Consider the following 60,707-nt stretch of genomic DNA (forward strand, 5'->3'; position numbering starts at 1 on the left):
AGATCACGCCTCATGGTAGATGTTGACTTTTATCTAGTCTGACCTGTATGGAAATGTGTGTGACTGGGGGTGCCCGTACAGGGCACAGGGCTTAGCATAAACAAAATACCTGCTTGGTTTGAAACACAAAGGCCAACTGGTTAATTAATGGAGGTCTGTTTCTTGCCCCTCGGTTTCCGGCCGCGGTGTGATCCTCCCAGTGGTCACGGTTTGGGTTTGCTCCCTGTCCCCGAAGTCTGGATCGTGAGGGTGGTTGGAACAACAGCCTCCCTATCCATCAGCCCATCAGGCTGGCGGAGCGTCGCGGGCCTGCGGACCTCCAGTGCTGGCTTGCTGCAAGGGGGCTCCCGGGGTCAACGGTGCGGCCACCCGGCCGACGCGCGGCGGAGGGGGCTGGCCCAGTGCCGACCCCGCACCTGCCGCACCTGCCGCACCTGCCGCACCTGCGCTCGGGTCAAGGGGGGGGGGGGTCCCTGTGGGTTGGAACGGCCGCTGGGCGTTCTCCCGGCTGAGGACTGCCCCCGCGGGAGACCCCACCGAGCGGATGTAGGCGCTCCGGGAGGCGCTCGGGACCCCCGCGGCTACGTCACTGGGCGAGCAGAGAGGCGGGGACAGGACCCCTCCCGCGCTCGGAGCGCCCCAGCTCCGCCCCTCGCCCCTTGTGAGTCTGCGCGAGGCCGGTGGGCGGGGCCTGAGAGGACCGCCCCGCCCCGCATCCCACACTGCCCCGCGACAGGAAGTGGGGCCGCAGCTTCCGGGACCTCCGGGAAGCTGCTCGTCGTGCTGGTGACGTCTCGGCGCTTTTGCTGGCGATGGCCGCGGCCGTCGCTATGGAGACAGGTAGGTAGCGGCCGGAGCCCTGGCAAACACAGCTACAGCCGGCTGGCCTCCTCCTCCAGCTTCCCCCGGGACTCCTGTGTGGCGTGACTTCGGCGGGGCTCCTGTCCGCGGCTACCTCCTCCTCGCTTGCCGCGCAGACGCCGACCACCCCTCAGCCTCAACCCCTCCCGGGCCCCGACCCCGCGGCCTCCCGACCCATCCCAGGCCCTGGCCCTCCCAGCCTCCGGGCTCTGACACCCCCCTCTCCCCCGGGCCTCCCAAATCCTGCCGCCCCGAACCAGTCCCCACTCCCCGCCAGGCCCTAGCGGGAGCACACTCGCCCCCTCCTCTTGCTTAGCTTGCAGCCCTCCGCCACTGGTCACCCTGGAGGTCCTGGGGAGTGGCTGCCAGAGGGTGAACATCCTGCCCAGGGGGCGCCCGCTTCCTCGGACTTCTCCTTAAGGAGTTACTGGTCTCATTAATCAGGGCCCTGCTCTCTAGACTTGGGAGGAAACGGCCCTCTCTTCCCACATCCAGCTTAGGACAGTCATCCCTGCCTTATGCCTTCAGAGATACTCTCAGCAATACTCAGAACACTCCACTGCTGTTTTCTTTCTACAAACCAGCACTTTAGATAGTCACCTTTATTTTGTTTTTTATTTATTTTATTTTATTTATTTTTTAGTCACCTTTACTTTGGATGATTTTTGCTCACTTCCCTCCTAGATGATGCCGGGAATCGACTTCGGTTTCAGTTGGAGCTGGAATTTGTGCAGTGCCTAGCCAACCCCAATTATCTTAACTGTAAGTCCTTGAGCTCTTACTGACTTGAGTAGCTGTTAGTGATCTCTGGCAGAAGAACTGCAGTTCCTAATGATACCTATTTTTATATGTTCTCAATCCAGTGGAATTAACTGCTACGCTTATACTGGTGTGTGTGAGAACAAATTGGGACTTATGTTCAGCATTTAGTGTGTGTTGGTGGTGGGGAAGTTATATAAGTAGATGCTTTATGTGAGGGGTCACAAATCAGTAGTCCGAGGATTGGTTTGCTCTACAGATTTTTTTGTTTGTTTGTTTATGCCTTTCAGTTCTTGCCCAAAGAGGTTACTTCAAAGACAAAGCTTTTGTTAATTATCTTAAGTACTTGCTTTACTGGAAAGAACCAGAATATGCCAAGTATCTAAAGTAAGTTTAATTTTTATAGTCCTAAATATGTGTATAGTTATTACATTAAAAATACTGATATTTGACAGATTTTCTCATTTCCCATTGGAAAAAAGTATATTTTGAATCTCTCCACTTCTTTCAGTTGCCTCCACCTTAATACAGAGCCACCCCCTCTCCAGCTTGGATTATTGCGGTGTCCACCCCCCTGCTTCTCCCTGCTTGTGCTCTTACCTTCCTTCTGTGTCCTCCCTCCCGCAAGCCAAACCAAGCAAAACAGTTTTCCACAGGGAAGCCAACTTGATCTTTCAAAAATGTAAATTATGACGTGGTATTTTCTTGCTTAAAACCTCCCAGTGGTTTCCCATTGCATGTGAAACAAAATCCTCTCTCTTTTCTCAGGTCTCTCTTTATCTATCTACCACTCACCCCATCTCACTGAATTTCTGACCCTAATGAACCCACAGTCTGTAGATGCAGTGGTATTACCTGAGGCTGAAGATTAAAGAACATCAGGTACTTGGAAGGTTTTCTGGAGGAGGTGACCTTACCTGACTCTTAATATAGGCATTCCTTGGATACTGTTGATGTGGTTCCAGGCCACTGCAATGTGGTGAATATTGCAATAAAGTGACCCAAGTTTTTGGGTTCTCTAGTGCGTATAAGGGTTATGTTAACACTATAGCATTAAGTCAAGAAAGAGGTACATACCTTAATTTAAAAATATTGTTAAAAAACACTGTCATCTGAGGTTTTATGGAGTCTGATCACAGATCACCCTAACAAATACAATGATAAAGAAAAGTTTGAAATGTGAGAATTATCAAATAATGACAGACATAAAGTGAGCAAATGTAGTTGGAAAAATGGTACCCATAGACTTGCTTGCTGATGGGTTGCCACACGCCTTTAATTTTTAAACAAAAAGTCCAAAAAACAAACCCAAACCAGTGTGTCTATAGCTGCTGTGCCTCCTCTGTGCCAAGCATCACACTTGTTTCAACCTTGAACCCATCCCTCTTCTTTGTCTTCACTAGGTAGTCAGAAAGCAATAGTTGAACTTCTTGTCTTTCTTTTAAACAAACACGTTTGATAGGAAAATGATTCAGACTTGTACTTTATCCAAGTCACTTTTTATTTTTTGTATTTTTATTTTTTTTCCAAGTCACTTTTTTGATTTGTGTCAACTGATTCACAAAACCCACATCCTTCTCCCTGCAGGACCCTGTACACCCTGACTGCTCCTTTATGAACAGCCACTTATTCATTGAATAATCCGGAGAAAAGCTTTTTCATTAGCTGTTGTGTGCATGTGTAGACTTGGAGACTCCATTTGGACCTGGAGACACAGGCAAGGTCTAGTTCAGGGCTGGCCGTCTACACTCTGCATGGGTCCAGTGAGCACCTGTTCTCCATTTAGGGACAGTTGCACCATTAGCTGGGTGCTGGAAAGTTTTTCCTTATTTTGGGATATAATAGATCTCTGTGTAGCTTCAACCCATTTTTCCAGTTTTGTTCCTGAATTAACCCTGAACCAGTCTGTGCCCTCTGGAGGCACCTGCCTGGAGGCTCACATTTGGGAAGGGTCACAAGTTGACCCCTATGGGCGTTCAGTCGGCACAGGGTTTGTTTGTTTCATAGTCACCAACATTTGAAGATCGTCAGGTCTCCTACAATGATCCACATTCTGGAGGAGCTGATAGCTGCAGGTCCTTGTGCTTCCAGGTCAGTTCCTAGCTGAGATGAGCCGCCTCGCAGGCCTGCACCACCTGACCTGCTTCAGCAGGAGCCAGCACCTGCACCGATGGTGGGCTCCTCACATCCGTGCTTCTCACCACCTTCAGCCACTTCTCAGCGCCCTCCTTTGGCTATTTGGCAGTTGTGCCTTTCACTGCGCAGCCAAGATCTAAACACGGGCCTTTAGATGTGGTTAGGGTACGCTGCAGCAGATACATTTCTTCACGTGGGCATGGCCCTGGAGTTGATGTTACTGTGCTTGGGCGGGGGAGAGGGGAGGATGCCTTTGCTGGCTTGTTGGGAACTCCTTGTCCCCTCGGGCCCTTCACTTTCAGTTCTTCTTTTTCTTTGTCGGTGCTATTAGCCGAGTTCTCCATTTATGTCTTACTTTTTAAAAATCTAAGTGTAGAACTTCCTTTTTGTATCTTTTATTTTCTCTTATTGGTTAATGCTGTAATTGTAGCTCATAAAAATACCTATTCTCATACTGTTATTTAATGTACTCTGAGCATTGTTTTTTGCAGGTTTGAGATATGATCACTGCTTGTTTAAATTCCATTTATTGACTAAATGCCACTTGAGACCATTCTCTTGGTTGTCACATTAGTTTATTTTCCAGATGAGGAAGCTAAACCTGAGAGAGGTTGGGGACCTTCTATGAGGTCCCCCATCTGGTGAGTGGCAGAGGTGGTCTTCAAACCCAGGTCTCTCTCTCTTTCCTTTCTTTCTTTCTTTTTCGTTCTTTTTTTTTTTTTTTTTTTTTTTTTTTTGAGAGAGAGAGGAGTGGGGGAGGGATGAGCAGAGGGAGAGGGGGAATCTGAAGCAGACTCTATGCCCAGTGCAGAGCCCAACAGGGGCTCAATCCCCCGACCCTGAGGTCACGACTTGAGCTGAAATCCAGTCAGATGCTTCACCGACTGAGCCCGCCAGGCACCCTTCAAACCTGGATCTTCTTAACTACCAATGCTTGCATGGAAAGGGAAGAGCCAGGTTAGGTGTGAGCAGGGGCATTTCAGGCGTAGCTGCCAACAGCTACAAGCAATTGTACCTTTGGAGTGTAGACAGTGTACTTTTTTAGAAGGACCCCATACCTCACTGGTGTGGTCCTCAGAGCAGCAACATTGTTGTCACTTGGGAGCCTGTTTAGAAATGCAGAGCTTAGGCCCCACCCCGACCTACCTGATCAGTCAGAATCTGCACTTAAGGGGATCCCTGGGTGGCTCAGCGGTTTGGCGCCTGCCTTCAGCCCAGGGCCTGATCCTGGACACCCGGGATCGAGTTCCACATCCTGCCCCCTGCATGGAGCTTGCTTCTCCCTCTGCCTGTGTCTCTGCCTCTCTCTCTCTTTCTCTGTCTCATGAATAAATACAATCTTTAAAAAAAAAAATCTGCACTTAAGAAATGATTCATATGCTCATTAAAATTTGAGAATCCCTAGTAATATACTGTTTTCACACTTCAGCCATTTGTATACTGCTTGCACAGTTACGCCTCTGTGTGTTCTCTGTAGAAGTTATCTTGGGCAGCCCTGGTGGCTTAGTGGTTTAGTGCTGCCTTTGGCCCAGGGCATGATCCTGGAGACCCGGGATCAAGTCCCACGTCAGGCTCCCTGCATGGAGCTTGCTTCTCCCTCTGCCTGTGTCTCTGCCTTTCTTTCTCTCTGTGTCTCTCATGAATAAATAAATAAAATCTTTAAAAAAAAAGTTTTCTTAATGGACTCACTTAGATTTTGTATCTTTTCTATTTGAAATAATGTCACGTACAAAATAGCTGGAAAAAAATAGTAAAGAGAATTCCTGTATATTCTTCACCCAGATATTGTAAATGTTAACATCTTCCTGAGAACATTGATGTTAATATATTCTGTAGTCTGCAGACCATTCTGATTTTTTTTTTAAGATTTTATTTATTTATTCATGAAAGAGAGAGGCAGAGACACAGGCAGAGGGAGAAGCAGGTTCCATGCAGGGAGCCTGATGTGGGACTCGATGTGTCCCCCCATTCTGATTTTGTCGGCTGTCTCATTAATGTGCTGTGTCTGAGGCAGTACCCGGTCTAGGCTTCTAGGTGACATTTTGTCTCTGGGTCTTCTTAGTCTTAACCTGAGTTTCCTGGTACTATTTCCCTTATACCTGTGACCCCAAAGTGATACTGTAAGCTTCTTGGTATATCCCACCAGGGTTCCTAGGAAGTCAACCTGACCTACTACTTGTGATGTTAATTTTGATCCCTTGGTTGAGGTGGTGGCTGCCAGGTTTCTCCACGTCAAGTTACTAGTTTTCCTTTGTTTTTAGTAAGTATCTTGTGAGGAAATTTTTTGAGACTATGTAAACACTTTGTTTCACGTCATCCTTCTACCCCCTAATTTTGGCTCTATGGAACAATTTTTACTGCTCTATGGAACGATTTTTACTGTGATTTTCTATAATTTTTTCTACTTTTTTTGTTGTAGTTCAGGCATAAGGAAGGAACATTCTCTTATTCCCTGTTTATTTAAAAGTTATATCCGTGTGGGCTCTTGGATTCTATTTATCTCTTGGATTGTAATCATGTGTTTTCTTGGTGCAGATTTGGCCTGTAGGAGCCCCTTCAGGTTGGCTCCTGAGTACCTGGGACATATGCCCTTAGTGTTTGGAGTACTTGGCTTTCTGGTACTACATAAATGTCCCCAGCTCATCTTATGCCTTAGCCCTGGAATCAGCCATTTCCCCCATTGAACGCTGGAAGATGCTGTTGGAAATGTATGATCTGGGCGCTGAGTGTGCTTGTTGGTACCACAGGGTCCTTGTTTCTAGGCCATCTTTGGAAGGTGTGTGTGTGTGTGTGTGTGTGTGTGTGTGTATTATTGTGTCTACTTCTAATCTTGAAAAGCGATCATGCTGATGTTTTCAACTGCTGCTCCATAACATAGGTCCATCCTAGCCTCCCGCCTTTCCCGGTAACTCCTTTTCTCATAGTCGGAAACTTGGCTTTTGTTATCTATGGTTTATTATTCACTTACTTGGCTGCTCAGGTTTAGAGTGTATGTGAAGTAATTCCAGAATTGTTCTATCCTCATGGGACTCTAGAACACAATGTTCGTACATAGTTCTTTGTGAAATGGACTCACTTTTGAATAAAAGTTGTCTTTATCACTATTGATGGAAAACCAGTAGTTATCAATTAAACAGATAATTACTAAAATAGAGTGTTCATCTTCCTCACCTTGGATGCCATTAGAATAGAGTAGCTTGGTTTGCCCTCAAAGCTGGATTCTGCCTACCAGTTATTGTGTGGTCTTGGGCAGATTGTTGAATCTTTCTGAACTTGTTTTTTTACTTTTTGAAAATTTTGCATCTTGCTGGCTCTTGCTGCCTGGCTTCTCTGCATTAGCAGGGAAAGAGAAGTGACCTGAGTCAATGTTCTAGAAACGGCTGGTTCCAAGATCACTTTGAGTGAGTGACTGGACTGCAGCTTGGTGCTGTTGACCAGATCACGTGGATGACTAACTTATGCCCTTAAATCCAGGTACCCTCAGTGTCTGCACATGTTAGAGCTGCTTCAGTATGAACACTTCCGCAAGGAGCTGGTGAATGCTCAGTGCGCCAAGTTCATTGACGAACAGCAGATTCTGCATTGGCAGCACTACTCGCGGAAGCGGATGCGCCTTCAGCAAGCCCTGGCAGAGCAGCAGCAGCAGAATCACGCGGCGGGAAAATGAAACCCTGGGGCCACCCCGGTCCTGACGTGTACATGCTGCTTTTGTACCATGAACACACAGACTCTCTAGCTGCCTTGGTGGGGGTAGCACCTAGAAGCTTTAGTGTACTGTTTCATCCAAATAACTTTCTCTTGTTAATAGATTACTTCTGTCAACCAGCGTTGTTCTACTTTGGTTTCCTTGTGAATTTGTAAGTTACTAGTACCTAACCAACTGAATAAAAACAAACGTTAGGTGATTTAAACCAGCCCAAGGATGCAGTGAGGGATGGGGTAAGGTGGGGGGGGGGGGGCACCAAACGTCCCGAATTCTGAGCCGAGCTCTGTTCCCCACATACAGTGGGGCCTGGGCAAGTCCACTGCCTCTGACCTTCCTGTCTCCTTGTCTACAGAATAAGAGGAACAGAGTCAGTGATTTCCTTAAATGAGAGCAGGATCTGCAAGAAGGAGTTACTGCTGTGCGAGAGGGCTTCAAGAAACAGTTGTTGGCAGTCACTGACCTACTGATGGTGGGGAGATAGATCAGTGGCTAACTTCTAATTGGACTCTTGACTTTGGACTAGAATAAGGAGGAGAAGCCTCAAATATGTGCGATCATCCAACCGCTAACATTTATGTGGCATGTGCTTCATTTGTTCACGGTTCACCTGCAGAACCAGGCTTGTCTGCGGTTACACAGCTCAGAACTGCTCATCAGTGTCACTGATGCATGAATTGGGGCTCTTGCCACCATGAGGTTATATAACAGTCTCCAAGCTCTCTCTGCCACCCACCTCATCCAGCATAGTAAAAGCAAAGTGCCTGCAGTGAGTAGAGGCTGGATTAAGTGTGCTCTGCTCTCCACTGGTTAGGTTCAGTTCTACTTTCTAGAGCCAAAGAAGATGCTTTAGGAGTAACAGTTCTTTATAAATTTGTAGCATTTATGGTAAAAGATGCTAACTCCTTTTGAGATTTGGAATTTGTTTTCTGTACTGGTAGAGACTTTTAGACATTTCTGTCACCTCCATAATCCATTCCCTTGTGCTATTACTGTCACCCTTGAAGACTTGACTTACCTACATCTTAAAGATTCCCATATATTACAAGCAAATTGAGAGTTTATGAGCATTTTAATAACACTTAAAAAAGATTTTATTTGACAGAGAGAACACAAGCAGGGGGAAGGGCAGAGGGAGAAGCAGACTCCAGGCTGAGCAGGGAGCCCGATGTGGAGCTTCCAGGACCCTGAGATCATGACCTGAGCTGAAGGCAGACGCTCAACCAACTGAGCCACCCAGACGTCCCTTAATGGCACTTTTTAGACATAAATCACTTTTTTACATCATTTATTTATTGCTAACATAAATTCAAAGCAAGTGTGCAATTGCCTTTATACTAGAGCAAATCAGGAAATCAAGACACAATTGCTATCATCAAATCTTAATCTTCAGAGAACAACATCTCCACGAGATTGGCCTGAAGACACTCAGATTCCACCAGTTTTTGAGGCTGTAAGAGAAGAACAGTCTAATCTTACCTGACAGCTACAAAACTGGGAGGGAATGTGGCAGGGAATGTGGTGTTCCACCTGGAGTGACACAAATCTCACAGCAGAGAACTTAATCGCCTTTCAAAAACTATCAACTAGTTGTAACAAGTCTTATGAAATAGTTAAGTTACTTGGCTCTGCATACTAAGACAAGAGACAGCAAGCCCAGTGCCATTCCCTCCCCTCAGCTCTTTAATTTAGAATGCCAGGGCCATGGCTAAACTTTCAATGAGGATTCTGGGTGAAATGGGAAACAAGTACTGTGCTAGTGTAAGAAATGAGGTGTTAACCACCATTCTGAGCAGTGAGTGGCACTTAGAGAATTTTAAAATGGAGTGCCTTTTACAAAGCATGAAGATCTAACGTTTAGATATTTGCATTATTAATAGTCTATTGGAATTAGCCCCAGGGATGGACAGCCAGTCTGTGTATTTTTAATGCACTCTGAACACCAATGTGATATTTGGGATGAAACGCCAAGATCTTTTCAAATTTGAATCCAGAACAAAGAGTTCTGATGTGAATTGTAGCCCCAGCATGATGAAAACAAAGACACTTACTGTTCCATATTTAAGTAGTGTAGGCACTGCTGTTACTTTCAGGTTTTTTCTGAAGTCATTATTTGGATCTTTCCAACTGTTTTGAAAAGAAAAAGTGATCATGGTTTCTTGTAGGTTACTTAATATTTGATATATTCCCACATTTAGTCTTTTAGTAATCACTGTTTTTGTTGTAAACATCAAACCTTGAGGGTTATGACTTTGGGACTATGCAGTTTTTTTTTTTTTCCTTTTTTTAAAGATTTATTCATGAGAAACAGAGAGGCAGAGACAGGCAGAGGGAGAAGCGGGCTCCTCGCAGGAGCCCAAGGATCACGACCCCAGCAGAAGGCAGACGCTCAACTGCTGAGCCACCCAGGTGTCCTCACGTCTTTTAAAGCGTGACTATGAACTAAAATAAACGTAGGGGATCCCTGGGTGGCGCAGCGGTTTGGCACCTGCCTTTGGCCCAGGGCGCGATCCTGGAGACCCGGGATCGAATCCCACATCGGGCTCCCTGTGCATGGAGCCTGCTTCTCCCTCTGCCTGTGTCTCTGCGCCTCTCTCTCTCTCTGTGACTATCATAAATAAATAAAAATTAAAAAAAAAATTAAAAAAAAAATAAACGTAGACTGCTAAGTTCTGAACTAATACTAAGCCAAATTCATTGACATCACCTGTAACATAAGCAGCTAAATGCTCAAAATTTGTAGATTCACTTCTAATGGCACGACTTTTCCCCACTCCTGAGGACGGAGAACCTGAGTCCCGAGGCCCCTCCCGCCTAAGTCTGCAAAGGTCCAGAGCCATGTCTGGGAAGTAAAGGGAAGGCACACACACTTACTAAGGTCTCTCTCCCACTTGGCAGTAAATGAACACACATCCTTCACTAATATGCTTCAGCCCCTCTCGCACGACAGGCTCAGCTTGAAAAACAAAAAAGGTATAAATAATTACATATGAGCTGTGGAAGGTCGCACAGAGAAATGACATCTGGGTGAGTAGGCAGGCTTGCACCTGCCCTGAGAGCAGCGGTACCCGAGCCTCGAGCGTCCTGAGCGCCCTGGAGAGGCAGGATGGCTGATTCACAGGCATGGAGTGCCGGGGGGGGCGACCAGCAGGGCTAGGGACCCGAGGAGCTGGATGGGCTGAAGCCGGGGGGGTTGGGGGGCACAGCAGGGCTAGGGGCCGGGGTGCTGGACGGGGTGTTGGGGTGGAGCGGGAAGGCGCGGGGGTGTGGGGAGCAGGGCTAGGGGCCGGGGTGCTGGACGGGCTGGAGCGGGGGGAGCAGGAGGACTAGCCACGGGCGCCCCCGCCCCCCGCCTCACCCTGCACGCAGTCGGGGCACCAGCTCCTGCCCCCGGCGTCTTTGGAACCGGTGAAGTAGGCGAAGATGGTCTTGCCGTGGTGCTGCTCCACCGCCCGGCTGAACTCCTCGAAGCCCGACACGCTCACCTCCTCGCAGCCCGCCATCTGGACAGCGCGCCGCGCTGGGCTGGCCGGGACCCCGAGAGGCTGGGGCTCCGGGCGGGACAGCCTGCCGGGCGGGGCGCGGCTGCTTCCGGCGGGGTCGGCAGCAGGGGCGGGGCTGGCAGCAGGGGCGGGGGGGCCGACAGCAGGGGCGGGGGGGCCGGCGGGGGCGGGGCCGACGGCAGGGGCGGGGGGGCCGGCAGCAGCGGCGGGGCTGGCAGCAGGGGCGGGGGGGCCGGCAGCAGGGGCGGGGCCGATGGCAGGGGCGGTCCGCGGCGCTACGGAGGCCTCAGGCGGCCATACGGCGTCGGTGTTGCCCCTGTGCGCCCGTCTCTCCGCGCCCCCGGCGCCGGCCCTCCGCTGATAGCCGAGTCTCTGCCCCAGCCGCCCCGGCCCCGGCCCCGGCCCCATGAGCGGTGGCTGCCCGGCCCGCCGCCACGCCGCCCGGGGACCCCTGGCTGGCTCGAGAGCCCTAACGGCTCCCAGGCCGCCCCGCGCCCGTTGCTATGGCGACCGGGCGAGCGGCCGGAAGCTCGGCCTAGCCGGCTCCCAGGCGGCCTCCCGGTAGCCGCCGCGCCGCAGGCAGGTGGGCTCGGGCCGGGACTGGGGGGTTCCGGGAGGTCGCGCCGGGAGCCGCGCCCCGGCGCTGGGGACGCCGAGCCGCCCGAGCACCGCGCTCCTGCGGCGTGTGGGGGTCCCCGGGGCGGGGTCGGGGCGGCGGCGGCGGGCTGCGTGCGCGCGTGCGGCCGGGAAGGCGGTGGGGGAGCGCGCGGGCCTGCGGCCATGAGCGGGGCGGCCGGCCGCTGCGTGGGGCCCAGCCGGCCGGGGCGGGGGCGCGGGCAGCCGTGGGGGAGGCGGTGCCCCGCGGGGACGCCGCGAGGCCGGGGAGCGGGCCGTCGAGCCCGGGGCGCCGCGTGGGAGGCGCGCTGCGTGAGCGCGGACGGGCCCCCCGGCTTCGGGCAGCCGCCGGGGACGGGGGCCGCGGCGGGGGCGGCGGGGGCCGGGGGGCCGGAGGCGGCGGGGAGCCCTGGCGCCGCAGCCCCCGTAGCGAGGGCCCCGGGGGTCGTGTGGGTGGACGGCGCGGTTGGGGAGCCCCAGGTGGTGGGGCCGGTGGGGTCGGTGTGGGTGACCGGGGCCGGGCGGGAGGCGGAGAGGGAGGGGGCGGCGGGCCCGAGCCCCCGGGGCTGCGAGAGGAAGGGGCGGCCGGGCTCCGCGGGCCACGAGAGCATCCTGGAACTGTGGCTAAAGGTGCAGGCCGTGCGGGCGGCCTCGGGGTGCGGGGCGGGCAGCAGGGTGCAGCTCCACCCGGTGCCGGTGGAGGGCCCGCTCGAAAGGGGCATCCCGGGCCGGGCTTCCTGGGTGGAGACAAGCCGCGCTGGCCTCACGGGGCCCTGGGTGAAGGGGCAGGACGGGGTGGCCCCCCGGGCACCAGGACGGTCCGCCGCCCCTGGGCCAGGGGCTGGCTGGTGCGGGCAGCAGCAGGCTGTGGGGCTGCACCCCGGGGGTGTGCCCACCACCCTGGCCACCAGTTGTGGGCTTGTCCCCCACATGCTGGGGAGGGGGCAGGCTGTGGGGGTGCCCCGGGCCCCGGGGTGGCCTGAGGCCATGCAGAGAGAGGTGGGCTGTCCATGGGACAGGGGGCAGTCGGCGCTGGTGCCCAGGGCGTTAGCTGGAGAGGCAGTCTGCGGGGACACCCCAGGCCTGTGGGGAAGTGGACAGGCTGCAAGGGTGCCTCATGCCGTGGGGGCACCCAGAGGCTTGGAAGGGGAAGCCACCCTTGCGGCTGCTCTGGACATGTGGCGGAGGATGCAGGCTGCGGAAGAGATGGGCTCCGGGGTTGTTCCCGGCATATGGGGCACTGGACAACCAGTTGGGGTGCCTTGTGCTACGGCGGAGGAAACCAGATGTGGGGGTGACCCAGGATTCAGGGACAGAGAACAGACTGTGTGGGTAGAGACAGGCTCTGGAGGTGATCCAGGGCCCTGGGCAGCCATGCATGCCGCAGAGATGTGTGGTCATGCCACACAGGAGGTGGGCTCTGGGGGCGCTCCGGGCCCATGGGGGGTAGGGCCGGGAATGGGGAAGGACACCGGCTGTGGGAGCGTGCCAGGTCTGTGGGGGGCTGAGCAGCCGGTGGGGGTGTCCCAGGCTGTGCTGCTGCCAGGAGCTCTGGGGGATCAGGCAGGCTACGGGGGCACCACAGGCCCGTGGGAGAGGCAGCAGGCCCTGGGGGTGCCTCCGGCTGACGCGGTGCCCGGGGTCCCCCAGGGGGACACAGGCAACGGGAACGTGGGCCTGTGGGAAAGGAGGCAGGCTGTGGGGGAGCAGGACGCCCTGGCCACGGCTTTGGAGGTACCCGGGGCTGAGGATCAGGAGGCTGGCTGTGGCGACATGTCCTGTCTGTGCAGGAGGAGACAGGTTGTGGGCTCGTCTGGCCCCCAGGGGATGCCCGAGGCCGCAGTTTTGCCCAAGCACAGGTGTGCCTTGGCTGGGGTACCTGCAGCGGTAGGTGTGCCTGGGCCTGGCAGGGGGCCTGCCGCCGTGTGGGTGTCTGGCCCTGCGTGTCGGGAAGACAGCTCCAGTGAGGTCTGGAACCTGTGGTCAAAGGTTCATGACGCCGCGGGACCCGTGGCCCCCGGGGGACTGTGGTCTGTGGGTGAGGATGCTGGTTCTGCAGCTTTTCCCAGGCCATGGGGAAGGAGGCAGGCTCTTGGGGTCCCTGCAGCGCCAGGACTGGTTGGGGAGGAGACAGGCTCCGGGGATGTCCCGAGATCCTGGGCAAGGAGGCCGAGCACCAGGGCTCCTGGGGCTGCTGAGCCGCCTGCGGCTGCCGGGGAACCTGATCTTCTAGGGGTGGAGGCCGGCTCCGGGGCATTCTCAGGCCTGCCTGAGCGGAGGCTGACTGCGGGGGTGTCCGCAGCAGGCGGGGTGCCCGTGGCCCCCAGGACACTGAGGCCTGCCTGGGAGGAGTGCACTTCCGCAGGTGTTGCAGGCCTGTGGGGGCAGAGGGAGGCAGTGCCAGGACACACAGACACCTGGGCTCCCACAGGGCAGGGGGTGCCCAGCACCATCAGGATGCCAGGGCCCAGGGGGGACAGGCTGGGCCCAGGGGTTCCCTCAGGCTTATTAGGGAGACAGGCTGCTGAGGTGCCTGTGATGCTGGCCGATGCTGGCTCTAGGGACGCCTCAGGGGCGTGGGGACAGAGAGGGGTGACGGAGGTGGCTGCTACTGTGGGGGCTGCAGGACCCGTGGACGGAACGGTCAGCGCCGAAAGCCTGTGGAGGAGAGCCAGCGGGTCAGCCACTGAGGCTGCGCAGGTGCCCGTGTCTCTGGGGGTGCTCGCGGCTGTAGGGGTTCCCACAATGGGGCGTGTGCCTGCCGCCGTGTGGGTGACAGGGTGTGTGGAGGAAGAAGGGGCCTCGGGGGAAGAGGCTGGGGCCCCGAGTCTGGAGCCCCCTGGGGAGAGCCAGGCAGCGGGGTTGTCTCCAGCCCGCAGCTACAGAACTGGGTCATGGAACAGTGGGAGGCCTGACCGGGGAGAGCCGGAGCTGGAGAGTGTGGGTACCGGGTCAGGGCCTGGGACCATACCGAGGGTGGCCCCGGGTTTGAGGCTGGAGGGAGGCCGTGGCCGATTGAGGGATCACCCGCAGCAGGGTGGTGGTGGGGCCTCTGGAAGAGAGCCGTGTGGGGGAGGACAGGTTGAGGGAGGCCTCCCAGTAGTGTAGGGAACAGGTGGGGGGGCCTGGGCTCTGGGGGAGGGGGCTTTGGGGGGAGGTGTGGCCTGGCTCATGGACGAGGGCACAGGCTACAGGGGCATCCCTGGGATGGGAGAGGTGTTTCACAGAGATGTCCTGGGACTGTCAGTCACAAACGGGGAGGTGTCCTGGCGCCCAGGGGAGGGGACAGGCTGCAAAGAGGGGTGTCTCCCACATTTGTACAGGGGGCCGCGTGGGGGTGGGTGTCCCTGAACCATGTGCACGTGTGTATGTGTGGTGTCACTCGAGGTCTCCTGAGGCGGGGTCACCGGGCGTGTCCTAGTAGATAGTTGGTTATGAGGCCTTGGGCTCCAGGGGACGACCTGCAGATGCCCTGGCCCACTCCATGCCCTCTCTGCGCTGCCGTCTCCGCTCACGGTCACCCTGTCGCCTGGCCTGCCCGCCTTCCCGGCATCAGGGCCCGAGGCGAAGGGAGTCTTGAACGGCCGTCCTCATGTTCCAGCATGTGTTTCTGTCTCGAAGCAAATCCAGTCTGCAAACCTTGGGTTTATTCAAGCTGAAGTGAGGCATTTATCTCTAAGATCTGGCTGTTCCCCGTTGACTTACTGTAGGATTGTTTGACAGAACAAATACTCCCGTACATTTAAAACTAATCAGTTTGTGGAAAACCAGCTGAATTCAACAAGTGTTGAGTTAAAGCGTCTGCCATGCTCAAAATATCAGAGGAGAGCAAGACAGGCCCTTACCGCCCACGAGCCTTGTCTAGCCGGGACGATGGCACTTATCCCCGTTACCTGGGTAGGTGACCAGGTGAGGCGAGAAAGTGACCTGCATGTGCTGACTGCACGGGTGACTTGGTGTCTGGGGGGGCCCTGGTGTGAGCATAGAAGGCCCGCCGTCCCTCAGCCCGTGGTGCGCGGGGCCTCTAGCTAGTTAGTGGCTCCCCCACCCTGCGGGCCTAGGCGAGTGGGCATGCTGAGCCCGCAGGCTGGAACCTGGGCTACCCGCTCCACCTGGCAGTTAGGGCTCGTGACCTCCATTAGGGCTTGTGGACTCGGACCCCTGCCCTCCCGGGGCCCTTGAGATCTGGGAATTGGAGCGACCCAACATGGGGTCGTTAGACTGGCATGCCCCAGTTCTCAGAAAGGAGGATTTCTAAAGCGAGGGCTCTTCTGTAGGTGGAGGACGCTGCCCTGGACCTGTCCTGGGGCCCTCGCTGCTTGGCAGGAGGCTGCCGCACGCGCTCGCCACTCTGTCCCCATCTCTCCCCCCCGCACTGGAACGTGTTGTCCTGACGGCCACTTTCTCTCATTTCAGGCGATGACTGTGGGAGAGCAGTGCTGGCCGCCAGCGAGGCTCCCAGCAGCGGCCCCTGCGCCCTGACGGGATGGGCCCGGGCAGGCCGGCCTCAGCCTGTGCCCACCTGGTGCCCAGCATCCAGGTGGACGGGAGCACTGAGCCCCACATGCGTCAGACCCAGGTACTTCTGTTTGTGTCTTTGCATTTTTCTCATGAGATGTCTTGAACAAAAGCTGGAACAAGAGAACAGTGAACACCTATGAAACTAGCTTTGAGTGGTAGCAGTTGTCAGCGGTCTGTCCCGCTTTCCTCTCAGGTGTTTGCAGGACCACATCCTGATCTCTGGGGTCGACGTTTCAGAGCCCTCGGTGCTTTACCGTAGTCCCGAGAGTAAACTCTGCTACATAACCATTTCTATACCTAGCGAAAAGGACAAAATTAGTTCCCTGATATTACCCGGAGGCCAGTTTTCCTTTGGTGGCGCCCTGTTGCTGCCCAAGTGTGTTTTTCCCCAGCACCGAATTTATGACAATGTCGGTACATCAGTGTTGAGTTCCATGTGAACTCCAAGATCCTGCCACGAGCTCCCGGTGTTTGCTTCACTGTGTGTCTGACCCTGAGCCCAACGTCGGGGGCAGACACGAGCCCCCTGCCCACCTCACATGCACGTCTCCTGTTAGATTCTGGTCTTGGAGCTCATTCTTAGGCTATGTCAGGATGTACACATGTGGTCGTGTTTGCTGAGTTTATACACACGTATGCACATGTGTCACTCATTCCTATATCAGGGCAGAGGTCTTGTCTGTTGCTCTAGAAAGTTCTCCCATGCCTCTTCCTACCTTTCAGAGGCCAGCGTCATCGTGGTTTCCCCGCCATGCATTGATTTTGTGTGTTCCCAGCGCTCCTGTGGGTGCTACCACACCCAGCTGCTCTCCTGGGTCAGGCCTCGTTCGGTGGGCGTAACGTGCTACCGCTCTGCCCGTGCTGATCTCTGGCGAGAGGCACTGTCCCCTGGTGGAGCCGGGATGGCTGGTGTGTTCTTGGTCGCTGTGATGCAGCTGCCCAGAGGCCCTGGTACACCTTTGGGTAATCGTGAAGTGGAGTCGCTGGGTCATGGGTGGGTGTGTGTTCAGGCTTCAGCGAGCCTGTGGGTGTTTTTCCTGGGGCCCTGCAGATGGTGAGCCAGCATAGCACTTGTTCGCTGCTCTGCCAGCCTGGGGTCTTTGCTCTTTTTCTTTTTTTTTTTTTTTTTTTTTTAAAGATTTTATTCATGAGAGACAGAGAGAGGCAGAGACATAGGCAGAGGGAGAAGCAGGCTCTATGCTGGGAGCCTGATGCGGGACTCGATCCCAGGACCCCGGGGTCATGCCCTGAGCCAAAGGCAGACACTCAACCACTGAGCTCCCCAGGCGTTCCTAGAAATAATTTTTGACATGGTTTGAGATGGACATGAAAGCACAGCAGCGTTGCCCCGAGCTCCTGGGTGCGCGTCTCTCCCCTGTGTGTCTCCATGTGCGCTCACATGCACACCCCTGCACATGCACATGCACGGTCTAACCGGGAAGCTGTAACTTGCAGGCGTGATGCCTCTGTGCTGCTGAGCACACGGTATCTTGTACCAGAAGCACTTCTGTGACATGACCCTAACGACGGGAGCCGGCGAGTCCCTGTTGAGGTGGCGCCACCATGGCTGTGCGGGCCTCACTCAGATGTCCTGGGGTGTACCAACATGTCCTATACGGGAAAGGGATCCCAGGTCACCTCGAGGCGAGCTGTGTGTTTGTTTCGTTCAATCGGAGACTCTGACATTCTTGAAACATACGGGCAGGTATTTCACGGGTTCTGTCAGTCTGGGCTTCCTGAGGTGTCTCACGTACCCCTGACAAGAAAACTGCGCGGAGCAATGCTGAGCCCTTCTTGTGCGTCAGGAGGTGCCCGCTGCGGCCCTTGTTCCACTCTCAGCGGGACAGCCCTCCCCCCCCCACCCACAGACTCCCCTGCACACTTGCTGACGCTTCTCCCCTTCTGGCTGCAAGTGTCCGTCCTCCTGATCCTGTTACCGTGCTGACCAACTGATGGACTAAATGAGCGTTCGTGGATAATGGATTTAACATTTATTAGAGAGAGAGAGAAAACACGACAGGGGGAGGCAGAGGGAGAAGCAGGCCCCCTGCTGAGCTGGGAGCCCCATGCCAGACTGGATCCCAGGACCCTGAGGTCATGACCTGAGATGAAGGCAGACGCTTCACCGATGGAGCTCCTCCAGGCATCCCTTCATTTGTGGATAATTTTTGCCTGAATCAGTTTTCTGTTCTGCTGGGGCACCGCTGGCCCCCTACCCCCAGCCCCCACACCCCTGCCCCTCTGCACACCCCCATGCACCCCCATTCCCTGCATCCCCCCACCCCCACATACCCACCTCCCACATGCCCCCCCGCACCCCACATGCCCTTGCCCCCGTCCCCCCATCCCTTGCACCCCCCCACACACACACACCTAGTCTTGCCGTCTCTGGTGTCCTTGGTTTCTTTTGCATGAGTGATGAGATGCCATGAGTGATGAGATGCCGTGTGCTCTCCCAGGAGAAATCCCTCCCTCTTTCCAAGGCCGGTACCTCACACATCCTGTCTGCACTTGGGCTTCTCCTCACAGGGGTTTGTTCCAGAAACCCCCACAGGTCACAGAGGTGCCCATGGAGGTCTACCTTGTGGAGGGCTCCTGGGGGCATGCAGCTTGGCTGCTCAGCCGCTCCCACGGGGCCTGCAGGTTCCTTCTGGAGCATGAGGACCCTGGGGATGCCCCGGGATGTGCTGCCTGTAGCCCCCACCCCAGCCTCACCAGCAGCGTGGCCATGCCTGTACTTGATGCCGGCCTGGTGCTGGGCAGGGCGTATGTAATTTGTATGTTTACAAGATTGACCAATGTTCCATATGTTAAAGGGCCACATTTCTATCTTTTTTGTAAACAGTCTACTTATGTATTTTCCCATTTTCTATTGAGTTTTGGTCTCTTTTCATGTTGATTTTAAACATTTCTTTACATAGAGAGCTGTTTGTATTTACAAATTTTTTTCCAAATTTCTTTGGCTTTGTTTATGGTGTTTCTAATCATGAAAAAAAAAAAAAAAAAACCCACCACAGGCCTGTTGTTTTTAAAATTTGTGTTTTAGGGGTACCTGGGTGGCTTACTTAGGCATCTGCCTTCGGCTCAGATCATGATCTCTGGGTCCTGGAATGGAGTCGCGCACCGGGCTCCCTGCTCAGCACAGAGTTTGCTCCGCTCCTGCTCCTCTCCCCCTGCTTGTATGTGCACATGTATGCTCTCTCTCTTTCTCTCTTTCTGTCTGAAATTTAAAAAAAAAAAAAAATTCATATTTTAATGGAGCAAAATTTATCACTCTCTAGTTTCATTGCAAATGGATTTTGAGTTGGAGTTAGAAAGCCTTTCTATAGCTGGGCTGAAGAGGAATCCTCCCGTACATGATTTTTCCACTGCTTATATCACCCCCTCAGGTATTTTGGTTATTTTTACTTTTGGAGGATAAACCTTTTCCCAGTAAAGCTGGGAGTCTCGTCCTGCCTGTAAGTCTGTGCCCTTCAGATGGCATTGCTTCCAGTGAGGTTTTTGACTTCTTTGTTTCTGAAATACCTTCCTGAAGTTTTACCACAGTGTCTCATTTTAAACTGACCCTTTGTCCTATGACCTAGAGCACCTTTGTCCTGAGGGTAGGAGGCTGTCCTGGGGGTTAGGGCAGGTGACCATGGGCTGGCTGTGGGGCCTACAGGTGTAAGCTCCTTTGTTCCCTTGCCATAGTCATCCCACAACAGGTACTTCATCTTAAAGAAAGACTCTAAAGAGAAAAACGCTGAAGACTTGAAGGTATTAATTGAAGTAATATTTCTATTAGTGGAAAACTGGAACCATCTAAATGTTTAACGAGGTTATCGCCAGGCTCAGCATGAAAAGGCTATTGGTGGGATTTTGGGAAATGCCACTGTGAAAATGATAGACTCTGAAACATGCTTCTGTTCCCTGAGAAAAAACAAACCAAACCTCCTATCTTTCATGATTGAAACTGACGAACCTGAGGCCTGAATGGGAAAGTGATGGACTGCGGGCACAGGGCGCAGGGTGTGGTGCCGCCGGCAGGTGCACAGCCTGGTCGCCGGCGGGTCCTGTGTGGTGGGGCTGGGGGCAGCATCGGCAGAGCTTCTGGCAGGCCACGCTGTCCCTGCCACCGCCCGACGGCGTGAGCCAGTGCAGTTGGTAATGGGGATGAGGTGCCCACGGGTTACTGCAGGCAGGAGGGTGGGATGGGGCCTGGTGATGTGAGGGGAGCCGGGGCATGTGACTGGCTGCCTCCGTCCCTGTGAATCAGGAGCAAGTGTTAGCCCTGACGGTGGGGCAGCAGGGTTGGGAGCTTGGCCGTAGGCATCTGCCATTGTGCAGCGTGTTCTCGTTCTAACGTGCTCTTTTGTTTTTTTAATTTAAAGAACCAGCTGCAGTTTAATCGGAGTGTTCCCACGCATCCCAGCAACTTGGCAGTCCGCTATTCTTGCCCACATGCGATCAGAATTGAAAAACTGAGGCACTCGTACACCGAGTCGCACCATCATCAGGATCTGGGTTTTAGGGACGGTCCTGATGTCAGCGGCTCTGCTTCCTTCTCCATCATCTCAGAGGAGAGGCTCAGCTTTGCCGTCCACCTGGCCAAGAGAGATGTGAAGCGCAGGCACTTTGAGGAGCATGTGAAGCAGCACCATCTCAGCAGGGAGCCGCAGGTCTCCCAGGCATGGGGACCCCACGAGCACAGCATGCCTGAGCATAGGACGCAGAGGAAGGAGTTGAGTAGCCGGGAGACGTGTCTGTGCGGCTGCCAGCCATCCCCGGTGGGAGCTTCATGCTCAGGCGCTAAGGTGTACCTGCACACGCCTCGTCCCACACTGTCCTGGCCAGCCGAGCTGCACTCGCCCCCCACCTGTGACCCAGGGCTGGAGCCACACGCCAGGATAGGCAGCCACCATGGCCTGCTGGAGGTCCAGCGACTCCAGAAGGAACTGAACACCTGTATCCAGAAAATGGAAGAAGTAGCTCAGAGAGGTGAGACACACTGGATTCCTTACTTGGAAGAGCTGCCTGGGGAGTGGCATAGTTCCAGCACATTCCTTTGGGACCCCGCCCACTCCAGTCCCATGCGCACTATAATGGGGTGAGCTCACAATCCACGAGGCAGGAGGACTTTGACTCTGCCTGGAGTCTGTCTTCCTGAGGAGCCAGCCCCGCCCTGGCCCCCGAGTCGGCAGAGGCACCTGACATAGTCGCGTCCTATAGGTTGGGGCGCTGGTTGGTGAGGCCTGGTGGCCAGGTACCTGCTATCCGAACCTCTGGTCTTGTAGGTCCTGATGGCATATTATTCTGTAATGTTTCCTGTTTTATTTAGTTCTTCTGGCAAAATTATTTTTAATTTGCTCCAAAAAGAGCATAACATGTGCATGTTCAGGTAATGCCAGTAACGTGGTGGCGTTTGCCTGGAGCTGGGGGCATAGGGGGACGTCTGACCCCCAGGCACAGAGGAGGTGCTTGGTCATCCCATATGGGCCCCCATGGGTGCTCTGGAGGCCCTGTACTCCTCTGAGAGTAGAGAACCCACCTTGTGGGGAGTCTGGGGCTAGACCAGCAGGTGGGGGGACAGAGGAGCCCAGCTTCCCGATTGGGGAGTGGGGGAGCCACGGCTGGGATGACACGGGGTCCGTCATGTGCCTCTGCACTTGGGGTATGTGGGGCAAAGTGTTTGTGGCACCCTACAGAGCTAGCCGTGGTTGGATGACGTAGAACAGAAGCAGGTTGGTGAGGCTGTGGTGGCCCGGGAAACAGGACTTGTCCTGAGCTTCCAAGCAGCCAGCGGAAGGGGGACCTGCGATGGGGGTGGAATTCACCATGTGTATGACAAAGCTGTACGTATGGAAGGCCCCTCTACGTGGCTGCCCTGACGAGTGTGCTGTGTGGCACCATGGGCGTCACAGTGAGGGCACGGCTGCTTGGGATGGTCGCTGTGTGTCCCCGGCGCCCCTGATGAAGCCTTGCTGTCAGGAGCTGTGCCCCGAGGATGGGTCCTGATGCAGAGTATAGGGAGCTCGCGGTTAGGTGCCCTATCGTTTATTTTATTCTTTAAGATTTTGTGTATTTATCTTAGCAAGCAGGTGTGCACCTGCGGAGGAGGGGGTGGGGTGGAGGGAGCTCAACAGACCCCCTCCCGAGTTCGGAGCTCCCTCCCACGGCCCTGAGATCAGGACCCGAGCTGAAATCAGGAGTCAGACACTTAGAATGACCTACCCCAGTGCCCCTTGTGTGTTTATTTTTTAGTTTAAAATTTCCTTTTGTCAGAAATCCATACTTCTAACCTATAGCAGAAATGTTGCAAACCCACCGCCATAGCGCCGGGCACTTTGCTGCGGCCCCTCTGCGGACGTGCCCCCTGCGCTCTCAGGTGCTGCTCTGTAGATGGCTCGTCGCAGAACCACCAGGAGGGTCCTTAGTGGAACCCTGCCCGAGCCAGCATCCCACATGACCCACGTGTGTGGCGCCAGAGTGTGTCAATGCCGTGCAGCCCCAGCGAGACAGAAGCTGTGTGGTTTGTGGGCGCCCATGAGGGGGTGTGTGTAGACACAACTCAGATTTCAGAGTTTTGCTTTTCTCAAAATTCTTTTCATCATTTGGCCTCTAAATGAGTAAATATTAAATATTTGAATCATAAAATATACTTGCATTAACAAAACATGGCTTTTGTCTGACTTGCATTCTCGGGTTTTATGTAGGAGCTTGTTTTGGATAAAGGTATTTGAAAACCACTCCCCCAGGAATGGATGCCCGCGCGCCCCTCAGACTCTCCCAGAAACAATTTCTTTGCGTGTTTTGAAAACGTGGAGCACCCATGTATACACGCGTGTGCTTCCTGGCAGACATAGGAAGGCTTTGCACACTCAAGCAGTCTTAATGTATAAGAAAGAATTACTTTTTTGGATTCAAGATAAGAAAGTATCAAAGAAACCTCCCAGAATATAAAATAGGCCAGTAAAAGGTTTTTGAAAAAATAGAGAACATTACAGGTTTTGGCTCAATATAAAGAATTTTAGGGGCATCTGGATGGCTTTGTCGGTGAAGCATCTGCCTGTGTCTCAGGTCATGATCTTGGGGCCATGGGGTGGAGTCCCTTGTCGGGCTCCCTGCTCTGCGGAGCATCTGCTTCTCCCTCTGTGGCTCCCCCCGCTCATGCTCGCTCTCTCTATCAAATAAATAAATAAAACCTTTGAGATATATGGATTTCAGTGGTAAGGTGCTTCTCGGTGGTGTGGGCCGACTGCTGGGGACTGGTTCTGGGACTCCACCCATGGTGGGAGCATAGCCTGAGGTTCTTGCATCTCTTCCGTCCGTGAGCCACACATGGGCCTGTTCCTTCCTTGTTTCGTGGCTCGTGGAAGTTTTTTTTTGTGGGAGCCCCAATTTTTTTTTTAAATAAAACTAGAGATCTTCCACTGTGTTATGTCTTGCAATGACTGATTTTTTCATGTGATTATGTGGCACCTAATCCACTTTTGGGGAAACACTTTTCAGATAGAACGGAAGAAGCTTTGGATCCAGATGAGGAGCGGCGCGTCCGCATCAGGAGGCAGGAGCAAGCTGTGCGCTCTGCCCGGATGCTGTATGTGCTGCAGCAGCAGGTATGGGGGTGGGGACCAAGGGCGGGGGCGGGGCAGCGGTATGGGTGGGGACGGCACAGAACCTCAGTGTCCCCTGTCTCAGCCTCGCGACCCACTGTGTCCTATGTGTCTTGTGTTCATGAGGCTGCATTTCCCGAACACGAGCACAGGTGGTTCTTTTCTTCCTGTCATCTGCCTTTGTGGTGTTTGTGACCCATTTCATGGCTGACTCGCATTCTTTAGTTGCAGAGATGCTTGTAAATGTGCATTTGAACTGCGATGCCTCCTCCTGAGTTGGCCTCTGACTCCCTTCCCGTCACCTGAGTCACATGTCGACTTTGTTGCTTGAACTGAAAACTCAACATTTTTGTCTCAAAGAAGGTGCCTGCGTTAGCTGTAGCTCTGTTCTCGTAGGGGGTGTTTCCATCCTCGCTCCACATTGTGGCCGTGGAGGGGGTTCTGGAACATGCCCTCGCGTGCCTGGGGAGCGTTGTGCTCTGTCACCACCTTGACCCTGAAGTTGGGGACTGTTTTGGGTGCATGAGGGGACAGCCTGATCTCTTTTCAGGTGACTTGACTTAAATAGTGTTGTGCTTGGACAAGACATGCTGTGTCCTTTCCTATGGAGAAGATAGTGGACGGGCTGAAGTCTCCACTTTTTCCTCTTTACCACACAGGTGAAGGAGATCCAGGAGGAGTTGGATAAGTTGAGCCCACAGAAGATCAGACACACCAAGAAGGTAGGACGCGGTTCAGTTTGTCATAAGCTGCCCTTGCGGTGTTTGTGGGACATGTGCACGGGTTCTCTGCTCCACCATGTGCTCAGGGCACATGGATGTGTGTCCCTGGTGCATGTGCACGGTGAACGTCCTTAATGGGGGGGGGGTCGCCCTCCAGGGAACGGTAGATTCTGCTGCTGCTGCTGGTGTGAGAAGTGGGCGGGAGGGAGGGAAGGACCATTTGTCACCAGAAAGCTGTTACGCACTCGCATTCCCTCATCGTGAGGCGGTTTCATGGTGGAGCACTGTCCAGGAAGAAGACAGGCTGCGAGTGCCCGTGGGGGGCTCATGTGCAGAAGTTCTGACTGTGGAATGACCCCCCCCCCCCCCCGTTCTTTCCAGTCGTGGGCGATGTCACGGCTGGCCGCTGCCCACCGAGGAGCTATCCGGGCCTTACAGGTGCTGGTCACCCAGCTTATCGACCGTGGGGAGCACCCCGTCCCTGCGCGGTGCAGGGAGCTGGGAAGCCTCATCCGCCAGCTCTCACTCTGCTCCGCCAGGCTGGACACAGACCCCTCTGTGCCCGACGTGGTTGTGGACATCTTGCGGCAAATTGAGGTACGAACTGGACACCAGGTTTCATTAAACGTGCCTTGTTTCCAAGCAGAGAAGTGATGTTTGCTGTCTGGTTCGCTGGGATCTGTGAGGAAGACAGGACAGCGTGGCTGCCTGGTGATGCGAGCTCCATGGAGGATGGAGGAAGTGCTCTGTTTTTCACTTGCTGCTTTTGTAGTCTAGTCTGTAACGCTGCACGTCAAGTGGTGTGAGAACGGGCGGCTTGGGAACGGAATGGGTGTTGACCCCTGGCCGGGTCCGCAGGAATGGTGCTGGCCAGGACACTCACTCCCTGGCCGTGCCCATGAGGGTTCACAGGAAGGCAGCAGCACCCTCTGCGGGTAGCGCCTTGATGGGCGCGCGCTCCAGGTGGAGTTTTGGGAAGAGGTGCTTGGAGACTTAGGACAGCTTGTAGCTTTGTGCTGTGGGCCGGCAGGTACTGGCCTGGACCAGACGGCAGGAGCAGGATGCCCCACTCTGCCCTTCTGCCACCCTGCGGTGCCATCACATTGTCCTCCTGCTCTCCCATTGCCCCCTCCCCAGAGTTGGCTCCCTCCACCCATCCACAGGGACTCCGGAGGACAGTATGCTGGGGGATACCTCAGGGTGACTGTACCGTTAAGCAGCCTTGGTGGCCCCCACGGCCCCTCCACCTTGAGTATCGCCGCCCTGATGGGTGTGGTTTGCGGGGGCACCGGGCATGGGAAACTCACCACAGGAGAGCTGTGGGGGTGCACACCTTCCGACAGCGTGGCTGGTCATGCAGTGCTTTTTAAACTTTTTTGTCAGACACGTTTTGGGCATGGGGATCTGTTCAGAGGATGCGTCTTCGCCGTCCTGGGGAGGCCCCGGGGGCTTCCGGTCCCTTCCCAGATCTGAGCAGGAGCACCGGAATGTGACACTTCTTCACGTGTCTGTCTGCCCCACTTTGGAAAACACTCAGTAACCCTGGACGCTCCTTGAGTCCTGCTGACGAGCTTCCTGTCCCACAGCTTGATGTCCTTCCGCTGCACTGCCACCCCGAGAGCCCCTCGGGCCGCGTTCAGTCGTCTTCAGCAAGTGTGGAGCGGCTGCAGGCCAGGCCCTCAGTGCGCGGATGAGTGAGGGGCCATGCAGGGAGGAAGTGACCACAGCCCTAGAGATGTTTGCTACATGTGAACCTTGTGCTTGAGCTTATGAGATTTTTTTACTGAGAGTTAAGATGCTTGTGAAGCCTATGGGATCAGGTTCCGAAGACCGTGTGAGTTATAACATGCGGTGGATTTGGATGCCTGTGAAGTACTTCTGCTCTTCATCTCCGTGCCCCTGGCTTCAGCGAGCGGGCTGCAGGACAAAGTGTGCAGGATTCCGTTCAGTGGGTAGATGCCCTAAATAAGGGTTTCAGGCTGAATGACACGCCGCTGGCTGTTGGATGACGCAGCTGTGTGACCACATATTCACGTGGGGCCTGGTTTCTGGGTTTCGTGCAGGCTCTGGAATCCCTCCTGGAAAAGAAGGTGTCGCCAAAGAAGGTAAAGACATGTTCAGCGGACCTGCGGCGCAAGTTTCCTGTGGGCAGCCATGGGGCCTCGGAGAGACGGCACAGCCCTTCGCCGCAGAGCCAGAGGAGGCCCCTTGTGGCGAAGGAGACACTTCCACAGGAAGCCACGGGGTCTTTGGGCACCAGGAAGCTCTCCACTGGTAGGTACCCGGATGGTCCGAGGCAGGAGCTGGGTTCTCACGTTCGCTGCACTGAGGGGGCAGGGCCTAAGCCCAGCCCATAGCAGGTGCACTGGAGCCCAGAGAAGCCAGTGGCAACCAAAATGTGTCCTGGGGTGGGTAGGTGGAGGGTCCCCTACAGAGGAGGGCGGGTGATGTCAGGTTCTTTCTTCTCCCGTCATGGTGTTGAGGTCACCCAGGAGAGATTTCCTCAAGGGCTGGTGGTTAGAACTCTGCCTCTGAAGGCTCTGTATGTAGATGTCAGTGCCAGGTGCACATGCAGACACACGGGAGCACACACAGGGGCACACAGAGATAAATGGGCATGTGTGTTTCCCTGGCATGGGGAGTAGGTAATCTCTTGTTCCCCCAGAACTGGAGGGTTGGCCGCTGTACGTTTAAATAGTCCCCCGCTCCCGTGCCCCCTGTCTTCTCCCCATACCCTCATGGGTGTTTGGGCTCCCCCTGTACTCTGGACCTCTTCCGCATCTGCGTTTATTGCAGGTATTTCATCATTTGCTCCAGAAACCACGGGCAGATCCCTATGGTTTCCTCTTAACGTTGTACTTGAGTGTATAGAGGTTTTTTACTGAGAGTTAAGACACTTGTGAAGCCTGTGGGATCAGGTTCTGTTTCAGGAGGTTGCTGTTCTTTTTGTTCTTCTTTTTCAAACTTCTGCTGATGGCGATTGCTGATCTTCAGAGGAATTTAGAAGGAGTTTCTCAGGTTCCGGGTCAGGTGCGATGGGGGTGAGCCAGGCCTCCTGAGTTCACAGGCTGGACAGGGGAGGGTGGGGGGACCGCACTGTGCCCACCGCGGTCCCGTGCTGTTTCCCACTGCAGGTGAAGGGACAGCACTCGGCGTAGAATTCCTGACTCTCAGATACTAGGTCTGAGACCCCCGGTCTGGTTCTGCTCCATGTTTCTCATGTCATGGTTTTCATTGCGGCCTGAAGGGGATCTTCTCTTTATCGCGTGTGGCAGTGGGTTAGAGCTCCTTCCAGTGTAGCCATGGTCCTGGCCCAGATCCCAGGTGGTGCCCACAGTCCTTCCCTTGGTTCTGAGACTGGGGTGTGCTGCTATGTTGCTGAGATCTTACATTTAATTGGCAGTATTTTAAAATCTCCTGTTGGTGCATAAATAAAGATAGGTCTTGGTGTTTTGGATTTGATGAAATAATGAGATTTTGTTTGTTCTTGTGTTTTTCCAGATAGATGAGATCACCCACAAATAAGTTCTGCTTCCTCTCTTTGCAGTTCTGTACCTTTTCTTTTTTCTTTCTTCTTTGCTGATGTGGTTCAGAGTAACACTGGCCGACAGCTGTGGTGAGGGCATCACTCCCACCAAATGTAATAGATCCGTTTATATGCAACACCTGCTCTTGGGAGGGGCATATCCGAGTGCAGAGTCGGAAATGTTCTTGTGTCGTCTCCTAATTTTTTAGATTTTCTTTTCGTCTGCTTTTTCCTTTCTTTTTTGTTAAAGTGATTGAGATGTGTGTTGACAGTGACTTGAAATTGTTTTTAAAATTTTAATATTGGACTTCTAATGTGCCAATGGTGTTGGGGTGGATGAATCTAGTAACCTAATGTTCCTTTTTCATTTTTTTTAAAAAGATGTTATTTATTTATTCATGGGAAACACGGAGAGAGAGGCAGAGACACACGCGGAGGGAGAAGCAGGCTCCCTGCAGGGAGCCCGATGCAGGACTCCATCCCTGTGACTCCAGGATCACACCCTGGGCCAAAGGTGACGCTAAACCGCTGAGCCACCTGAGCTGCCCTAACATTCCTTTTTCAGCTGGAGTAGAACATAGAGGTGGAAAGTGTGCACAATGTAAGTTGAGAGCTCAGGCTGTCATCAGAAGATGACATCTGTGAAACCACTACGTAGGTCGAGAGGTAGAGCATTAGAAGCTCCCAGAAATCCCCTCTTCCCATCTCCCTGCCTCACCTCCATCCCCAGATTAATGGTTATTCTGATTGTTTATGCCGTACTTTGGTTTTTGCCAGATTTAAGACTTCACTAAGCTTTATAAAACTAGAATTGCATATGATGTACCGCTTTGGGACTGGCCACTTTCACCTCCTGTTCTGTGGGAGGTGTGTTTGTGGAGCCGTTCATTGCCACATTCCACTGTATGAAACTACACCGGTTCTGGCATCTTCATGAGCGGGTTTTTCCCGCTTTGGGGCAATGGCAGACAAAGCCTTGGTTTTCACCGTGTCTCTGGCCGGCGTGAGTCGAGTCATAGTGGATGCGTTTGTTCAGCTGTAGCAGGTACAGACTTTTCGAAGTGGTCTGACTGGTTAGATGCCGACCAGCAGTGGACGTGAGCCTCCACCACACATCCTTGCTGGCACTTGCCGTTACCAGTCTTAGGGAGTTTGGCTGCCTGCTCAGTGTGTAAACTATCATTCTGGTTAGTTTTTGTTTTTTTTAAGATTCATTTATTTACTTTAGAGGGAGAGAGCGAGAGGAGGCAGGAGGGAGCAGGGGAAGGGTAGGGAATCCAGGAAGACTGCACTGAGCATGGACACAACATGGGGTTGGATCCCGCGACTCTGAGGCCATGACCTGAGCCGGAACCAAGGGTCGGATGCTTACCTGAGGGGCCGCCCAGGTGCCCTGATTGTTGCTCTGGCTTCCTTTCACGTCTGTGCTTGTGTAACGGGGTATTTGCAGGTGTTTATAGGCCAGTACTTGCCACCTTTTGGAAAGTGCTCGCTCCAGTCTCCTGCCCTCTCACCCACCTCTTTCACATTCTCCTCCTTGTCCTTCTTTTTTTCCTTCCTCTCTCTTTTTTTAAAAATTGGTTAGCAGTTCTTCTTTGGGGGGGTTTTGTGCGTGTGGACCTAGTCAGTGTGTGTGCTGGAAACCGTCAAGTGAGATGGCGCTGGTTAGATGTTGCCGTGGGATCTCCAGGGAAGCAGAGGGGTGGTTTCACCATGCCCCACATTACCATCTTTTCCCGGAAGTGTCCCTGCGTCTCTCCTTATGTCCGGTTTAAGCCTTTCCCAGTGCCAAAGTTAGTAAAACGTGCTCCCGTGTGTTTCCTTGAGGACTTGCATCTGAAATGATAATTATTTCCCCAAACTGACAACGTGTGCTGCTCCCGCCGTACATGGCGTGTCCGCAGTCGGGGTCAGTTTCCAGGCCCAGGTTCTCTGCTGCTAGTCTCCGCTGGGCCGGGGTACATGCGCCGTCGTTACTCTGACTCTTGACTGGGACGCTTGGCCCCTGGTTCTTCCAGAATGCCTTTGTTGACCTTGACCCTTGGCACGTCCACAGAAATTTTAGGATCAGGATGTGATTCCCACCAGCAGCCCCCACCCACCCCCGAGACGACAGACGACATGGTGGGTCGCGACGAGGAGCTGACATCTCCAATGCCAGGTGTCGCCGTACGCAGGGGCTGACCATACGTCCTCTTGTAGGTGCAGACTGCATGCATTAATGCTGGTTCCTCTTCCCCTCAGCTCCTTCCTCTGTGGGGCTGTGCTCAGAGCTCTTGCACATGACATCCTCTAAGACATGCGCCACTTGCACAGACATCCGACTGGCTCTAGGCGTCGTCTTGTGCCAGTGGCTCCACTGTGTGCATGGTCGTACCGTCTGTGGGGAACCACAGGTTCGTTTCCAGCTCCTGTTGCTTTTCCTCCTATCGTGCTCTGGTTTGAGTTATGGAATCAGCAGCCGGCTGACATGATGGTGTGCGCATGTCTCCTGGGATTTCTGCATCGTGGGCCTGAGCTTGTGCTGTGAGCTGCCCAGAGCTCTGGCTGTGACCTGTTCCTGGCAGTTCTCTGTGATGCTATTGCTGGGCACCACGGAGCCAGGTCTGCTGAGCCTGTGTGACGCTTGCCTCGATCTGCATTCCCACCCTGGGCTTCACGCTCCGCTGACCTTCTGGGAGCTTCTGTGAGGAGCTGGCAGTGGGTGTTCTTCCCTCGGCTGAGAGGTTATGTTTCTCCCACTCAGGTTCCTTGGGACTAAGGACGCACCTGAACTTTGAACCTCGTTCATGAGTCTCCTTGGCCAGGGCTTTCTGTGCTGTGCTTTACTATGTGCATCAAGGTCTCATGTCTTGCTGTTTCCTCTGTTGAGTTGAAAGTTAGTAATCAGGCCCGGTCTGTCCCTGCCACCGATGCTGAGGCTCCACCTCTGCCGTGGAGGTCACAACCCCGTGTGCTGGCTGTGGTTCCCCGTTGCCCTCACAGTGGGCAGTAGAGCTGGGACAGTGTCTTCCCCTTGCCTGGAGTTAGCCTCCTGTCCCTTGGGGCACCTGCCGTGTCCCTGATCCAGTGATCGGGGGCAGCGCATCAGGAGGAAGAGGCCTCCTAGTGGCAGGCCACGGTGTCTTCGATTCTGGGTGTTGAGGGCTCACGGTCCTTGGGGGCACAGCCTGCGCACTGGACTGTGGACTGCCCAGGAGAGCAGCGCCCAGGGGAGCAGCCACACGACTGCACTGTGACCGCAGCCGAGGATGTTCTATGTCTGAGCGGCACTGCGTCATCATGGGGTGTGGATCCTCGTCCTTGTCCCACAGCAGGCTCAGGTGTCAGTGGTGCTCTGGATAGTCACCAAGTGCTGTAAAAATGCGGGTGTGTTTGGTTCCTGAGGACAGTCAGACGACAAGGGGACGTTGGATTGTGTCAGGCACCTTGTAGCTGAGGAAACCGATCTCTGGTGGCCACTTGAGGATGAGTTCTGTCACTTTTCAAATCCTAAAGCTGTTATATCGTGGAAGTAAGCAGGCTGGCATCCGTGGCAGGTGTTTCTGCTGGTCGTTGCAGCCTCCCTGATGGTGGAGGACCCAAGGTCAAGATGCGTCCACCCAGTGGTCTGTCTCTCGGTTTGGCCTGCCCGTCGTGGGTTCCATGGGCACCGTGGGAGGGCATGGGTGCAAGTGTGGATGCTGGCCCGAGACAGGACCGTGCTGCTCAGCCTTGTCTTGGCTCCTGTGGACCGAGGAGCGGGCGAAGCCACTTTGCAAGTTCAGCGTGTTTGTCATTTGGCATTTGGCTGGGGGGGGGGGGGGGGGCTCTTACCTTTATTTGTTTGGTTAATGTTTCCCGTGTCCTCGCAGCCCGGGTGCAGGATCCCCCCTCCACATCTGTGCCGCGGCTCTTGCGACCTGGTCCCCCACGTGCATGTCCTGCGGTCTCCTCCCCCTGGCTGCCCTCTCCACATGGGATATTTGTGTGACCCAACTTGATCTCGTGGCTGATGTAATTGTTGGCTGGTGCGGTTCTTCAGCAGCTTCTGGAATGTTCTTGCGGTGTGTCTGTACAGCTGGTCAGGGAAGGGTGGTGGCACTGTCCCACTATCAGCCAGGCCCTCAGGCTGTGCGGCCCCATCTCCTGCGTTGGCAGCTGGTTCCTGCAAACCCAAAACAGGCTTCAGGACCTGCAGGTCAGGTGTGGGGTCTGCTCGCGGTGTGTTAACCGGTCCTGGCCCGCAGTCATGTTCCTTCTGCCCATGTTAGGTTTCCGGCTGTGCAGCTGCCTCTGGCCCAGAGAGGTACTGGGTTGGAGGTCCAGGCCCTGATGCTGGCAGGAGTCTGATGCAGTTTTCCTCATAGCATGAAATATTTAGAACATACAAAAAAAGAATGAAAATTACAGATACTTGTGTACTCTCCAGGCTTAAGAGATTTTAACTTTCTTGCTTTATTTGCTTTAGTGTTTTTTTTTTTAATTTTTATTTATTTTTTAAAGATTTTATTTATTTATTCATGAGAGACACACAGAGAGAGGCAGAGACACAGGCCCAGGGAGAAGCAGGCTCCATGCAGGGAGCCTGATGTGGGACTTGATGCCCGGACTCCAGGATCATGCCCTGGGCTGAAGGCAGACACCCAGCCACTGAGCCCCCCTAGGGATCCCTGTGTTTTGTTTTTAGACGTAAAATAGAACAGGTGCAATTTGGCTCTTCTTTTTTTTGTTGTTTTTAAGTAAACTCTACGCCCATGTGGGACTCGAAGTCACGACCCGGGATCCAGCGTGCCTCCCCTGAGCCGGCTGGGCACCCCCCAACCCTTTCATGTTTCCTGTCCCCTCCCTCCCTCCCCTAAGGTCCTCCTGTGTTGATTATCAGGTGGGCCTGCCTGCCGGTGCCGCTGGGTATCCATCTGTAGATGCGCTGTTGTTTGCTGCCATCTGGACCTGGCACCCGCATCGTCCTTCTGCAGTCAGCTCCTCAGGCTCGTCCGTGCTGATGCGTGAGCTCTGACTCAGGAGATTCACGGCTGCATAGTTTCCCTGTGGGAGCACCGGGGCTGTCAGCGTGTGCTCATGGGCATGAGTTTGGCTGTGTAAACACCGACAGGATGGGAGCCTTTCTAGGCCAAGCATGGGCCCAGGGGTGAGGCTGCAGTGTGGACAAGCCTCAGGCTTCATTAGAGCTCCCGAGTTGCCCTGCATTGTGGGCTGGTTCACGCCTGCAGCCCCCGGTGTTTCCCCAGTGCTCCCCTCAATGCTACCCCAGTGTTCCCGTCGGTGCTCCCCTGGTGCTCCCTCAGTGCTCTCTGGACACCGTTGTCCATCCTCGCCCCTGTCATCCCTGGGATCGCCTTGGGATCGTCATGTTAAGCCTCTCCCCCAGTCTCAGATGTGAAACGGTACTTTGTTGTTTCAGTTTGGATTTTTCTGATAACTGGGGACCATCTCATGTTTTTATTGACACTTCAGATTTTTCTCTCTGAATTGTCTATTTGTATTCTTTGCCTGTTTTTCTGTTAGATTATTGATTTTTCTTACAGATTTCTAGATGTTTTTACTATCTCCTGGATATTAGCCGCATGTCTGTTGCATGCATCACAGACCCCTACTTCAGACTGGCCTTTCTGTTGAGTTTACCACACCTTCTTGTCCGGAGGAAGTTGCAGCTGCTGTAGTTAATTCAGGTGTATTGGGGATGTTCTTAAGAATGGCTCCTGCACCCCAACATCTTCATCCTATCTCCTGTACTTTTTTCTGAAACCTTTAAAGTTTTCCTGTCACATTTATGTCTTCATTTAATTTAAACATGAGCAATCCTGAGCGTAGGGCGAGGCCCGTGTTTGTTTTGTCCCCATGGACGCTGGGCACTCTGCGTTGTGCTGTGTGCCATGCCCTGCACTTCACCAGGCATGGGGACCTCTGGGGGTCCATCCCCATGCACCCCTGCCTGGTTGTGCTTCTCCGGAACCATCTGGGCTGTCATGGGATTGTAGTCTTATGAAGAACATTGGGACCAGCCTATTTTGATCCACAAAAACATCTGCTTAGATTTTAATTGAATTTGAATTTGAAAGGATAGGCTACTTGGGAGAGGACTGACAACTTCACCGTGTTCTTTCCATTCATGAAAACAACTTACTCAGATCTTCCTTCATGTCCTTTAAAATGCCTTTGAACATTTTCTGTGAGTCTTATACATCTTTTCTTACATTTGTTTCTAAGTGTCTTATAGTTTTTGTTGCCAATGCTAACAGGATAAATTTCTCTTATATTTTCTCTTATTTTTGATACATGAGAATGATACTAACTTTCGTATATTTTTCTTTTATCCAGAAACCCTCTTCCTCATTTAACTTATGTGTAGATTGCCTGGGATTTTCTATGTAGAAAATATCGTCTCATCTTCAAATACAGATGTTTTATTTCTTTTCCTGTTGCAAGATGAACAACATCACAGATGGAGCTCAGAGTGCATTCTGTATCAGATTGGGGGCCAGTGCAAGTTATGAGAAGTGACACTTAAAATGCTTACATCGTAGGAAAAACACATCTGGTAGCCAGGTGGGGTGACCAGGGACAACAAAGGGGTTGGTCAGGAGATGCTGATACTATAGTCGCGGGTCTGCCCTGGGAGCTAGCAGGACAGCAGGAGGGGCAGGCAGGGCTGGGCCGAGGGGCCAGGAAGGAGCACGCTTGGGCAGTGAGCCCCAGTGTTAGCCACAGCCCCTGGGTTTCTGTGTGTGGGTCCATGTGAGAGTCACAGAGCAATCAATGACTCTGGCAGCAGCGCGCCTCGGTGTTTATGGGCTGGGCGGGATGTCTGCAGGCTAGAAATCCTTGTCACCCACTTGAGTAGCATTTCCCTCTGTTTGTCTTTCTGAAATGTCCTACAGAGAAGTGTCTCCCTGGGGCAGTGCCCGCAGTGACCCAGAGCTCGGAGGATGCGATGGATGCGGAGATCCTTCTGGAAGAAGCGCTGCCTGCTCCAGACCCCAGTGCCAGCCTCTTGGCAGAGCCACTGGTCCTGGCGAGGGCCAGAGCAGCGGTAGTGAGGCCCGTGGCCGGGAGCACAGCGCTCAGAAAGAAGGAGGCCCAGGTGTCGGTGAGGCTGCCACAGGTATGAGGCGGCCCCCTCCATGGCCATGTCCATGCTCAGTGGCTGCTTGGTGGTGGCTCCGGGTAGTTTTTGCTTTTTTAACAAAAAATAACAGTTTCTAATGCTGCTCCCAGACCGGGCATTCTCTCTTGTCCTGGTTTGCTGAGACCCAAATTGATACCAAGGTCATGACTGGGCAGGTTATTTGAAAATTCAGTTTCTTCTGCTTCTGCTTTGGAAGATGTGAACTGGGAGGGGACAGAGATTCGCTTCCCACTGAAGGTAGGTCCTGACACATCACCAAGCGACCACGTGGCACAAAGGCAGCCTGAGGTCAGCACCTGCTGTGTGGAGCCAGCTGGCTTGAAGCTACCTCAGGTCTTAAGCATAGCTAAGTGGTGAACAGGCCGGAGGACGCCTCCTGAGCTAAAGCCCTGATGTAGTTACTGCCACCGGACAGGCCGTGTGTGGGCTTCCCCAGCCACACGAGTCTCGGCAGGTGGCCCTGGGGGTGGTGCTGGACCCTTGTCACCAGGGACTGATGGGTCCTGCTTGGATCAGGTCTGTTTCCGTCCTGGACAGCTCCTTGGGGGTGCCATCGGCAGTGAAGACCGGCCCTTCCCAGTGTTGTGGGTGCTCTTGGCCAGATAGCCCCATGCTTCTCCTCCATGAGATCACAGAGTATTCTAGAAACACAGGAAGAAACTAGCTCCTCTTCTGCAGATGAGAATGTCATGAAATTTATCTTTTTTCTTTGCTTAGGAAAAAACATACATATGTATAAAATACATATATGTAAAACATGTATATATATAAAACATACAGTTACATGTATACATGTATATATAATTTTTTATACATATATGTATGTATATACATACATAAAGATGGCAAATGCAGGGTGTCCAGCTTCAGTCCTCACCCCACACCGCCCCTGGCCCGGGAGGGAATACGGTGTGTACATTCAGTGTGAGTGCGCTCCGTGTATGGGCATGCTCCTTGTATGAGGTGCACTGTGTGAGTGCACTCTGAGTAAGGTATGTGAGTGCATTCTGTGTGTGAGTGCACTCATAGGTGAGGTGTGCTCCGTGTGTGAGGTGCGTTCTGTGTGTGAGTACACTCTGTGTATGAGGTGTGTTCTGTGTGTGAGGTGTGTTCCATGTATGAGTGTGCCCCTTGTGTGAGGTGCTTTCTGTGTGTGAGTAGGTGCGTTCCGTGTGTGAGGTGTTTTCCATGTGTGAGTGTGCTCCTTGTGTGAGCTGTTTTCCATGTGTGAGTACACTCTGTATGAGGTACGTTCCGTGTGTGAGTGCACTCCATGTGTGAGGTGCATTCTGTGTGTGAGGTGTGTTCCATGTATGAATGTGCTCCTTGGGTGAGTGCACTCCTTGTGTGAGCTACGTACCGTGCATGAGTGCACTCTGGGTGAGTGTACTCTGCGTGTGAGGTACAATCCATGTGTGAGTGTGCTCCTTGTGTGAGGCGCACTCTGTGTGTGAGATGCATTCCATGTGCAAGTGCACTCTGTGAAGTGCATTCCGTATGGAGTGTGCTCCTTGTGTGAAGTGCTTTCCGTGTGTGAGTACACTCTGTGAGGTACGTTCCATGTGTGCCTGCACTCCATGTGTGAGGTGCATTCCATGTGTGAGTATACTCTGTGAGGTGCGTTCCGTGTGTGTGCATTCCCATGTGTGAGATACATTCCATGTGTGAGTGTGCTCCTTGTGTAAGGTGCGTTCTGTGTGTGAGATGTGTTCTGTGTGGAGTGTGCTCCTTGTGTGAGTGTGTGCCTCGTGTGAGGTGCTTTCCGTGTGTGAGTACACTCTGTGTGAGGTGCGTTCCGTGTGTGAGTGCAATTGCAATCCATGTGTGAGTGTGCTCCTTGTGTGTGTTCCTTGTGTGAGGCGCGTTCCGTGTGTGAGTGCACTCCATGTGTGAGATGTGTTCCGTGTGAGGTGTGTTCCATGTGTGAGTGCACTCCGTGTGTGAGGTGTGTTCTGTGTGTGAGTGTGCCCCTTGTGTGAATGCATTCCTTGTGTGAGGTGCGTTCCGTGTGTGAGTGCGCTACTTGTGCGAGGTGCATTCTGTGTGTGAGTGCGTTCCTTGTGTGAGTGCGTTCCGTGTATGAGGTGTGCTCTGTGTGTGAGGTGCGTTCCGTGGGTGAGGTGTTCTCTGTGTGAGGTGTGCTACGTGTGTGAGTGTGCTCCATATGTGACTGTGCTCCATGTGAGGAACGCCTGCCCCCAGGTTTCTGCCTCAGTGATTTCCACACAGGGTTCTGGTACAGCGTGGGGACCCCAAAGCTTCTGTCCACCGGAGGTTAAAACGAGCTCCTTTGAGTCCGTTTCTGTCTCTCAGGGCCCCCACAGAGCCGAGAGAAGTAGACCCCCTGCATCCCAGAGCAGAAGCCGCTTGCAACGCACGACGGTGTCATCCAGACTGAAAGTGAGCCAGCAGCCCATGAGGGAGCACAGAGCCCCGTGGGTGCCTCCGAATCCCACATCCCCACCGGCGTCTCCTAAGTGGTAGGTGCTGGTGCTTGTGCTCTGCGGGGCCGAAGCCACCTGGCCGCCCATCACTTAGAGCTGACAAAGCAGCAGCCTTAGTGTCCTTGAGGAGAGAAGCTATTTGAGTGAGAAATAAGTGAGAGGAGCTTGTCTAGGAGCCTGTTGGTTCCCTTTTCCTTCTCGACCCCTGTGGACGCCCCTGTGTCCACACAATAGATTCTAGTGCCTTCCTCATAGCTGAGTGTCCAGGAGCTGGTGTGGGGCCTCCGCCCTCACGGATCGTCGTAGGCGTGAGCAGATCTTGGCTGAACAGATGAGGATTTAAAAATAATCTTGATTTCAAGACAAGGTTTAGAATCACAGACCCCTGTGGGTCTCATGCTGTGGGGTCAGTGAGAATGGTGGCGATGTCATTGTGTGTCTCCATGGTCGCCACATGGCAGTGATGACGCCCTATTCCACAGAGGTAGGGCAGGCAGGTCCTCGGCAGCAGCGGCCAGTAGGTGGAACTGGATGAGATAAAGAGGCGTCTTTACCATGGGTCAGGAGCTGTGGAAAGCGCAGGGGAAGGGCAGGGGGAGGCGCCAGGGAGACAGTGGGGCCCTCGGGCCGCCTTTCCTGAGGCCGGCAAGGTGGCGAGGAGCAGCCAGGCCGGGTGGCACCTCTGAGACTCAGTGGACACGCTTGCCCATCCACGCTCACTTTATGGTTGAAGAAGCAGCGTCTAGAGGATATAATGCCTCATGTACGCAGCACAGCTGGATCTCAAGTCTGTGTCCTGCCGTGCGTTGTGTTCGTTGGTTCTAAATTCTGTTTCTTTTTTTTTTTTTTTTTAAGATTTTATTTATTTATTCATGGAGACACAGAGAGAGGGAGAGGCAGAGACACAGGCAGAGGGAGAAGCAGGCTCCATGCAGGGAGCCCGATGTGGGACTCGATCCGGGTCTCCAGGATCATACCCGGGACTGCAGGTGGTGCTAAACCGCTGCGCCACCGGGGCTGCCCAAATTCTATGTTTCTATGGGTGTGTTTGTGTGGATTCAGGCAGACGCTCATTAAAACCTCAGTCGGTGAACACGTATGCCGCCCACCCAGGAGCCCATGCCTGTGGCTGGCGTGCGCGGGGAGGGCAGCGGTGATGGTGCCTGGATGGCCTCCAGGGCATCCAAGGGGAGAGAACTTAGCGACACAGGTGTCTATTACAGCGGGCCTGCTGCTCCCTGTCCGCTGACCTAGTGGTGGTGCGTGTGGGGCGGGAGACCGTGTCCCCAGGCACCGGGCTGGGCTCTGTCCAGGCCCTGCCAAGGACCGCCAGCTGCGCAGGCGCCGGGGGTGGCACGCGAGGTCCCAGTGGCGCTTCCCGCGTTTTGCAGTGCTGCCTGGCTGAAGGTGAAGCCGAGCCCCAGAGGTGCCACACGGGAACCGTCGGTCCCGCAAGCCAAGGCTCAGGTGCAGAGTCCGTCGAGGGGCGCTGTTGTGCAGGAAGCTGCAAGGTTTGTGCTGCTGGTTTTCCGGGGCCCCAGGGAGCCAGCTCTGGGGGGCTCCATGCTCTTGCTTGGGGATACAGCTCTTTATGTCAACCATCAACCCCCAGGCTCTGCTCTCAGGGGCGCGGCGCGGACAGTAAACTCCTGCACTTCTTGCTTCCTTCACTGTATCCCGTGGGCGCCTGTTGTCCGCCAGCTGCTTGTCTGTCTGTTGCGGCCATGAGCTCCATGAAGACTTCTAGAAATGGGGCAAAAAGACTCCTGGCCCCTGTGACCTATGGTCATATAAGGGGTGTTTATGACTGTGATGTGAGGCAGAGCCGAAGGGTGAAAAACGGGGGTGGGAGGGGGCGGGAAGGGGACAGAGAGATTTGTGGGCCTGGGAACAGGCTCCCATTGGGGGGTGGGGAGAACGTTCTGGAGGGAGCAGTGCCGACGGGCTCTGTGCTTGTGTGGCCGACGTGTTTGTATTGCGGGAAAGTGAAAACGAGTGTCCGCTGTTAGGTAATTGGACTTGGAGTTAGCTTTTCCCTTCTGACCTCACGTGATGGAGCCATGCCTGGGCCCTGAGCTGAAGATACAGCAGCAGTGTTTTTTGCGGTCAGGCCAGGAGTTGTAAGGACAGCATGGCTCGCTTTCCTGAAGATGTTTGTGGTCGTTTTGGCGCCATCCCGGGGTGTGTGCATGTCAGCGTGTGCACGGGGCCTCACGTGGGGAGCTCCCCCGTTAGCTGTGTCTCCATGGAGTGCCCACTGGTCCCACAGTAGTGTCCTGGGAGCCCTCACCCTGGCCAGCCTGGGGGGCTGCGGCCTGCCAGGCAAGGTGCATTGGTCTGACTCGGTTTCCCTCCGCCAGACTCGCTTGGCTTGATGCCGAAGCTTGTAAGACATTGAAGGAGCTGGAGGAGCTAAAGGCGGAGGGCTCAGACCAGACGCAGCAGCAGAGGTGAGTCCCCGCAGCCAGGGAGGAGGAGGCATCCTCCTGTGGAGCACACATTGGTGGAGGCAGGGTCGCTGAGAGGTCGGCGTGCGCTGCCACTGCCCACCCCCTGCCAAGCTCCTGGTGGCAGAGGTGGATACAGTCAGGTGGGGAGCACGAGGCAGGTTATGGCTCCTTTGTGGACTTGAATGCAGACCTGATGCCCAGTGGGTGCTGAAGCATGAGATTTCAGCACGCTGGTGCCATCACGGGCCGTCCTCTCACTCCCATCATAACGCCCTGCAGCCGGGAGGCCAGGGCAGTCCTCCGTACAGTGTGTGCTCTGTTGGCGTCATTCCCTGCCATGACCCAGCAGCTTCCCTGTGTGGTTGCCGTGTCAAGCTGCACGATGTCTGGGACACCTGGGGGTGCGGTCAGCTGAGTGCCCGACTCTTGGTTTTGGCTCAGGTCGTGCTCTCAGGGTCCCGGGGTTGAGGTCATGTCGGGTCTGTGCTCAGCAGGGTGTCTGCCAGAGTCTCCCTCTGCCCTCCTCACCCCCTCCCAGTTTGCCTGCTCTAAAAAAATAAATTTTAAATAAACAGAACAGCTGCACGATCATGGAGCTTCACAGTTGGGAGGTTGGTGGTATTTGCAATGGGACGGTCCCCAGTGAGGCTGTCTGTTGCCTTAGAGGGGGCCCTGGGACCCCTCCCCACTGCCGTTCGTCCAGATAGCAGGATGGTCGCCCGGGTGTCCTGCCGTCCCCGTGGGTGGTCATACGTGATAAATGCAGGTGCACAGCCCAGGATACCACGCAGGGAACAGGTGTCACCGACTGTCTCCCCACCTCCCCACCCCGGTGGGAACCCGGTTCCTTCTCCCCCAGGGCGACCCACCATCCTGATCCACAGATGTGTCCCCTGCGGATGGGTCCCTGACACTTTGCTGTGCATGCTGGAAACCCAAGAAGCAAGCACAGAGCAGGAACAGGTGGTGCTTTCACTGTGACGGGAGGAGCCCGCGCTCCCCTGGGACCCGTGTGTCCATGCAGGAGGAAACAGCAGGTCAGGGGCGAGTCCTTGTGTTCGGAGGGCGTGTGGACGAGCCGGGTCCCGTGGACCTGTGGGGAGAGTGCGGGGCCTCACCCTGTTTGTTTCCCGACTGTGTTGACACTGGTGGCATCCCTAACATTAGACACTGCTGAGACTGGCGGAGCCTCGTGGTTCGAGTTTGCACTTCCTTGCCATTGACCAGGGATGCGAGCCTTCCTGGTGGCTCACTGTGAAGCGTCTGTCTAGGTCCTTTGCCCGTGTATTATTTTTATTGTTTTAATTACTGATTTCTGAGGCTGTTTGGTGTGGGCAGCTGGCAGGCAGACGTGGAGCAGCATGGCTCACCTGTGCACTTCCTTGTGGTGGCTTCTGAAGGAGGAGCTTCGAGTTTTGAGTAGGATCCGTATGTTGATGTTTTCCTGTGCAGTTGATTTTGTTCTGTGACTGGTCTCAGAAGGTTTTGCCATGCTGGGGCCCCCAGACATTGTGTGCTCTTCTGAGTGTAGTGGCCATAGTCGTAGCCCAATGAGTTCCTGGCTGTCACACCAGGGGCTGCCTGGCCTCGCGGCCTGTGGAGGTGTGCTGTCCGGGCGCCACTGTGAGTCCTTCCCTTTGTGTGGGTCAGGACATCTAGAGCAGGTGGTCTGGTGCCTGGGGTGTGAGCAGCTGGCTGCTAGTGTCCCGGGAGTGCCCGGCACGCCTGCAGGTCTCCCATTTCCAGGACTCGTTCCACCCCCTGGTCAGAGGGCTCTGGGGAGGAGTGGCCAGACCTCTGTCCAGTCAGAGGGGCCTAGGATGCAGCGTCTTCCATGTGCAGGCGCCTTGGCCCAGAGTCCTGGTCCAGCAGCCCTGGGCCCATTGGCGTCTATGGGGCATGTGCGTGGGTTCTCCATTTCCCCCGTTACTGGCCTTGAGTTCGGCTTTGTCAGCTGGCTGCGGTGGGTTACATGTTGTCCTGTCATCCAGTACTTTCCCCTTCGTCTCTGGGTGTGTGTCCAACTGCATCATGTGGACTTTGGGGAGGGAATAGATAAGTGAGATGTGTCCCATCTTTCGCCTTTAGTTGTTTAAATGTAGCTATTATTCCTTTGAAGCGTACAGAGAGCCTGATGCAGCTGTTGGAACATCCAGAAGCGTCCCCAGTGGGTCGGGACTGGTGGTGGCACAGCACCTGGGCTCTTGTTGGAAAGGCTGCAACCTCTGCTCTCTCACAGGCCCAGGGGCTCGCTTGGCCCTTGGGATCAGGGAAGCTCCATACTTTGGTCATCGTTCAATTTCCCTCCGCCTGGAGTCGTACCTGAATATACAAAATGGCATATTTTCTTGCTTTTGATTTTAATCCTTGGTTTTATTTCTACATAGTGTCTCTGCCGCCCAGTTAGCAGAAAAGGTGGAGGTGGCAGTTCTGGAGCGTCTGCAGCCTCTCCTGCTCAAGGCCCAGGTAATGCACTTGCTTCCCTTTGGACGTTCTCAAAACGGTTGGCATCCGTTGCTGAGAGGCCACCTGGCCCTCCCCTGCGCACTGTGGCCGGGTCCTCCAATGCACACAAGACACAGACACGGGGCAGAGAGGAAGCTCCACTTTTGAGAAAAGGGAGATTTTAGTTTAGGGAATGAGTTCAGGTTCTGATTTCCATCCTCAATGAAGTAGATGTGGTGGTGGTGGTGTTCGCCTGGTCCTGGCCCACACCCTACAGTTTGCAACAATGGGCACACTTTTCTGCGGGCGGCGCTGGTGCACACGCGGTCCCTCCTGGAGGAGGAAGTAACAGATGCAGGCACCGTCCACCGTGGGCCGGAAGCTAGCAGCCTGTCCGGACCCTGTGGGTCCACCGGTTATGGGAGTCGTCTGGTCTGTGTGAACAGACGAGCTGAGGGCCCATCACGTGTACATGGCATGTGGTGTCCTGGTCCCTGAACAGGCCACCGGAGACAGGTATGCTCCGTGTATGGTATGTGCTGCCATCACTAGAGGCCTGGGAGGCTTGGGCGTGGAGAAGATGGGGGCTCCCGGCCACCCACTGGGGTGGCCTCCTTGCTCGGCACACAGGTGTAGGCTCTTTGGGTGGAGACACAGCTGCCCCGACCGAGTTCCTGAGGGGAGGGAAGGAAAGGACAGACACCAGGACAAACGTGCACCTCTGCACATGGCCCTGAACAGAAGATTCCTGCAGATCCTGACGTGGCCCAAGCTGGGAGCAGCTCCACGCAGCAGTTCCCTAGTCCTGACACGGGCTGTAGGTCCTCATGATGCACAGACATGCTTGTCTCAACAGAGAGTCAACTCCTCCCTGGAGGCAGATGCTAACCCGAGGGACCAGCCACCCACAGACACGGCAACGGCACAGCCTGTGCAGGAGGTGCGTGTGGGTGTCCAGAGGACGTCTGGGGGCCGGGGGGTTCTGCCTGGGTGGTGGGAGCTGACGGTTCCTCTGTGGCTGGTGGAGTCTTTGCACCCACGTCAGGAGCCGCTCACCGAAGCATCTGGACCCCGGGGCTCTGTTCGGGCCTCTCCTCTCCCGAGGACAGACTGTGGCCACGGTGCTCAGGGCCTCCGTGGCCTGGTTTCCTCCTCACCCCGGGCCTCATGTCGGCGTTCGGTAGGCATGTGCCCAGCTGGGTAACAAGTGGGATCTGGCCTGGCACAGAGAATGCCAGGATTGGAGAGGACTCGTACTGGGCTCGTGTGAGACTGAACTTTCCCGTTCGTGGAGCTCAGGTTGTGGGGCGGGGGCCACAGGCAGTGCCCGGGACCTGCTGGGGTCCGGAAACAGTTGCGGCCGCCCGTGTAGAGCAGACACGGGCAAAGCAGGTCTGTGGGCTTGGGGCAGTGGAGCAAAGCTGCCCATGGGCTTGGAGTGGGGGTGGGGGTGGGTCTGGGGAGCACGTCTGCCGGGCCGAGGCCTCACTGTCCCAGCACACCATGGCAGAGTTGGGTCAGAAGGCTCCTGTGCTGGAACCCAGAGCCTACCATCCGCACGCAGCCGGTCTCAGCAATCCCGTCCTGGCCGTGTCCCCGTGCCGTCACTGTGTTTGGGGGTTACCAGCCTCACTCCTGAGAATTACTCTGTGAGCATACATGGGTGTGAGGAGACCCCGCTGCCAGCAGCTCGCGTCCCGGTTACATTGGCCCATGGCTGAGGTCCCAGGTGGCACTTGACAGCATGTTCATAAATAACTGAATAAACGGAGGGAGACCCCAGGTGTTGACTTGTGTGCCTTGCTCACAGTGTCCCAGGACTTGTCTCCAGGAGGTTGGGGGCATTTGGTCTCCTCGTGAACCACAGTTCTCTGTGGCCTCACCATCTCTGATGCCCAGAGGGAGCTTGGGGAGGTTTGGGGATGACGTGTTGCTCTGGCCATGCATAGACCCCTGCAGTGTGTCTTTCCAAAATGCAGGAGTGTTTTTTTTTTTTTTTAAGCTTTTATTTATTTATTCATGAGAGACACAGAGAGAGGCAGAGACACAGGCAGAGGGAGAAGCAGGCTCCCTGCGCAGAGCCGGATGTGGGACTCAATTCCAGGACCCTGGGGTCATGCCCTGAGCCAAAGGCAGGCACTCAACCACTGAGCCACCAGGGATCCTCACATGCATGTTTTTAAGATTAAAAGTGACATGCACATGGCTAAAAATTCAAATAGCTCAGCTAAGTGTGATGTGACCAGCTAACCCATACTACCAAGAGCAGCTACATGGTGTGGGACCTCGCTTCTCAGTTCATACGGCTGTGATGCCGTCAGCGTGGGCTTGCTTCCTCTCTGCGATGGCGCTGGGGTCCTTGACATTCTATTCCTGGCCGATGGGAAATCTTAAACATGAACATAAGTCTTCATTCACTAGACCCGTGTGCCTGGGTTTGCATTCTCTAGATTTTTCTGTAATTTTATTCTGATTTTTCAGCTTTTTTTTCATTAAAGATTTTATTTATTTATTCATGATAGACATAGTGAGAGAGGCAGAGACACAGGCAGAAGGAGAAGCAGGCTCCATGGTGGGAACCAGACATGGGACTAGATCCCAGGTCTCCAGGATCATGCCCTGGACCAAAGGCAGCACTAAACTGCTGAGCCACTTGGGCTGCTCTGGAGATTTCTTTTAAGAAGGATCGGCTATTCTTTTTGAAGTGAATTTTGACACTTTGTGTCTTGGGGGAATTTATACATTTCATTTTTTAAAAAGATTTTATTTATTCATAGAGAGAGGCAGAGACACAGGCAGAGGGAGCAGCAGGCTCCATGCCGGGAGCCTGACGCGGGACTCGATCCCGGGACTCCAGGATTACGCCCTGGGCCTAAGGCAGGTGCTAAACCGCTGAGCCACCCAAGGATCCCCTTTCAGCTGATTTTTATTTAGAGTTGTTCATTTCTTTATATTTTTAGTGGCCATTTTTATTTTTTTCTGTGATAGGATAGAAGGTTTTTTTTAAGTTGCCATGGCAGGAGCTGTTCACGGCTGTCTCCACACGCATGGGCTCATGCAGCCCTTTCAGCTCTGAGGCAGGACTGTTCCCATCCCACAGTGGGGTGAGCACATGGCACAGTGGGCAGAGCCAGGATTCCGCGCCTTGCACGTGCCCCGTTCTAGAGCCTGATGCCCTCACTGCCCAGCAGGTGTTCTCTGAGGGCCTCCCTCAGGCTAGATGGTAGACGTATCTTAGGATCTGAAGAAACGAAGCACATATGGCCATGTCTACAAAGCATAAAGCACATAGTGAGTGTAAGAAATATAAGATCAGGAAACGCTAGTAGAGGCCTCCAGGGTCATGGGTACAGAGAGTAAGGACGGGGAGCCTGGTGGCATCAGGAGCAGATGCTTTACAGAAGCCTGGAACACACCTGTCGCTGCAGTGTCACACGCCCGCCAGTGGACTGTCCTGGGCACAGCCCAAGACAGCACCGCCCTACCGCACAGGAGGCCACTGTGCTCTGGGCTTGCTGAGGGGATGGGCGCCAGGCTTCCTGGGGGTCCCTGGGCTACTTGGCCAGCGTCCCTTCAGGTCTTTGACTGCCTTTTCCGCCCTCACTTCTCTCTGCTCTCTCTGCCCTCTCCCCTCCACCCTTCCGCCCTCTCCTTGCCCCGCCCTCTCTCTCTTCTTCCCCTCCCTCCTCTCCCTCCCCCACCTCGCCCTCTCCCTTCTCTCCCTCCTCCTCCCTGCCCCTCTGTCCCCTCCTTCCCCTCCTTCCCCTCCTTCCCCTCCACCCTCTCCCTCCCCTCCCTCCCTTCTGCCTTCCCCTATCCCCCTCCACCCTCTCCCTCCCCTCCCTCCCCTCTGGTCTCTCCTTCTCCCTCCCTTTCCTCCCCCCCCTCCCTCCCCTCCCTCCCATCTCTCCACCCTCTCCCTCTCCTCCCTCCCCTCCCTCCACCTTTTCCCTCTCCTCCTTCCCCCCCTTCTACCCTCTCCCTCTCCTCTCTTCCCTCCTTCCGCTCTCTCCATCCCCTCCCACCCCTCCCTCCCCTGCCTCCTCTCCCTCACTTGCTTTGTAGGCTGCTGTCCTGGACCCACTGAGGGACCATTTGGAAGCCTCAGCTCTCGTTGGGGGCGGCAGGGACAGCCCGTACCTGGAGACACTGATGCTGCGGATGGAGGAAATAGAGGTGAGGTCTGGGGCCGCCCCCAACACTTCTGCTGCCCAGGTCTGGAGAGTCATGCGGTCCTGGGCCACAGCACAGCCTGACTGCAGCCATGTGGGGCCTGGGGACAGTCACTTATCCTCCCCAATGGTCAGGTGTCCTTGAGGCTAAGGTGAGGAGGTATCCGTGGAACCCAAGGGTGGCCGTTCTCCCTTGACGTCTTTGGTAGGTGATGACTGGAGCCAGGACCATCAACATCCCTCCTGGTGTGGGGTCCCAGCAGGTCCCAGACCCTCTTACCTTCTTGGGTTCCCACGATTCACAAGGCTTTTATCACACGTTTAGACCTCAGATCTGCCGCGGCGCGGCCCTGGATTGTTCAACGCAGGGACATGAGACACAGCGAGGGGATGGGGTGTGGCCGGGGTCCCAGAGCTGGGGTTGCTGTGAAGGAGACACATCGGGAAGACAGTCTTCTGTTGGTGTTTGAAAGAGACGTGTGGTTTGCTGTGGTGCTGCCACGGGGTCCCCTCTCAGGGCAGCCGTCGGGGCCTGCAGCATCTGGCGTGAAACACACGGCTCACGTGGGACGTGGTCAGTACTTGGCACATGGCACAGTCCTCTTGTCAGCAAGTTCTGGGGGATGGTGCTGTTCTCCGTTACACGCATTACAGCAGTTGCTTCACTGGTTTTAGACTTTGCCTCGTGAGCTCCCATCCTGGCCTGGCAGCTGCCCATCTAGCTTGGGTCTCATGTGTGGAGCTGCTGTGTCCTGAGCAGTTACAGTTTGTAATGAAACTGATCTTTTCTCATAAATTAAACTTTTTTTTTTTTTAAGAACTACCAGGAGACTGTTCGCCAAAGATACAATAAAATCGTATATGCTGACCCTCATCATTGGATGCAGGAAGGAAAAACGGGTGAGTGTCCCCCACGTGGGTCCCCTCACCTCAAACACAGGAAAGCTGCAAACCTTTGGCCATGGACACACGTGGATCCACTCGGCCTCTGTCCACCTGCCAGTCACGCTGTTTGGATGCCTGCCTTGGTTGCAGGTTCTGTGTGTGGGACCCTGGGCACAGCAACAGGTATCAGAAACGTGTTACGTTTCTTTATGGCTTTTTTTTTTTTTTTTTGAGATAAAATTTACATGTGATAAAAAGCACGAATATTAATTGTGTTGTTAGATGGGTTTTGGCAAATGGGTCCGCTTTGCAGCTCCTGTCATCAGTCAGATGTCACCTCAGAAAAGTCCCTGCGCTCGTCCCCCATCGGGGGCCCCACCAGCCCGGCTCCATTGTGCGGCTTGCGGGCTAGGACGGCACACGCACTATGTCGCACGGCCTTGTCCCTCACTGGTGGGAGCACCCTTTCCTGCGTCCCGCGGGCTGCAAGCATGAGGCGAGCCTCCACAGGCCAACACGGAGGGGCTGGCAGGGCCGGACGCCCACCTTCCCTGGCTCGTGGCCCCGTCCCTCCAGACACTGCTTCCTTGTCACCCATCCCTCCCCGCTGTGGCGGTCAGGACCCTGGCCTTTCTAACAGGAGGACACTTGGGCCCGCCTGATAGTTCAGGATGCTCTCCCCATCCCAGCGTCCCCAACATCAAGTCCCCATTGCTGTAGGGGATGCTCGCAGTGTCCAGGACCATTGGCAGGCATGTTGGGGGCCGCTGCCCTGTTGCCACGCTCGGGTCAGCGCTTACCGCGGGCTTCTCCTGGCAGGCACGCCCTGTTCATCATCTGCCTATGATCTATGCTCGGTTACGTCTGGCTTGGACTGTTGGGGGTACGTGTGCTGTGAACACAGTCGCATATAGTCGTGTGTGGACGTCGGCTTCTGTTTCTTTTGGATAAACACCGGAGCAGGCTTGCCAGGTTGCAGCATGGGGGTGTAACTTGGTCATGGACTGCTGGGCCTCCCTGCGGAGTGGCATTGCCCACTGAGGCCGGTGGTCAGTGATTGCAGCCGTGGCGATGGGCGTGGACCATGTCCCCTCAGTTTTAATTTCATTTTATTGATGAATAAGGACGTTTAGGGTGTTTTCCTGTGATTATTAGCCAGTGTTGTGTGTCTTCACAAGGCATCCAGATACTTTGTATATTTTTAAAAATTGGGTTGTTTTTTGTGCATTACATACGTTGTTTTAATACCAGCTTTTCTGGGATGGGATTCAGGTTGTGTAGGATTTACCCATTGGGAGCGCAGCTCCGTCTGTTGTGTGCTTGCAGAGTGTGCAGACCTCACCCCGTCCGACTCCAGCATGCGTCCCCCCGGAAGGAAGCCCTGTGCGTGCAGCCGCCTTGCCTTGGCAGTCATGAGTCTCCTGGCAAACATCTGCCAACATCTTGCCCGGTTTTCTCAGATGTGTTTTGTTGGAAGCAGACATTTTTAATATCGAAAAGTCTTATGTCAATTTTTTCTTAGATTCCCGTGTTTGACCTAAGAAATTGTTGCATGCCACCAGGTTGAGAAGGGGGTCTGTTGTTTTCTTGGAGGAACTTTGAGGTCTGGTTCTTGTGTGTGGGTTCATGGTCTGTTCCCAACAATGGTTTGCCTGTGACCTGAGGTAGAGATGAAGGTTCATTTTTCTGTTTTCTTCCTAAAAGAAGGCCCTTTGTTCTTGCCCCGTTTGTTGAAAAGACGTGCGCGTTTCTCCTTGTTTCATGAGGGGCAGATGCAAGCCTGTGAAGCTCCAGCAGGAGGCCCGTTTCTGGGGCTGGATGGTTGCTCATCAGCGGCCACTCTGTGGATGCGGGGAGGTGCTGGAGGTGTGCACAGAGCAGGTGCGCAAGCATCGGGGGTGGGAGGCTGCAATGCTGCCCAGGTCCAGGCGGGGGTTGGGGGTGTCGGGATGCACCCACCACACTGCACTTTCACAGGAGGGTGAGCCAGGTGAACACAGAGCTCATCTGGGCCTGTTGTGTTTTCTGTGATTCCCAAGCCCCTGGTCTCTCTGCGGCTCATGCAGCCAGCTATGGAGCAGCTCTGGGAGGCAGGTCAGATGGCCCCACCTATGGGGGCTCCCCCATCCCCCTCTGGAGCTGGGCCCCCCTCCCTCTTTTCCTCCCTTCCCGCCAGCTCCCACCCACCTGTCATGACCACCGTATGTCAGAGTCGCTGCTGGAGGGTCTCCTGTCCCCCTAAGCTGCAGGTTCCTGAGCCAGTGTGTACCCTCCTCCGTTGCGTGTCCTACGACGCGTAGCATGGGCTTCCTGGCCTGGGAATCCGTGGCTTCCAGCATCTGTTGGTATGGGAGCCAGGTGCTGGGGTGGGTCACTCTGAGAGCCGTTTGGCCCCTGGCCACAGAGTGGGCAGCCTCATGCAGAAGCCCATCTTACCCAGGACTCCCAGTGGGCATCCCCTTTTCCAGGCCAGTTTAGAGGTCTAGTGGCTGCTGATGACTGTGTGGAGGCCAGCGCACCCTGGGGAGGCGTCCTGCAGACCCCGAGAGCTGATGCTCCCACCTTGGAAGTTCTAGTGGGCATCCTGTTGCCCTTGCTCTGGGTATGAGCTCATTGGCATCACAAAACCTCACAGAGGGTGATTTTTTTTTATTTGTGCGGCATTCCATCTGTACCTTCCCTCTCCTTGGGTGAAAAACTGAAAACTTCTCAGTAGTATTTTTACAGAAATGGACGCAGGCAGCATCTCTACCGTGTGGGAAATCATGGTTGTATCACTGGGGCAGGCCCGCGGTGCCACTTACCTCAGGGAAGGACATGCTTCCTTCTACGCTTGGAACACATTTAACGTGATGAGTAACCCGAAGCCCAGAAGAGCTGCTGAGCTGCGAGGTCTAGTCAGTCAGTGCTGACTGTGCTTGTGCAGGTTCCCAGCAAGGCTGAGAGATGAGCAGGATCAGCTCATTAGTGTTGAGATGTGAGCGCTTTTCCTTCCCCAGTCACAAGACCATTTAAAGGTCAAACGCTCGAGACTCCCCAGCAGGTGGCTGGTCCTCACTGAGCCAGAGCCCAGGGCTTTGCACACACTGGTTCGCAGCACGTCCTTAGGGTTCACTGGTCGTCTCACTGCTTTCTTATGGTGACTTTAAATTTGTCTTTTCTTGGGACACCTGGGTGGCTCAGTGGTTGAGCATCTGCCTTCAGCCCCGGGCATGATCCTGGGGTCCTGGGATCGAGTCCTGCGTCGGGCTCCCCGCAGGGAGCCTGCTTCTCCCTCTGCCTGTGTCTCTGCCTCTCTGTGTGTCTCTCAGGAATAAATAAATAAAATCTTAAAATAAATAATAATGATAAAATAAATTTGCCTTTGCTTTGAAAACCAGAGCGTTTTTGCACTGCTGGCTGCCCCGTCAGGCTTGAGAGATGATGGTGCGGCCTCCTGAGGGGCCTGGGCACTAGGACGGCGCTGGGAAGCTTGCCGGCCTCTCTGTATGTGCGGTCACTGTTTGCCTCTCCTCTTCTAGAGCAAACACTCGCAGCAGTAAGTGAAAGGCCTCTCTCTCCTCATCCAATCAGGATCACCAAGACCGCCGCTCGCAAAAACCCAGACGTGAACATCGTGCTGGAAAGGCCCCAGACTGGCAAGTAAGTGGGCTAGGGTGGCTGTGTGTGCTGGCTGGCCCGTGGTGTTGGCACACGCGGGGCCCCGATCCCCCAGCCGGGCCTCGCCACGCTCTTGGGCAGGTGCCAGTGCCACCTGGCTTGTCTTTCCAGGGCAGTGTTACAGGGCTTCTGCCTCCAGCACTGTCTACAGGATGGGGACCCCTTTGCGGTTGGGCGGTCAAGGTGGGTGGGGGCCTTGGGTTTGTTCAGGTGGAAGGAAGACAGGCCTTGCGATCTGGGATCCCAACATCTCTGTGCCCATTTCTTCTTTGTGTCAGTTCCTTGGATGAAAGCATGGGGCCCGACAAGGGGTCTGACAAGAGAGGGGTTCCCCTGCTGCCCCTTCCAGAGGAGTATCCGCGGAAGGAAGGCCAGGCCGCCCTGCGGGTGCCTCCGGGCCTGCGGCACAGCATCGGCGACTACTGCAGCCGCTTCGAACAGTACCTCCGCCTGGTTGGGCATGAGGCCGTGGGCACCTTCAACCCCTGGCTGCTGGCTGAGAGGTCAGTATTGTGTTTCAGCCGCACCTGAGAGCCAGGTGCCCAGTGCTCACCTACGGAAGGCTGCCGGGGAGACTGGGCTGTGTCTGGGCCCATCTGCAGGCTTTGTCTGCCAGCTGCCACTTTGGGCAGGGGAGCTAGAGGGACAGGTGTGTGATCCTGCGTGAGGAGTGCTGGGCGGCCTGCTGTCAGGTCTGGGACAGGATATACGACACCATAGGGTGCAGCGGGCAGGTGGGAGGTGGCCACCTGGGTCCTTTCACTCCTGGATGAGGCCCTTCCTGTGCATACATGGTGCTGTGACAGACACGTGTACATCCAGTCCTTTACCTGCGCCAGATGCAAATCCTGTGGGGGGCGGCACCTGACACTGGAGCTGCAAACCACAGCCCCTCCCCAGCTCTCCGCCCCCCCCCTCCCGCCCCTAATGGTGACCAGCCCCTCCACAGCTCAGGCCAGGGGCAGGATGGAGGATGGGATCACCTCTTTCAGTGGCTGATTCTTTTAAATGCTTCTGCCCCTTCCACGCGGCCTCCTGTACACCGACCCCCACAGCCCGACAGGCCCCCTAGTCCGTCTCTGGCTTCTGCCCCCAGTTTTCTCTGAGACCCTCTCTCCTTCCACCCAGATCAACTGGTGGCTTGCATTCTGGGTGTCCCTTCACCACCACCTACACATCTGGAACCCCCCCCCCACCCCCAACCAAGGGCCTCCACCTGGGGCTTCTCTCTGGTTTGCAGTGCACACCTTGCTCTGTGTGGGGAAGACGCTCCCAACACGTCAGGTTCTCATGCTCCCTCCGTGATCCACACATCCATGTGGCTTCCTTCTTTCGCAGGAGAGGGCAGGTGGAGGCCTCATTCCCTGGCCTTCACCTGGGTCCCCCCCCAACTCCCCTGCCATCCACTGCCTGCATTCCCTGTGCCTGGGGGGCCTCAGGTTTCTCCTCCCTTGGAGCTGCTAGTCTGTTTGGATCCCACCTCCCGACCCCCCTTCCTTCTGAGTCTGGGTCATTTTTCATTGGGTCCTGTCCCCTCGTGGCTGAGGCACATCTGTTTCCTTCTGTGGTGGGATCGTGTGTGGTCCCTCGGCTGACCCTGAGCCTTCCTCTTGTGGAGTGTCTGGGGCCCAATCTGGTTGAGCCGCACATGTATTTTCTAGAAGGGGAAGGGGACGGGGAAACCCAACGGGCTCCTTGTGGTCACTTGCACACCATCCCCAAACTGACCGGTTGTGGGTCACCTGGCATGTTGGAAAATCCAGAAAAGGCCGAGGAAGATGGTTCTCTGAGGGTCCTTCGCGTGATTCTGCCATCCTGCAGACGTAGGAAGCACTCAGCCCATGAGGAGCACACAGCGTATGGGCACCTGGTCCCTCCAGTGACAGTTCCCACATATCACAGCTGCGGGTTTTCCCTCCCCGCCTCTCATTCCTTGTGTGCATGTGCTGTAGGTCGGGGCTGCAAGGACTGGATCTTGGAAGAGCAGACAGGGAGCGGCATCATCCCAGAGCCGTGGGCATGAGAGGGCAGTGGGTGTCTCAGTGCCTCCTTCCCCCCAGGAGAAGCGCTGCTCCTATTGGAGAGCAGCAGACGTTGTGCACGGGCAGAGGTGGGAGCGCTGGCGGCCCAGGCAGTGACATGTTTGTGGGAGCAGACTCGCCAGGCGTCTGGGACACTTGTGATCAGAAAGGGCAGGCGGAAGCTGCATGTTTATCTGTCCACCCTGAATCCCCACCTCGGTCGTGTCCCCAGTGGCTACGTAAAGCATGAAGCCATAGGTGACGGCAGGCAGATGAGCAGTACAGAGTGGAAGGCAGCATGCAGCCAGACGGGGGCGGAAGGCCCGGCAGACAGGAGAGCCAGTGCCAGCCAGGGTGCCGCCGGGGCCGTGGAGACCGGGGATGAGGGGGCCAGACACCCACACTTGAGCACAGCCGATGGGCCAGGCCGGGTGCCACAGCAGGTGGACCCAGAGAAGCAGGGAAAGCCCCAAACCAACTTGGAGTCAAGGACACAGTCACCCCAGGAACTGAGCCCGGGATACAGCAAGAAAGGGGGAAGTTCTTAGAAATTAGAGGCATGATGGCCACAGTAGCTCACTGGGGAGCTTAGCGTGAGAAGCCAAGTCTCCCATCAGGAGAGGAATGGACCCGAAAACAATAGGGTGTGTGTGCGGGGAGCTAGTATGCATGTAGGGCTGGGAGTGCGTGGGGCTGGTGTGTGCAGAGCTGGTGTGCGCAGAGCTGGTGTGCATGCGGGGCTGGGTGTGTGTGCGGGGAGCTAGGTGTGCGGGGCTGGGTGTCCACAGAGCTGGTGTGTGTGTGTGCATGAGGACACCCACTGCCTTGAGGCAGGAGCAACATAAGCAGCTGCTCCCAGGGGCTCTGGGCTCATCGGGGCACGTGCTGACAATGTCTGTGGTCAGGCTGAGGTCAGTGCTCACGGGAATGCAGGGCGGCCGCTAACGCAAGAGCGGAGAGTCAGGGTCCAGGTTGCGGCACGAAGATCATCACAGAACCTCACGACACCCGGAGGTGGGAGAAAAAAGGCAGAAGATACCCCACATTTTCTTAGCAGGAGCTGAGATGTAGCAGAGTCGCATTACCTGGAAGAGACCATGCATGTCAGCGGGACGGGGGGTGGGCAGCTCAGCGGCGGCACCAGACGTCCAGGTGGGGCTGTGTCCGTCTGTGGGAGTCACACGTCCCTTTGACCCATGCGAACGGGCCCCTCGCCCTCCGCAGACCAGTGTGGATGGGGCCCTAAGTTGGACCAAGTGGAAATGTGCACCTCCTGGTATTTCCCATAAATAAAGTGATCTCGGGGAAAGGGCGGCAGCCGGTGGTGGGAGCAGCATGGACCCTGAGTGCGCCCTCGGTAGAGGCATAGCATAACCGCGGCTGCGCAGTAGCTTCCACTGTGTGGGCGTCTCCGGCCGGGGGCTGCCAGCTGTGCACACCTGCTGTGCGGGAACTCGGTCCTGCTGCAGAGCGGACGCCACGCAGACACTGGCGGACGTGAGCGCACGTCGGTCAGTGGGCAGCCTTGGGTTCCTGACTGTCGTGGTCCTTCTCGTGACGTGCCCGAGGGGAGCATTGCGGACAGGGGTGGGCTGTGGGGCCCAGGCACTGCCTTCTGCTCTGGGAAGCGGGGCCTCTCGCCTCCCCGCCGCCCCCTGGGTGAGTCCCACTCAGCGGCCCCTCCACTTGCAGCCCTGCCATTTGTCTTCCAGCTTCTCCGAGGAGCTGGTGGACGAGGCGCTTGGGGCCGTGGCCGCGGAGCTGGAAGATGCCTGCGAGGACTATGCGGAGGCTGTGTTCACCTCGGAGTTCCTGGAGCCCGCGACCTGAAGGTGCCCCCTCGGGGCTGGGGTCTTGCCCGTGGCTGTGCCTCTGCATCTCCTTGTCGTGGTGACGGCTCTGGTGGTTGATGATGGAGGCAAGGTGCTTCCTGGGGCCCAGGAATCGTGAACGATGACAATATAATATTTTCTCAATGTGTGATTTTCCTACTGAAGTAACTGTGTTCGTCCCGCTGCTGAGTTTGGGGACATGAGCGTTTGGACAGGTGCCGGCAGGTGTCCTTCCCTGGGGCCACCAATCCCTGGAGGCAGCCAATCCCTGGGGCTGCCAAAGACTCCTGTGGTTTGGGCCCGCAGCTCACGTGCAGACGGAGCCTGGTGCCCCCTGCTTGGTCACGGCCCTCAGCCTGCTTCTGCCCCACAGATGAACTATGACGTCCAGACTATGGGGTCGTAGCTCTGTCAGGGTCCTCAAGAGGGTCCTTGAGAGGGTCCTAGGCTCCGTCCCTGCATCCCGGGCTGGTGCTGCCTATGTGTGTGACCCATGGAGGAGCCGGGGCAGGAGGAAAGGCCCGGCAGATGCGGGGAAGCCCTGGTCCTGGAGAGGAAGACACGTGGGGCCACGGTAGCTGGGTCCTCACGCCCCCGCCCAGTGGTGCTTTTCCAGGAAAGCCTCTGATTTTCCAGAAAAAGAAAAGGAATGTGCATAGAAATAAGGCCACTTCCTGGAAGTTTCCTTCCATCGACAGCCTGAGGTGTGTATGTGCCACGAATGGCAGGTGGCATGAGGCTCCCCCAGGGGCAGGGGGAATCCTTGTGGTGCCTGCGGTGTGGATGCATGTTTGGGTGACCACGTGAGCTGCTGGGTCACACCGACTCCTGCAGAACCGGGCTGCATGTGATGCAGGGGATCAGCAAGGCTCTGGGGTCAGAGGTCTTCACCAGGAGGGGACGTGGGCACAGGGGTCGGCGGGCAGTGGCTCCAGGAGCTCCAAGTGGCTTGTGGGGCAGTTTGTAGTGTGCGGATTCTTTAAATAAACTCAGGATTTTACATCTGTGCGTGTCTGCCTGAAATCATTCCGCCTCCCTTCTCCCCAAACACAGGACTGTGACTTAGACGCCCCGCCGACACCTGGAGGGCGCACCAGGGCCTCTGCTGCCTGTCCACCCCTTACCCCCGCCGGAGAAACGTGTTCATGGAGCCTTCCCTGGACGGGACGCTCATGGCACTGCATTCCTGCTTCCAGGGGAGACAGGGCCCGGCCATCTGACCCTGACGCACCTGCTCCTGTGTGGAGCTCCGCTCCGGGGCACCCTCCTGCCTCATGGGCCGCAGGCAGTGACCCCACGCTCCTTACCCCCCGCCCTGCTGGGAGGGCTCCACAGGCCCAGGGCTCCAGGTTTCCCTGCTCCAGGTTTCCCTTGAAGAAGGGAAGGGCCGTGGCCGTGCTGCCCACCCCACAGCCAGGGTCCCCTGGGCCCGGGCTGACGACCCAGCGGGTCCCTGAGACGCCTGTTCTGAGGCTGGAGGCCAAGGCTGGGTGAGGGGCCGCCCTCTACCCGCCTCCCCTGCTGTACACCTCTGTGTCCATCCTGCCTGGTATGCTGGGTGGGGTGGGGTGGGGTGGGATAGAGAGCCGAGATTCCCCCCGGGACATTGGTCACCGGAGGATGAAGGAGAGAACCCACGCCAGCATCTCCGTGGATGTTGGCTGTTAGCTTTGCCCCAGGAGCCTCCCCGTCCTCCACCCTCCTCTGGGCCTTCCTGCCCATGACCCCAGCTTCCCCCTGCCTCACTGTCGAGCCCAGCATGTGGTCCCCACACACCTTCATCACTCGTGGCCCCGGACAGTCTCCCGGGAGCTGCCAGGACTTTGCAGTCCGGGCCACATCCTGAGGCAGGGGCCGCAGAGCCAGTAGGGGTAAGCCTGGGGTTGTACAGACTCTGGGACGGGGCGTGCCCCCTGCGGCCTGTGCTTCGGTCCCGTGAATGCCTGTCAGGTAGACAAGCTGGGGTGGCTGACAGATCATGGGGGACATAATTTGCAGCATGGCGTCCAGCCTGAAGTGTTCACGGTGCCCCTGCTCTCCTGTGACTTCAGCGGCCCCAGCCCTGCCCTGGCCTCCACCTCACCTCCTAGGGGCATCCTTCCAAGCAGCAGGGGCCCCCACCTGGTGACACACTACACACCCAGCGCCCTGGCCCCACAGTCCCTGGGGGCCCCTCCCTGGCCTGTAACAGGTCCATCCTGACCTCACCCCAGGTCACGTGCTCCCCGCAGCCACGCCGACAGACCAGGCAGGGATGGGAGGGCAGCTTCGCTTCGAGGGCAGCCAGGGCACCTGCCGGGGGGCGCCTCCAGAGCCACTTGTCTTCCGAGGCTGGGCAGCCTGTGCTCCGCTTGTGGAAGGTTGGCTGCCTGCCATGGAGACGCAGGGACAGCGGAGGCCATTCCCTCCTCCAGGGGCCTGAGCACGGAGGCGAGAGAATGAGAGAATGGGAGCTGCGGTTGGGGCCGAGGGGCTGACTCCTCTTTCCTGAGCCAGGGCTGTGTTGGTGGTGGTCTTCATGGGGGAGGTGGCATTTAAAAGGGGTCTTGAAAGATGGGCAGGGCTGCGGCAAGGGCAGAGGGACCTGAAGGCAGAGGGGACGGCCCGGAGGGAAGGCCACAGGTGGAACATGATATGGTTAGGTGCAGGCGACAGGGCGGGATGGCCCCCCAGTCCCACAGGTGGCCCCAGGCATGCAGCTCCCCGGCTGTGTCCACCCTCCCTGGGAAGCAGGATCCACCCCAGTCTGGGTCCCGGCCTTTCCTCCGTGTCTACACGGGGGAGCCCCGGCCACGCGCCCAGCCGTGTCTGGTCCAGCCTCACAAAACCCAGCCTGGGACAGGTGTGTGAGGATCTGGACGCTGCCCCCAACAACGAAATGGGGCACAGGGGGACCCGTGAGGCCCGTGGGAGGCCGGCAAATCCTGGGGCCGAGCCTGCAGGAGGCTGAGGGCCCACGGGCAGCCTCTCGGTGGCTGGCTCCATCCATGGTGGCCTCCTCACATGTCTGCTCCTGGTGACAGATTTTGCATCTGCTCAGTGTGATGGGGACCTGCAGGACATCCTGGTGCCTTGCTGCTGACATTTACTCCGGGATCACGAGAGAATCCCAGCGGCAGGCCCACAGGGAACAGTGCAGTCCTCCCCGTGAATGTGGGCCCCACCATCTTGGCATCTGGAGGGAGGTGGAGGGGTGCCAACGCGGCAGGAGGCGTCTGGGGGATACCGTGAGCCCTCCCAGCGTCCTCATGAACTCAGTGGTTCTAGCCTCAGGCGAGATCCCGGCCCCCACCCCGGCCCTGACCCGGGGCCTGTTCCCAGCTGCACAAGTGGCTTAACCAGTGGTCAGGGTCTTGATGTTTGGAAGGGTCGTCTCTGAAAGTCTGGTAAAAGCTATAGAAAACATGCAGACACATGTACATGCATACAGGCATGTGCACACTTGTGTACATATACACACATGTGCACCACCTGCATGTACAGACCTATGCACACATACAGAACACACTGTACACATATGCACATGCACACTACCAATGTGTACACAGTGCACATGTGCTCATATATACACACAATCATGTACACCCATGCACACAAACATGACATCCACGGTGCACTGTTATGTGCACACATACATGTGCATAGTGCACAGACAAAACAATGCAAACATTTACACGGGCATGAGCACATGTATGCACACGTACACACATGTAACACACACAGCTGCACTTTCGGGGGCTCACGGAAGGCCCCCTCCCAAGTGCTCTGCAGCGTGCCCGTGTGCTCAGCAGGGCCCCGCTGGAGGTGTGTTCTGACCACACTCTGGGTGGACGGAGGAGGGTCCATTGCCCCCCGTCCTGCAGAGCCAGGGTGGGCCAGCAGCGCTGAGCCAGAGGTCCCATGTCTGGTGTCCCCAGATTTGCAGTAACCTCGGGGGAGGCAGAGACCTGCCCAGGCTGGTGGCATTGGAGGCCCAGCGGCTTTCACCAAGTTTATTTCCTGCAGGTCAAAGCGGAGTTTGAGTGCCAATGATCACAGGTGTCGTTATTCCCCAGGTGTGAATGCTCAAGACGCTAGAGACCACGCGGGCCACAGCAGCCCCTGCAGGGCAGCGGTGCTTGGGGGCTGCAGGGGTGCCACCAACCCAGGACCTGGCGCGTGGAGGGGCGGCAGGCACTGGTGACCCTGGCTCCCCTGACACAGCCACTGGAGGCTCCGGGCGCCAGTAACTCTGGCCTCAGGACCAAGCGCTGGGGATGGCGAGTTCCCGAGCATCTGATCTGGGTTCACGGTGCAGCCTCCCCTCAGAAGCCTGTGCACCCTCACCTTAGAGTGGAGTTGGGGTGAGGCCGGATGTGCCCAGGGTCTCCGGCATGGTCAGCCTGGCCTAAGGAGCAGCGCAGAGATGCGGCCCCTCAGCCCAGCGGGCGACCGTGGTGGAGGCTGCGCAGTGTTGGGCTTGGGCGGCTGGGTTCCTGCTGGCTTCCCAGGGCGTCCACGCAGTCCCCTGGGGTCTCCCAGGCCCTGGCACACTCCACTTTTGCTTGAGACCCCGGGTGTGTGCGTATTGCCACAGGATGTGCCGCACCATGTGCACACTGTCTATGCTGAGAGCTGCGGGTCGGTGGACACTCGCTGCTGCCCCTGGCAGTGGGGGCAGGACCACAGGACAGGGATGGGGTGGAAGGACTCCTACTAGACAGCGATCACCCCTCCTCGGGGCACCGGGAGCCCCATCTGACCCCCAGAACTGGGGGCCCCCCGCATCCCCACCTGCGCAGCAAAGTGCCGGCTGGCAGGGGGAGCTGGCCTCAAGTGGGAGGCTCTGGTGGGGGGGGTGGTCCCTCCTCGCCTGCCTCACAGGCAGAGACGATGTCAGCATCTTGGGGTTCCCTCCCGGGACCCCAGATCTGAAAATGTAGTGCAGTGTGTGCCCTTCCCAGCTCCTGGCCACTGCACCCCTTCCTTCTGTGAGCACAGGTGGTCTTCAGCCTTTGGAAGCGGGTTTACACCCAAAGGGGATTTGTGCTCCATCTGTGAATCCCCCTCAGCCCTCCCAGCCCAGAGGGTTTCCGTGATCCTCCGTGCTCCTTCCATGGCTCATCTCATTGGCACCTGCTCAGGGAGGTGTCTCCCGCCAGGGACATGGCTGCGCTGCCCACATCCCCGAGGTGCTTGGCACTCTGCGAGAAATCCAGTATAACCTTAATAGGTGGATTCAACTCAGTTCCAAACACTTGTAAAATTCAGCATCTTGGTCATTAGTCCGCAGCCCTACAGCAGTGGCCGGAGGCCTCCCAGGCCAGGCCGCTGTGCCCCTGTGGGCAGGGTGTGGGCCTGGGGTGGGGGCAGCAGGAGGGCGGCCAGGTGAGGGTGGGCCGGGAACGGGGGACCGGGGAGGGGGGTACTGGGTGGGGGAGGGCAGGGAGTGGGGGACCGGGGAGGGGTGGTACAGGGGGTGGGGGGGTAGGGAGGCAGGGAGAGGGGGAGTGGGGGGTTTGGGTTCCAGGGGTCCTGGCAGGCGGTCCTCCAAGGCTGCACCTGCGCAGATGGGCTGAGCCCCTGCTTACGGCTGCCCTGCTCCATCCCTGGCCCTGTCTCCCCGCTGGAGGCAAGGGGATCGTGGGTGGCAGTGGCTGCGGTTGGACGCCCAGTCCAGCTTCTGTGTCCTTGTCTGTGACATGGGAGCATCTGATGGGCTGCTGTCCGCAGTCACTGAAGTACCGAACAC

At 55.9% G+C, this 60,707-nt stretch overlaps 4 protein-coding genes and 1 long non-coding RNA gene across 10 annotated transcripts; 3 read left to right on the forward strand and 2 right to left on the reverse strand.

Annotated features, from left to right (window-relative positions):
- Nucleotides 1–681: 681 nt before the first annotated feature.
- Nucleotides 682–7,667, forward strand: MED31 (mediator complex subunit 31). The gene is made up of 4 exons (XM_025461991.3): nt 682–840; nt 1,546–1,623; nt 1,911–2,007; nt 7,231–7,667. The coding sequence occupies exons 1-4, from the start codon at nt 813–815 to the stop codon at nt 7,421–7,423; spliced, it is 396 nt and encodes a 131-aa protein (XP_025317776.1). The 5' UTR covers nt 682–812; the 3' UTR covers nt 7,424–7,667.
- A 1,063-nt stretch (nt 7,668–8,730) lies between these two features.
- Nucleotides 8,731–11,089, reverse strand: TXNDC17 (thioredoxin domain containing 17). The gene is made up of 4 exons (XM_025461992.3): nt 10,818–11,089; nt 10,334–10,415; nt 9,511–9,586; nt 8,731–8,910 (listed from the first exon to the last, which is right to left on the reverse strand). Exons 1-4 carry the CDS (start codon nt 10,960–10,962, stop codon nt 8,842–8,844), a joined length of 372 nt encoding a protein of 123 aa, XP_025317777.1. The 5' UTR covers nt 10,963–11,089; the 3' UTR covers nt 8,731–8,841.
- A 261-nt stretch (nt 11,090–11,350) lies between these two features.
- Nucleotides 11,351–55,980, forward strand: KIAA0753 (KIAA0753 ortholog). Of its 6 annotated transcripts, none has more exons than XM_025461996.3 (18): nt 11,351–11,545; nt 15,994–16,156; nt 20,469–21,075; nt 23,587–23,693; nt 24,350–24,412; nt 24,794–25,009; nt 26,476–26,686; nt 34,820–35,043; nt 37,381–37,547; nt 38,903–39,022; nt 39,872–39,961; nt 42,349–42,427; nt 43,263–43,346; nt 46,472–46,582; nt 47,397–47,478; nt 50,985–51,105; nt 51,402–51,626; nt 54,857–55,980. In XM_025461996.3, exons 2-18 carry the CDS (start codon nt 16,064–16,066, stop codon nt 54,972–54,974), a joined length of 2,718 nt encoding a protein of 905 aa, XP_025317781.3. In that variant the 5' UTR covers nt 11,351–11,545; nt 15,994–16,063; the 3' UTR covers nt 54,975–55,980. The 6 variants fall into 6 exon arrangements, with proteins under 6 accessions (XP_025317781.3, XP_035572172.2, XP_025317782.3 ...); XM_035716279.2 differs by having other exon boundaries at nt 11,351–11,541; XM_025461993.3 differs by lacking the exon at nt 11,351–11,545 and adding an exon at nt 14,947–15,486.
- LOC125755058 (collagen alpha-1(I) chain) lies at nt 11,743–14,756 on the forward strand. The gene has a single exon (XM_049109721.1). It carries the CDS (start codon nt 11,743–11,745, stop codon nt 14,683–14,685), a length of 2,943 nt encoding a protein of 980 aa, XP_048965678.1. The 3' UTR covers nt 14,686–14,756.
- On the reverse strand, nt 17,994–20,473 carry LOC125755105 (uncharacterized). Its single transcript, XR_007410714.1, has 3 exons — nt 20,060–20,473; nt 18,472–19,318; nt 17,994–18,247 (listed from the first exon to the last, which is right to left on the reverse strand). It is a non-coding gene; the product is annotated as an uncharacterized LOC125755105 (long non-coding RNA).
- Nucleotides 55,981–60,707: the final 4,727 nt, after the last annotated feature.

Source organism: Canis lupus, chromosome 5, assembly GCF_003254725.2.
Source record: "Canis lupus dingo isolate Sandy chromosome 5, ASM325472v2, whole genome shotgun sequence".
Taxonomy (NCBI): Eukaryota; Metazoa; Chordata; class Mammalia; order Carnivora; family Canidae; genus Canis; species Canis lupus.

What these genes read in the sequence shown, in the direction of transcription:
- TXNDC17 (XM_025461992.3), bottom strand. Translation starts at nt 10,962, where the DNA reads ATGGCGGGCTGCGAGGAGGTGAGCGTGTCGGGCTTCGAGGAGTTCAGC. An exon ending in GTGCCCCGACTGCGTGCAGG is followed by an intron (nt 10,416 to 10,817) that starts GTGAGGCGGGGG and finishes TTGTTTTTCAAG; the next exon opens with CTGAGCCTGTCGTGCGAGAG. An exon ending in CACTACTTAAATATGGAACA is followed by an intron (nt 8,911 to 9,510) that starts GTAAGTGTCTTT and finishes CTTCTCTTACAG; the next exon opens with CCTCAAAAACTGGTGGAATC.
- KIAA0753 (XM_025461996.3), top strand. Translation starts at nt 16,064, where the DNA reads ATGGGCCCGGGCAGGCCGGCCTCAGCCTGTGCCCACCTGGTGCCCAGC. An exon ending in CCACCGGCGTCTCCTAAGTG is followed by an intron (nt 37,548 to 38,902) that starts GTAGGTGCTGGT and finishes CGCGTTTTGCAG; the next exon opens with TGCTGCCTGGCTGAAGGTGA. An exon ending in CGGCACAGCCTGTGCAGGAG is followed by an intron (nt 43,347 to 46,471) that starts GTGCGTGTGGGT and finishes CTTGCTTTGTAG; the next exon opens with GCTGCTGTCCTGGACCCACT.
- MED31 (XM_025461991.3), top strand. Translation starts at nt 813, where the DNA reads ATGGCCGCGGCCGTCGCTATGGAGACAG. An exon ending in CAACCCCAATTATCTTAACT is followed by an intron (nt 1,624 to 1,910) that starts GTAAGTCCTTGA and finishes TATGCCTTTCAG; the next exon opens with TTCTTGCCCAAAGAGGTTAC. An exon ending in GAATATGCCAAGTATCTAAA is followed by an intron (nt 2,008 to 7,230) that starts GTAAGTTTAATT and finishes CCTTAAATCCAG; the next exon opens with GTACCCTCAGTGTCTGCACA.
- LOC125755058 (XM_049109721.1), top strand. Translation starts at nt 11,743, where the DNA reads ATGAGCGGGGCGGCCGGCCGCTGCGTGGGGCCCAGCCGGCCGGGGCGG.